Here is a 72,089-nt window from a genome sequence, read left to right as displayed (position 1 = left end):
CAGCTTTATTTAATCCAGAATAACATCAGGCAGGGGGTAGACGATTCACAGCACGCATTGATCAGCGGCGGCCGTTTCGCGCTAAGTGCGCTTCATCTGGCTGAACGTCAATGCGTGCTGGTGCACGGCTCCTTTTTAAATGCTGGCGTGAACTGTTGTCATAGAAACTGACAACCCAGGTCACGTCCGCATAAAGGAGGTGGCTGAGACAACATACATATTAAAACAATATAGAAACAATGCGGATGCAATATCCAAGGAATACACACATATTGAGCAAAAAAGAAACCCTGCATATTTAAGATATTACAAAAACGGACTTAGATCATTTCTATCATTAAGTCCTAACTCCCCTAGGGCTTGTGTACGTAATACCCATTTGGCTTCTCTCTGCAACAAAAGGCGGTGTCTATCTCCCCCTTGTGAGGGCATGGACACAGTTTCCAACCCAGAAAAAGAGATACAACTCGTATCACCATTATGAGCACTTCTGATATGTTCTATCAGTCTAGGGCAGCCTTTGCCAGTTTTGATAGAATTGAAGTTCTCTTATTCGTTCAAAGAGACATCTGATAGTTTTACCAATGTAAAAACGTCCACATGTGCACAACAATAAATAAACTACGTAAGTGCTACGGCAGTTAATAAAGGTACTGACTGTGTGCTGGATGCTGGCAAATTCAATAATCCTTTTCTGCGAATTATTGGTGCAAAGTAAACAATTTCCACATCTGTAATTGCCTTTTGGTAGATTACTTTTAAGCCAAATTTTCCTGCTATCTTTTTGGAGCCTACTTCTGACGAGTTTGTCTTTGACAGTGTGACTCCTTCTAAAGGAGACGAGGGGTCTCTGTCCTGTCAGCTCATTTAGAGTTGCGTCCCTCCTTAAAACATCCCAGTTTTTAAATATGACTGATCGGATACGGTCAGCCATAGGGCTGTATTTAAAGGAGAACGCAAATCTAGTACCTCTAGATGGATCTGCGAAACGGCCGCCGCTGATCAATCCGTGCTGTGAATCGTCTACCCCCTGCCTGATGTTATTGTGGATTAAATAAAGCTGCAAATCCTTTTTGACCACACTGGTGAGTGCCGCTACTTCCTTCTGTTCTACATTACCTTTCAAGAATATTTATACTGCTTCTGAAAAGCAGTCTTTTATTTATGTAAACAAGTCAGGATCTATAATCAAGGAGATTGCAACTTATTTTCCTAAGGGTACTTTCACACTTGCGGCAGGACGGATCCGACAGGCTGTTCACCATATCGGATCCGTCCTGCGGCTATTTCGCCGTGCCGTCGGACCGCCGCTCCGTCCCCATTGACTATAATGGGGACGGGGGCGGAGCTCCGGCGCAGCACGGCGGTGCATGGAGAAAGCCGCCGGACTAAAAAGCCTGACATGCAGTAATTTTAGTCCGGCGCCCTTTCTCCGTGCACCGCCGTGCTACGCCGGAGCTCCGCCGTGCTATGCCGGAGCTCCGCCCCCGTCCCCATTATAGTCAATGGGGACGGAGCGGCGGTCCGCAGGCACGGCGAAATAGCCGCAGGACGGATCCGACATGGTGAACAGCCTGTCGGATCCGTCCTGCCGCAAGTGTGAAAGTAGCCTTAACAAAACAAGAGTTAAGTAGCGCTCTTTTATCTGCAATGAGTTCAAGACAAAATGAAACAGGTATACAAAATATATATATTTATTAATAATAATTCAGTGCAAATAGAATAAAATATAAAATCAGTGACAATAAAATGGTAATAAACAATGATATGTAATAAAAAAAAAAAACAATAACCTAGAGAATATAAATATAATGAATACATTAATCAGATATCGGAATAATAACTGGAAACAAATATATATATAAAAAAAAATGTACACCTGATTTCTCCCCTGATTTTTCCCAGCCAACAGATGTTTCAGATTAAAACTGAGTTAGTTTTTCACCATATTTCATTTCCATATATATAAATATATATATATATATATATATATAATGACGGGAGTTCAGGGCAGCACACCTTGTAGCAAGTGGTGGGTGCCAGCGATGTCGACACTCGACCAAAGTGTCAAATAACAAGGAGAATAAGCACACCGCAGCGCATCCGATAGTGAAAAATTGGTGGGATCCTTTATTCACCCAAGCAGCGACGTTTCGGTCCGCTTGCTGGGACCATTTTCAAGCCAAGGCTTGAAAATGGTGAATAAAGGATCCCACCAATTTTTCACTACCGGATGTGCTGCGGTGTGCTTATTCTCATATATATATATATATATATATATATATATATATATATATATATTCAACCATATAAATGAAAAAAATTTCTCCAAGCCGACAGATGTTTCAGATTGAAACTGAGTTAGGTTTTCACCATATTTCATTTCCATATATATATTCAACCATATAAATGACTAGAACTGAAATCAGTTCTTTGGAGTTGATACAGTGATATGTAAATATATATCAACAGTATATATCTATCTGCCTAGACTAAAGAGGGTACCATTGATACTGCAGGTACAATCACCCCAATTCATTCTAGATCCTACATACAGGATATGACTGATATGATATACAGTGGATATAAAAAGTCTACACACCCCTGTTAAAATGTCAGGTTTCTGTGATGTAAAAAAATTTGACAAAGATAAATCATTTCAGAACTTTTTCCACATGTAATATAAACTGTACAACTCAATTGAAAAACAAACTGAAATCTTTTAGGTAGAGGGAAGAAAAGATATAAAAATAAAAATAATATGGTTGCATAAGTGTGCACACCCTTAAACTAATACTATGTTGAAGCACCTTTTGATTTTATTACAGCACTCAGTCTTTTTGGGTATGAGTCTATCAGCATGGCACATTTTGACTTGGCAAGATTTGCCCACTCTTCTTTGCAAAAAAACTCCAAATCTGTCAGATTGTGAGGGCATCTCCTGTGCACAGCCCTGTTCAGATCACCCCACAGATTTTCAATCGGATTCAGGTCTGGGCTCTGGCTGGGCCATTCTAAAACTTTAATCTTCTTCTGGTGAAGCCATTCCTTTGCTGATTTAGATGTATGAAGTTCCTCTTCATGTTCAGCTTTCTAGCAGAAGCCTGAAGGTTTTGTGCCAATGTTGACTGGTATTTGGAACAGTTTATAATTCCCTCTAGCTTAACTAAGGCCACCGTTGCAGCTGAAGAAAAACAGCCCCAAAGCATGATGCTGCCACCACCATGCTTCACTGTGGGTATGGTGTTCTTTTGGTGATGTGCAGTGTTGTTTTTGCGCCAAACATATCTTTTGGAACTATGGCCAAAAAGTTCAACCTTGGTTTCATCAGACCATAACATTTTTTCCCGCATGTTTTGGGAGACTTCAGATATGTTTTTGCAAAATGTAGCCTGGCTTAGATGTTTTTGTTAGTAAGAAAAGGCTTTTGTTTTGCCACTCTACCCTACCCCATAGCCCAGACATATGAAGAATACGGGAGATTGTTGTCACATGTACCACATAGCCTGTACTTGCCAGATATTCCTACAGATCCATTAATGTTGCTGTAGGACTCTTGCTAGCCTCCCAGGCCAGTTTTCTTCTCGTCTTCTAATCAATTTTGGAGGGACGTCCAGTTCTTGGTAATGTCACTGTTGTGCCATATTTCCTCCACTTAATGATGACTGTCTCCACTGTGTTCCATGGTATATCTAATGCCTTGGAAATTCTTTTGTACCCTTCTCTTGACTGATACCTTTTAACAATGAAATCCCTCTGATGCTTTGGAAGCTCTCTGTGGACCATGGCTTTTGCTGTGGGATGTGACTAAGAAAATTTCAGGAAAGACCAACTAGAGCAGCTAAACTTTATTTGGGGTTAATCAGAGGCACTTTAAATGATGGCAGGTGTATGCTGACTCCTTTGTAACATGATTTTGAATGTGATTGCTTAATTCTTAACACAGCTACATCCCCAGTTATAAGATGGTGTGCACACTTATGCAACCACATTATTATTATTTTTTGTTTTGTTTTCTTCCCTCCACCTAAAAGATTTCAGTTTGTTTTTCAATTGAGTGGTACAGTTTATAGGTCACATTAAAGGTTGAAAAAGTTCTGAAATGATTTATCTTTGTCTTATTTTTTTACATCACAGAAACCTGACATTTTTTTATAAATCCTTATTGTTTTTTCCTTACTGTTTTTTAACATACAAAATCCATTTTTACAAACATTTAATTTAATATCATTTAATAAGACATACATATCCCACCCTACCCCCTTATTAGTTGGCCGCTTTCCTCAGAAAAAACAAAACAAAAAACACACTCTAGTTAACCGCTCTCTCCCGCCTCCACCCCCCAGCTCCAACTCATGATATAGTTTGTAGGATTCTAATTAAAGGTTCCATAGCGGGTATTTCCCCTCATTTCAGAACAGGTCCCTATACCAACCATTTCTGCCATATTCTAGAAAATCTATATTTCTTCTTGTTGTTTACCAGATGAGCTTCCTCACAAACCAGTGAAGTTCTAACCAAATTCTCCCATTCCATGATCGTGGGCACAGCACTACCTCCCCAATGTCAGATAATACACTTCCTAGCCTGGAAAAGTAATTTGGAAGCTATTTCTCGATGTTGAGATATCCATTTCCCCCATCACTCCCAGTATACTTATCTTGTATTGGCTAGGGACTTGGTATTGCTCTATTCTATCTCTGACCTTTCTCCAGAACTCTTGGATCTTTAGGCATGTCCAAAGTATTTGAACATCATCCCCCCCCCCCATCTCCCCACACTTTAAACATCTAAAGACTTTGGATTTATAACTAGAGTTGAGCGAACACCTGGATGTTCGGGTTCGAGAAGTTCGGCCGAACATCCCGGAAATGTTCGGGTTCGGGATCCGAACCCGATCCGAACTTCGTCCCGAACCCGAACCCCATTGAAGTCAATGGGGACCCGAACTTTTCGGCACTAAAAAGGCTGTAAAACAGCCCAGGAAAGAGCTAGAGGGCTGCAAAAGGCAGCAACATGTAGGTAAATCCCCTGCAAACAAATGTGGATAGGGAAATGAATTAAAATAAAAATTAAATAAATAAAAATTAACCAAAATCAATTGGAGAGAGGTTCCATAGCAGAGAATCTGGCTTCCCGTCACCCACCACTGGAACAGTCCATTCTCAGATATTTAGGCCCCGGCACCCAGGCAGAGGAGAGAGGTCCCGTAACAGAGAATCTGTCTTCATGTCAGCAGAGAATTAGTCTGCATGTCATAGCAGAGAATGAGGCTTCACGTCAGCCACCACTGCAACAGTCCATTGGCATATATTTAGGCCCAGCACCCAGGCAGAGGAGGGAGGTCCCGTAACAGAGAATCTGTCTTCATGTCAGCAGAGAATTAGTCTGCATGTCATAGCAGAGAATGAGGCTTCACGTCAGCCACCACTGCAACAGTCCATTGGCATATATTTAGGCCCAGCACACACACAGGCAGAGGAGAGAGGTCCCGTAACAGAGAATCTGGCTTCATGTCAGCAGAGAATCAGTCTGCATGTCATAGCAGAGAATGAGGCTTCACGTCAGCCACCACTGCAACAGTCCATTGGCATATATTTAGGCCCAGCACACACACAGGCAGAGGAGAGAGGTCCCGTAACAGAGGATCTGGCTTCATGTCAGCAGAGAATCAGTCTGCATGTCATAGCAGAGAATCAGGCTTCACGTCAGCCACCACTGCAACAGTCCATTGTCATAAATTTAGGCCCAGCACCCAGGCAGAGGAGAGAGGTCCCGTAACAGACAATCTGGCTTCATGTCAGCAGAGAATTAGTCTGCATGTCATAGCAGAGAATGAGGCTTCACGTCAGCCACCACTGCAACAGTCCATTGGCATATATTTAGGCCTAGCACACAGGCAGAGGAGAGGTTCATTCAACTTTGGGTAGCCTCGCAATATAATGGTAAAATGAAAATAAAAATAGGATTGAATGAGGAAGTGCCCTGGAGTCCAATAATATATGGTTATGGGGAGGTAGTTAATGTCTAATCTGGACAAGGGACGGACAGGTCCTGTGGGATCCATGCCTGGTTCATTTTTATGAACGTCAGCTTGTCCACATTGGCTGTAGACAGGCGGCTGCGTTTGTCTGTAATGACGCCCCCTGCCGTGCTGAATACACGTTCAGACAAAACGCTGGCTGCCGGGCAGGCCAGCACCTCCAAGGCATAAAAGGCTAGCTCTGGCCACGTGGACAATTTAGAGACCCAGAAGTTGAATGGGGCCGAACCATCAGTCAGTACGTGGATTGGTGTGCACACGTACTGTTCCACCATGTTAGTGAAATGTTGCCTCCTGCTAACACGTTGCGTATCAGGTGGTGGTGCAGTTAGCTGTGGCGTGTTGACAAAAGTTTTCCACATCTCTGCCATGCTAACCCTGCCCTCAGAGGAGCTGGCCGTGACACAGCTGCCTTGGCGACCTCTTGCTCCTCCTCTGCCTTGGCCTTGGGCTTCCACTTGTTCCCCTGTGACATTTGGGAATGCTCTCAGTAGCGCGTCTACCAACGTGCGCTTGTACTCGCGCATCTTCCTATCACGCTCCAGTGCAGGAAGTAAGGTGGGCACATTGTCTTTGTAGCGTGGATCCAGCAGGGTGGCAACCCAGTAGTCCGCACAGGTTAAAATGTGGGCAACTCTGCTGTCGTTGCGCAGGCACTGCAGCATGTAGTCGCTCATGTGTGCCAGGCTGCCCAGGGGTAAGGACAAGCTGTCCTCTGTGGGAGGCGTATCGTCATCGTCCTGCCTTTCCCCCCAGCCACGCACCAGTGATGGACCCGAGCTGCGTTGGGTGCCACCCCGCTGTGACCATGCTTCATCCTCATCCTCCTCCACCTCCTCCTCATCCTCGTCCTCCTCGTCCTCCAGTAGTGGGCCCTGGCTGGCCACATTTGTACCTGGCCTCTGCTGTTGCCAAAAACCTCCCTCTGAGTCACTTCGAAGAGACTGGCCTGAAAGTGCTAAAAATGACCCCTCTTCCTCCTCCTCCTCCTCCTCCTGGGCCACCTCCTCTTCCATCATCGCCCTAAGTGTTTTCTCAAGGAGACATAGAAGTGGTATTGTAACGCTGATAACGGTGTCATCGCCACTGGCCATGTTGGTGGAGTTCTCGAAACAGCGCAACAGGGCACACAGGTCTCGCATGGAGGCCCAGTCATTGGTGGTGAAGTGGTGCTGTTCTGTAGTGCGACTGACCCGTGCGTGCTGCAGCTGAAACTCCACTATGGCCTGCTGCTGCTCGCACAGTCTGTCCAGCATGTGCAAGGTGGAGTTCCACCTGGTGGGCACGTCGCATATGAGGCGGTGAGCGGGAAGGCCGAAGTTACGCTGTAGCGCAGACAGGCGAGCAGCAGCAGGATGTGAACGCCGGAAGCGCGAACAGACGGCCCGCACTTTATGCAGCAGCTTTGACATGTCGGGGTAGTTGTGAATGAACTTCTGCACCACCAAATTCAGCACATGCGCCAAGCAAGGGATGTGCGTCAAATTGGCTAGTCCCAGAGCTGCAACGAGATTTCGCCCATTATCACACACCACCAGGCCGGGCTTGAGGCTCACCGGCAGCAACCACTCGTCGGTCTGTTGTTCAATACCCCGCCACAACTCCTGTGCGGTGTGGGGCCTGTCCCCCAAACATATGAGTTTCAGAATGGCCTGCTGACGTTTACCCCGGGCTGTGCTGAAGTTGGTGGTGAAGGTGTGTGGCTGACTGGATGAGCAGGTGGAAGAAGAGGAGGAGGAAGCCGAGAAGGAGGAGGTGGCAACAGGAGGCAAAGAATGTTGCCCTGCGATCCTTGGCGGCGGAAGGACGTGCGCCAAACAGCTCTCCGCCTGGGGCCCAGCTGCCACTACATTTACCCAGTGTGCAGTTAGGGAGATATAGCGTCCCTGGCCGTGCTTACTGGTCCACGTATCTGTGGTTAGGTGGACCTTGCTACAGATGGCGTTGCGCAGTGCACACTTGATTTTATCGGATACTTGGTTGTGCAGGGAAGGCACGGCTCTCTTGGAGAAGTAGTGCCGGCTGGGAACAACATACTGTGGGACAGCAAGCGACATGAGCTGTTTGAAGCTGTCTGTGTCCACCAGCCTAAATGACAGCATTTCATAGGCCAGTAGTTTAGAAATGCTGGCATTCAGGGCCAGGGATCGAGGGTGGCTAGGTGGGAATTTACGCTTTCTATCAAATGTTTGTGAGATGGAGAGCTGAACGCTGGCGTGTGACATGGTTGAGACGCTTGGTGACGGAGGTGGTGGTGGTGGTGTTGGTGGTACATCCCCTGTTTGCTGGGCGGCAGGTGCCAACGTTCCTCCAGAGGCGGAGGAAGAGGCCGAGGCGGCAGCAGCAGAATAGGCCGAGGCGGCAGCAGCAGAAGAGGTAGCAGGGGGAGCCTGAGTGACTTCCTTGGTTTTAAGGTGTTTACTCCACTGCAGTTCATGCTTTGCATGCAGGTGCCTGGTCATGCAGGTTGTGCTCAGGTTCAGAACGTTAATGCCTCGCTTCAGGCTCTGATGGCACAGCGTGCAAACCACTCGGGTCTTGTCGTCAGCACATTGTTTGAAGAAGTGCCATGCCAGGGAACTCCTTGAAGCTGCCTTTGGGGTGCTCGGTCCCAGATGGCGGCGGTCAGTAGCAGGCGGAGTCTCTTGGCGGCGGGTGTTCTGCTTTTGCCCACTGCTCCCTCTTTTGCTACGCTGTTGGCTCGGTCTCACCACTGCCTCTTCCTCCGAACTGTGAAAGTCAGTGGCACGACCTTCATTCCATGTGGGGTCTAGGACCTCATCGTCCCCTGCATCGTCTTCCACCCAGTCTTGATCCCTGACCTCCTGTTCAGTCTGCACACTGCAGAAAGACGCAGCAGTTGGCACCTGTGTTTCGTCATCATCAGAGACATGCTGAGGTGGTATTCCCATGTCCTCATCATCAGGAAACATAAGTGGTTGTGCGTCAGTGCATTCTATGTCTTTCACCGCTGGGGAAGGGCTAGGTGGATGCCCTTGGGAAACCCTGCCAGCGGAGTCTTCAAACAGCATAAGAGACTGCTGCATAACTTGAGGCTGAGACAGTTTCCCTGGTATGCATGGGGGTGATGTGACAGACTGATGGGGTTGGTTTTCAGGCGCCATCTGTGCGCTTTCTGCAGAAGACTGGGTGGGAGATAATGTGAACGTGCTGGATCCACTGTCGGCCACCCAATTGACTAATGCCTGTACCTGCTCAGGCCTTACCATCCTTAGAACGGCATTGGGCCCCACCATATATCGCTGTAAATTCTGGCGGCTACTGGGACCTGAGGTAGTTGGTACACTAGGACGTGTGGATGTGGCAGAACGGCCACGTCCTCTCCCAGCACCAGAGGGTCCACTAACACCACCACGACCATGTCCACGTCCGCGTCCCTTACTAGATGTTTTTCTCATTGTTATGGTTCACCACAACAACAAATATATTATTTGGCCCAATGTATTGTATTCAAATTCAGCGGGATATAAATTTGAGGCCTAGTATTTAGGCGCTGGGTGACCGGTATGGATTTAGTGACAGAATTAGACTTGGAAATGCACAGAAGCGTGTGTGTGTGAAGTTATTCTGAATGACCCAATGTGCACCTTGAATATTATATACCCTTTTAGGGATAGATTTCAAATAGCTCTGATATAGCAGAAACCACTAAATTATGAAATTGCTAAATTGGGAATTGTATTTCAACCCAGAACAAAAAATGTGCTTTGACGGACACTAAATAACTTTCCCAGCCACAACAGGACAGCGTTAACGAGAGATTTAGCAGGATATAAATTTGAGGCCTAGTATTTAGGCGCTGGGTGACCGGTATGGATTTAGTGACAGAATTAGACTTGGAAATGCACAGAAGCGTGTGTGTGTGAAGTTATTCTGAATGACCCAATGTGCACCTTGAATATTATATACCCTTTTAGGGATAGATTTCAAATAGCTCTGATATAGCAGAAACCACTAAATTATGAAATTGCTAAATTGGGAATTGTATTTCAACCCAGAACAAAAAATGTGCTTTGACGGACACTAAATAACTTTCCCAGTCACAACAGGACAGCGTTAACGAGAGATTTAGCAGGATATAAATTTGAGGCCTAGTATTTAGGCGCTGGGTGACCGGTATGGGTTTAGTGACAGAATTAGACTTAGAAATACACAGTAGCGGGTGTGTGTGAAGTTATTCTGAATGACCCAATGTGCACCTTGAATATTATATACCCTTTTAGGGATAGATTTCAAATAGCTCTGATATAGCAGAAACCACTAAATTATGAAATTGCTAAATTGGGAATTGTATTTCAACCCAGAACAAAAAATGTGCTTTGACGGACACTAAATAACTTTCCCAGCCACAACAGGACAGCGTTAACGAGAGATTTAGCAGGATATAAATTTGAGGCCTAGTATTTAGGCGCTGGGTGACCGGTATGGATTTAGTGACAGAATTAGACTTGGAAATGCACAGAAGCGTGTGTGTGTGAAGTTATTCTGAATGACCCAATGTGCACCTTGAATATTATATACCCTTTTAGGGATAGATTTCAAATAGCTCTGATATAGCAGAAACCACTAAATTATGAAATTGCTAAATTGGGAATTGTATTTCAACCCAGAACAAAAAATGTGCTTTGACGGACACTAAATAACTTTCCCAGCCACAACAGGACAGCGTTAACGAGAGATTTAGCAGGATATAAATTTGAGGCCTAGTATTTAGGCGCTGGGTGACCGGTATGGGTTTAGTGACAGAATTAGACTTAGAAATACACAGTAGCGGGTGTGTGTGAAGTTATTCTGAATGACCCAATGTGCACCTTGAATATTATATACCCTTTTAGGGATAGATTTCAAATAGCTCTGATATAGCAGAAACCACTAAATTATGAAATTGCTAAATTGGGAATTGTATTTCAACCCAGAACAAGAAATGTGCTTGAACGGACACTAAATAACTCGCCCAGCTACAGCACTAAGGACAGATTTAGCTGGATATAAATTTGAGGCCTAGTATTTAGGCGCTGGGTGACAGGTATGGGTTTAGTGACAGAATTAGACTTGGAAATGCACAGTAGCGGGTGTGTGAAGTTATTCTGAATGTCCCTATGTGCACCTTCAATATGATCTACCCTTTTAGGGATAGATTTCAAATAGCTCTGATATAGCAGAAACCACTAAATTATGAAATTGCTAAATTGGGAATTGTATTTCAACCCAGAACAAGAAATGTGCTTGAACGGACACTAAATAACTCGCCCAGCTACAGCACTAAGGACAGATTTAGCTGGATATAAATTTGAGGCCTAGTATTTAGGCGCTGGGTGACAGGTATGGGTTTAGTGACAGAATTAGACTTGGAAATACACAGTAGCGGGTGTGTGTGAAGTTATTCTGAATGACCCAATGTGCACCTTGAATATTATATACCCTTTTAGGGATAGATTTCAAATAGCTCTGATATAGCAGAAACCACTAAATTATGAAATTGCTAAATTGGGAATTGTATTTCAACCCAGAACAAGAAATGTGCTTGAACGGACACTAAATAACTCGCCCAGCTACAGCACTAACGACAGATTTAGCTGGATATGAATTTGAGGCCTAGTATTTAGGCGCTGGGTGACAGGTATGGGTTTAGTGACAGAATTAGACTTGGAAATGCACAGTAGCGGGTGTGTGAAGTTATTCTGAATGACCCTATGTGCACCTTGAATATTATATACCCTTTTAGGGATAGATTTCAAATAGCTCTGATACAGCAGAAACCACTAAATTTTTAAATTGCTAAATTGGGAATTGTATTTCAACCCAGAACAAAAAATGTGCTTTGACGGACACTAAATAACTTTCCCAGCCACAACAGGACAGCGGTAACGAGAGATTTAGCGGGATATAAATTTGAGGCCTAGTATTTAGGCGCTGGGTGACCGGTATGGATTTAGTGACAGAATTAGACTGGGATATGGCCAAAAAATAACCACACTATTGCTGGTTAAATGCACTTGGTGATGGGCGCAGCTTGCCCCTGATGTAGTATATGGCCAAAAAATGAACAGACTATTGCTGGTTAAATGCACTTGGTGTCACAGCTTGACCAACCACACTACTGAGGGTTAAATGCACTTGGTGACGGGCGCAGCTTGCCCCTGATGTAGTATATGGCCAAAAAATGAACAGACTATTGCTGGTTAAATGCACTTGGTGACGGGCGCAGCTTGCCCCTGATTTAGTATATGGCCAAAAAATGAACAGACTATTGCTGGTTAAATGCACTTGGTGTGATAGCTTGACCAACCACACTACTGAGGGTTAAATGCACTTGGTGACGGGCGCAGCTTGCCCCTGATGTAGTATATGGCCAAAAAATAAACAGACTATTGCTGGTTAAATGCACTTGGTGTGACAGCTTCACCCTGATGTAGGCTTTAGCCAAAAAACAAACGCACCATTGAGGGTTAAATGCACTTGGTGACAGGCGCAGCTTGCCCCTGATGTAGTATATGGCCAAAAAATAAACAGACTATTGCTGGTTAAATGCACTTGGTGTGACAGCTTCACCCTGATGTAGGCTTTAGCCAAAAAACAACCACACCATTGAGGGTTAAATGCACTTGGTCGCAGCTTGTGCTGGCGCACCACAAGACACAAAATGGCCGCCGATCACCCCAGAAAAATGTGACTGACAAACGGTCTGGGCAGCCTAAAAACAGTGAGCAATTGAGGATCAGCAGCTCAATGATCCACAGCTGCAGATCGATCAGTTAATCAAGTCCTTTGGAGGAGTTAATCTGCCTAATCTCGCCCTACTGTCGCAGCCGCAACCTCTCCCTACGCTAATCAGAGCAGAGTGACGGGCGGCGCTATGTGACTCCAGCTTAAATAGAGGCTGGGTCACATGGTGCTCTGGCCAATCACAGCCATGCCAATAGTAGGCATGGCTGTGATGGCCTCTTGGGGCAAGTAGTATGACGCTTGTTGATTGGCTGCTTTGCAGCCTTTCAAAAAGCGCCAAGAAAGCGTCACAAAAGCGCGAAGAAAGCGACGAACACCGAACCCGAACCCGGACTTTTACGAAAATGTCCGGGTTCGGGTCCGTGTCACGGACACCCCAAAATTCGGTACGAACCCGAACTATACAGTTCGAGTTCGCTCATCCCTATTTATAACACTTCATTAAAAACTTGGGGGAGTAATAGAGGCGATATAATATGTTGAATTGGGTGATTCTATGGGAAAAATTATTTGAAATCTTATTTTTCCCCTGTATAGCCAGATCCCAGAACTCTTCTCGCTGGGGGTTTATAGCATGTTGCCATTTATGCATTAAAGGGCTTATGTCAACCCACTTAAGTGATTTTTTTTTTTTTTGGGCTGGTGAAATTAGTTATATTGCGATATATCACAATATAATTGTGTCACTTACTTTGATCCAGCAGTTTCTTCAAAAAACGAAGTTTTATCATATGTAAATTCAGTCTCTAACAGCAAGTAGGGCGGCTACTTGCTGCTAGCTGCTGCAGAAATCCGCCCTCTCGTCGTGTTGATTGACAGGGCCAGCCGGGATCTCCTCCTCCGGCCAGCCCTGTCCGCATTTCAAAAATCGCGCGCCTCTGTGGATTCGGCGCAGGCGCTCTGAGATGAGGAGGCTCGTCTCCTCAGCACTCCCTCAGTGCGCCTGCGCCGATGACGTCTTCTATTTCGGTGATGTCATCGGCGCAGGCGCACTGAGGGAGTTCTGAGGAGACGAGCCTCCTCATCTCAGAGCGCCTGCGCCGAATCCACAGAGGCGCGCGATTTTTGAAATGCCGACAGGGCTGGCCGGAGGAGGAGATCCCGGCTGGCCCTGTCAATCAACACGACGAGAGGGCGGATTTCTGCAGCAGCTAGCAGCAAGTAGCCGCCCTACTTGCTGTTAGAGACCTAATTTACATATGATAAAACTTCGTTTTTTGAAGAAACTGCTGGATCAAAGTAAGTGACACAATTATATTGTGATATATCGCAATATAACTAATTTCACCAGCCCAAAAAAAAAAAATCACTTTAGTGGGGTGACAGAAGACCTTTAAGCTGTTTACTGCTATCTTCTTAGTCTTTTGTTGTAACAAACATTGGTATATTTTGGAAACTAATTTCCCCCCTGTTTTTAAACCAGAAATGTTAGCTAGCAGCTGCGGAAGGGTAGATATCAATGTACCCTGCCCCAGCAGCTTTCTCAATACTTGTTTTATTTGTAGGTGGAAAAACCATGGTTCTGTATTAGCCAGACCATACTCCTTTTTAAGATCTTCATATATTATATCGCCATATCTCCATATCTGGCCCAGTTTATAGACTCCATGCTTCCACCAAAACTCTTGTTCAATTTCTTTTAGCTCTATTAGGTGGGTATTATCCCACAGTATGGTGTCAGCATATAGTCCAGCCTGGGTCCAGAAGGCCGTTGCTTCTTTCCAAACCCTTTCCATCAGCTCAAACAGCGGTATCTTTCTACTTCCCTGTTGTGCCAACACATCTGCTTCTATGAGTTGAAAGATAGAACAGTTCTCCAACCTTGCGTTAATCCCTATTATCATGGACTTATATCTTTGCGTGTTACTCCACGTTATCATGTTTTTCATGTGGCCGGAAATAAAATATAATTCCAAGTCTGGGACTGATAGTCCCCCCTCCCTCTCCTAGATATACAATATTTGTTCTTTTATCCCTGTTTTTTTCCCTCGTCATATCAAATCCATTAAAAGACTTGCAATTATTGTAAATATTTTTTGGGGGATTATTGCCAGTGCATTCCACAGGATATAATTCAGGGAGGGCAATAAACACATTTTCACTAAGGAGATCCGACCTGCCATTGAGACATATAATCTTTTCCATACGTCTATTTTCTTCCTAATTTCTTGTATTTTAGGGATCACATTCAGCTGGACATATTCCTTAGGATTGGGGGTTATTTAAATACCCAGATATTTAATGGGTTCATTGCTCTTCTTGATTTCCAATGCACCTGGTATAAAATTGTCCAGAGGATCAAGGCCGATTTAGACCAATTTATCTTAAGACTGGCATGTTTGCCGTACTGCTCAAATACCTGGAAAATCTTCGTAAGTGATCTATGAAAACCTACAAACAGCATAATATCATCCGCATACAGAGCAATTTTTTCCTCGTGCGCACCAAACCTGAACCCCACGATTTCTTCGTCTTGCCTAATCATATCTGCCAACGGCTCCATAGCTATAGCAAAAAGCAGGGGGGAAAGGGGACACCCCTGTCTAACCCCCCTACCAATACCAATATTCTCAGAATATTCCCCATTTAGTATAACTTTTGCTGACATTTCAGTATACAACAGCCTTACCCATGATATAAAGTTATCTCCAAAACCCATTTTCTTTAATGTTGTAAACAGAAAGGGCCATTCTACAGTGTCAAATGCCTTTGAGGCGTCTATGGTAACAATTAGTCGTTCACCGCAATTGGTGGGTTCAAGCTCGGTGTTCACAAAATAGCGCATAACATTATCGGTTGTAGTTTTGCCTGACATAAATCTCGTCTGATCCTCATGGATTCCTCAGTCCCGAAACCACACTTCTAAGTCTAACTGCCAAGATCCTGGCCAGAATTTTATTGTCGGTATTAATTCGTGAAATGGGACGATATGAGTCCAGAAGGGTTGGGTCCTTCCCCGGTTAAAGAATCAATGTAATTAGGGCTTCTCTCAATGAGTCTGGCAGCTGCCCTGCCTTCCTCGAATCCTCCCACATCTCCAGTAATTTGGGGATTAGTATCTTTTTATATTGAGCGTACACTTCAAACGGGATGCCGTCTATTCCTGGGGCTTTATTTTTGGTGATGCTAGATAATATTTTATAGACTTCCAGGGCATTTAGGGGGGCCTCCAATTTTTCACTTAGCTCTTTTGTTAGCGTGGAGATAGTAGTACTCTCCAGACAGTATTGTATTTGCGTTGAGTTCTTATTTATCTTACTACTATACATGTCTTGAAAGTATTCTTTAGGCCTCATGTTTTTTTTTAAGGTCCGCAAAAGCGTGGTCCGTAGGTCCGTGATCCGTGACTGTTTTTTCGTCCGTGGGTCTTCCTTGATTTTTGGAGGATCCACGGACATGAAAAATGAAAAAAAAATCTAAGTCAAGTTTGCCATTGAAATGATAGGAAAAAACGGACACGGATCACGGACACGGATCACGGACGCGGATGACAATCTTGTGTGCATCCGTGTTTTTTCACGGACCCATTGACTTGAATGGGTCCGTGAACCGTTGGCCGTGAAAAAAATAGGACAGGTCATATTTTTTTCACGGCCAGGAAAAACGGATCACGGATGCGGCTGCCAAAACGGTGCATTTTCAGATTTTTCCACGGACCCATTGAAAGTCAATGGGTCCGTGAAAAAAAACGGAAAACGGCACAACGGCCACGGATGCACACAACGGTCGTGTGCATGAGGCCTTAAGCAGTTCTTTTTTAGCCGCTTGTTCAGTGGTTTTGTGGCCTGATTTATCTACTAAACAGTGAATATAATTATTATTTTTTATCTGGGTCCCCACCAAGGCTGCTAACTTTTTACCCGGTATATGTGCATAAACATATTTATCTCTCACATAGTTTTCTTTCTGTTGTTGTTCCAATAGAAGCCGCTCACCTTCCAGTTTGGATGCTACCTCTATCCACTCCTTATAATTTTTATATGTGGGGTTTCCAGTATACTTATTTTCATATCTTACCGCCTCTTGTTCCATGTCCAATATTTTTTTCCTTAACCCTTTTTTATACCCTACTGTGCATTTTGTGAAAATCCCTCTAATATATGCCTTTGCGGCCTCCCATACTATATTGGTTGCTGCTGAACCTTCATTCCAATAAAAAACTCAGTTATCTCTGTCAAAATCTTATCGTGTATGCCCATTATATTTATCCACCCAAAGTTTTTGTGCATCCCTCTTCCTTTTTTCCTGTTTGTTTTTATATTTATAATGATTGGGTTATGATCCGAAATCCCATGCTGTCCATATTTAACCTTTTCCATTTCGGACGAACCCATATCATTAGTGAAGACTAAATCAATTAGTGATAAACTTTTATGAGTCTTTGAAAAACATGAGTACTTTTTCAATTTAGGGTGCATTACCCTCCAAATATCTATCCAGCCCAATTCCTCTGTAATATTTTTTAATTTTAGAGGCTGTAGTGCGAGGGGAAGTAGACATAGATGGGGAGGGGCGCTATGTTTTGATCGACTGTCTCTTGGAAGGAAGACCATGGGTAATTTCAAATGTCTATATACCGCCACCTTTCAAGTTCAAGGTCCTATAAAAAGATTCACAATTTTTTACTTAAGGTAGGGGATAAACCACTTGTAGTCATAGGTGATTTCAATAATGTTATGGAGAGTAAAATGGATAGATGTAGAGTTGGGAACATTCAAATTTTTAGCACGGGATCAAAACAGAAACCTGACATTTTAACAGGGGTGTGTAGACTTTTTATATCCACTGTATACATAGATAAAATTAACTAATTTCCTAAAATAAAAATAGAACATTGTACTATACCAAAGAATCAGCCTGGAAGAAATCAGGGTCAAGGTTCAAGAATGTAATATAGTCAGGTCCTATTCCCTCCTCCCTTATTTTCCTTGCTGTGGGGAGTTGTTCCTTGGATGGATTGATCAAGTGATGATGATCATTATGAGGATCAAGTGGTGATGATCCCTTCTATCAGCTAATGCTGCCTTTTTATCCCATTTAGAAATGGGCTTAACTGGGTTTATCCATAACTAGTGACATCATTTGTGTCACTCCCCCATCTACTTCACAACTCATTTTTTACTTCAACCCCACCAATAGATGGCACTGGAGGTCTATGTAAAAAGTTTGTTGTTTTTCTTAACTTCTAGTTATTTAAAACATGCAATTTTAGCACGTTTCATATAAAAAACAAAAGCCATTCAGCTAATGATTAATATGAACATTACAAAGAATAGTAAAATTAGATCCTCTTTCTATTCACTGAGAATAAACTAAAACTCAGGTAGTGACCACATGTAAAAGTCTCAAAGGTAAAAATGCACATGCACAGGAACCTAAGACTGCTGAAAAATTGCACCAAACCCTCAGCTTAGGGAACAGGGAAAGAGGCAACCGGATCCTTCCAACCTGAAGGAGCCAGTGTCTCCCTGAGGCCTAGTCAGGACAGACACAACAAGAAAAGGGAAAGGACTTAGCTTGAGAAGCAACTGGAACAGGAGAATCACCACACAAGCAGAGCACTCCTCAGAAGAACTATTAGCCGCAGGGAAACCATTGAAAGGCGGAACATATAAAGGGGCCACCTGACTGATAATGAGCAACAGCTGCGAAGGGGTGGAAACCTGTCAGCAACAATGAAAACGATAGAGATCTGAAAGATCAACTCCTGAGTCTTCCGTCTATCTGAACTTCTAAGATCTCTCCCAGAGCCGGCGGTGACAGTACCCCCCTTCTACGGGTGACCTCCGGGCACCCAGGACCAACTTTATCAGGGTGGGCTCTGTGAAAGGCCCTCAGCAGCTGACTGGCATTCACATCAGTCGCCGGGACCCACATTTTCTCCTCTGGACCGTGACCCTTCCAATGAACGAGGTATCGAAGGGAACTCCAAAGGACAGGAGAGTCAACAACTTTGGAAATTTGAAACTCCAGATTCCCGTCAACCATGACAGGTGGAGGTAGCAAGAAAGAAACCGGATTAATAATGGCAGAGATCTTGTATGGACCAATAAATCTTGGACCTAACTTCCAGGATGGCACTTTCAACTTAATGTTCTAAGTGGACAACCACACCAAATCACCCACATTCAGGTCCGGACGAGACACACGTTTCTTGTCAGCCATACGTTTATACCTATCGCCCATCTTTTTTAAATTGATTTGACTTTTCCGATAGATGACGAGGAAGAAGCAAATCTCTCCTCATCAGGAATACCAGAGGAATTATTCCCAGAGAATGTACCAAACTGAGGTTGAAACCCATATGCACAAAAAAATTGTGACTTATCAGTGGACTCCTGACCAGGGTTATTCAAAGCAAATTCAGCCAACGACAAAAATGAGGACCACTCCTCCTGATTCTCAGTGACAAAACACCTCAAATATGTCTCCAGATTCTGGTTAGTGCGTTCAGTTTGTCCGTTCGACTGAGGGTGAAAAGCCAAAGAGAAGGCCAAATGAACCAGCATGCGAGTACAGAAAGCCTTCCAGAATCTGGAAACAAATTGAGTCCCTCTATCAGACACCACATCAGAGGGAATGCCTTGTAATTTCACAATGTTATCAACAAATGGCCGAGCCAGAGTTTTGGCATTGGGTAAACCAGAAAATGGAATAAAATGTGCCATCTTACTGAAGTGGTCGACCACCACCAAAATCACCATTATCCCAGAAGAACTGGGCAAATCGGTAATAAAGTCCATAGACAAGTGCGTCCAGGGACAGGATGGGATGGACAAAGGAAGAAGAGATCATGAGGGCCGAGTATGAGTCACCTTGGCACGTGCACAGGTGTCACAAGCTGCCACATAGCCCTCAACACTCTTACGTAAACCCGGCCACCAGTATCTCAGAGAAATAAGATCAACAGTGGATCTGCTCCCAGGGTGTCCAGCAAGGACAGTATCATGATGTTCCTTAAACACCTTGTGACGAAGCTCAGAAGGAATAAACAACTTCCCTAGGGGACAGGAATCAGGTGCCTCTCCCTGAACATCTAACACCTCCGCCTCCAGTTCAGGATAGAGGGCGGTTACAACCACCCCATCAGCCAAAATCAGACTAGGATCCTCGCTACGCGACAAGGCATCCGTCTTGACATTCTTGACCCCAGGGCAAAAAGTGACAATGAAATTAAATCTGGTAAAAAACTAAGACCATCTGGCCTGCCTTGGGTTCAAACATTTAGCTGACTCCAGGTAGGCCAGATCTTTATGATCGGTAAATACAGTAATGGGATGAATCACTCCTTCTAACCAATGACGCCATTCCTCAAAGGCCAGCTTAATGGCCAGCAGCTCTCTATTGTGAACATCATAATTTCTCTCGGCAGAAGAGAGTTTTTTCGGGAAAAAAGTACAAGGGCGCCATTTGCCAGGAGAAGGACCCTGCGACAGAACTGCACCAACTCCCACTTCTGATGCGTCCACCTCAACAATAAATGGCTGAAACACCTCAGGCTGCACTAAAATGGGAGCAGAAGAAAAACTTTTTTTTATAGTGGAAAAAGCATGTAACACCTCTTCTGACCAGACAGAGAAATCCACCCCTTTCTTAGTCATGTCAGTCATAGGTTTGACAACAGTGGAATAATTCAAGATACATTTTCTGTATTAATTGGTAAACAACAAAAACCTCACAAGCACTTTCTGATTCTTGAACAGATCCCATCCCAAGACCGCACAGACTTTTTCGGGATCCATGCGAAAGCCGGAAGCGGAAAGCAGGTAACCCAGAAAAGGAATCTCTTGAACAGCAAACACACATTTTTCTATCTTGGCATATAACTTATTCTCCCGGAGGATCAGCAAGACTTGTCTCAAATGATCCTGATGACCATCCATGTCGGGCGAATAAATCAATATGTCATCCAGGTATGTCAACAAACCTTCCCACCAAATTATGAAAAATGTAATTGATGAAATGTTGAAATACTGCCGGGGCATTGGTCAAACCAAAAGGCATGACCAAGTTCTCAAAATGACCCTCTGGGGTATTAAACGCAGTCTTCCATTCATCTCCTTCCTTGATCCTGACCAGAATTTATGCCCCTTTTAGGTCTAATTTAGAAAACACCTTAGCTCCAACAATCTGGTTGAACAAATCTGGAATCAGGGAAAGGGGATAAGGATCACGGATAGTGATGCGATCCAACTCTTGGAACTCTAGACACGTCCAATCTTTTTTCTTTACAAAAAAGAACTCTGCTGCCATAGGTGACTTAGATGGTCTGATGTGTCCCTTTGCCAAACTCTCAGTAATATACTTTCGCATAGCAACTCTTTTGAGTTCATACAGGTTATACAACCGAGCCCTGGGAATCAGATTGACAGGGCAATCGTATTCTTTATGAGTGGGTAACTCCTGATCCACACCCTCAGCAAACACATCAGAGAAATCAGAGAGAAACGGGGGCAATATCTTAGTGGATATCCCAGAAAGAGATGTGACGAGACAGTTGTCCATTCAGTAATCACTCCAGCCCTTGATCTGTCTTGCTTGCCAATCAATGACAGGATTATGTTTGGACAACCATGGCAACCCTAGAACCAGAGGGGCCGGCAGACCTTCATAATAAAACAAGAAATACCCTCAACATGAGAATCCCCCGACCATAACTGGATATCAAAGATTTTTGAGAAAGGGGGGCAGAATCAATAGCGAACACTGAGATCTCTTTGTCCAGTGCATTAGATTTAAAACCATGCATCAGGACAAACTGGTAATCCACAAGGTTAACTCCTGCCCCGCTGTCTTAAAATACCTCCACATCAATATTTTTAGAATCTAGCACCACCCTGGCAGGCAGGAGAAAACGGGTACTACCGGTAAAAGACAAGAGCATGTTCTCAGATTCCCCAACTACTTGTCACGGCGGACGTGCACTCAGACTCACAGATAAACCACCAACCAGGCTCTAGGTGAGAATCAGGGGAAGGGTCACCTCCTAGCTAATCCCTGACCTCTCTCCCTGCACTGCTCAGCCCACATTCAGACCTTGGTGGTAGGAATGATGTGTCCCCGTGCCTGGGCTGAAACACCCTAAATTCCCTAAGATGGTGAAGAGGGGAAATAGGAGCAGCCTGCTCGCACAGAACCTGGATGGGAGAGATGACACAAAAACAACCAAGACCACAAACAACAAAACTTGAAACCACACTTATCTCTCTGAGCTGCAACAGACAACCTTCCCTACTTGCTTCCAAGACCAAAGTGATTTCTATAATCCGCTCAGAGCACTGGGATGGAGTGCTATTTAAACTAATGACCCCACCCAGTGCACCTGATGGGAGGCGGATCCAGCACGGCTCCAAAGCAAAACACTAAACTCGTGCTGCTATTCTGGCCGACCTCCGCACATAGTCAGAGCAGGGCATGACATTACTCTGCCAAGGGTTAGAGAACAAAACTTATTGGTAACTCCTTTTTTTTATTCTCACCTACATATTTTACATAGGGACAAACATTAACAAAATTACCCCCTTTACCACAAAAAAAGCCCTGAAGTTCTTATCACCAAGGTCTGGAGAGATCCCTCCCAATTGCATAGGTTCATCTCCAGACATGGGCTCAGGTGCCTCAGTACCCCGAGTGTCAGAGGGGACTGACGTCCCTTCAGGTAATACGTCTCGAGAGAACGGAGTCTTGCACCTTTCCCTCAGACGTCTATCAATTCGCAAGAGACATGGCAGCCTCTAATGAAACAGGATTTTCATGGAGTGCTAGGGCATCTTTTAGTCTCTCAGAAAGCCCCTGACAGAACTGACTCCGGAGGGCAGGATCATTCTACTCAGAATCAGTTACCCACCTCCTGAATTCAGAGCAGTTGGACTCAGCAGACCTATTTCCCTGATGCAAGCCACGCAACATAGATTCAGCCAGAGAAACTCGATCTGGGTCTTTATAAATAAGTCCCAGGGCTCTGATAAAACTATCCACTGACCGGAGGGATTGGGATCCGGTCGGCAAAGAAAAGGCGCAGAATTGAGCATCAACTTTCAATAAAGAAATAATGATCCCCACCTCGTCACCAGAGGAGTGAGGGCGTACGCGAAAATAACGTTTACATGACTCCCTGAACCGAACAAAGTTGTCACTTCCTCCGGAAAATCGGTCCGGGAGGGCAATTTTAGGTTCAGAGCAGGTCTGGACTCCACTGGCGGAGACATACGCCTGAAACCTTGCAACAGTTTCATGGAGGTCTGCTACCTCCAGCGACAACCCCTGCATGCGATCCACCAGTGCAGAGACAGGATCCAAGACAACACAGAGCAGGGGAAACCTTAACAGTATTTGGCGGCTAATAATGTCACGGGTAGTACGGGAAAGGAAAGACAACCAAAGGGAACAACAACAAAACAACTACAGACTAAGCCCCAAGCCTAGGGAATAAAGAGGTCACCTCCTAGGAAACCCTGACTCTCTCCCTAAGCTGCTAACCACATGTGAAAGTCTCAAAGGTAGAAATGAACATGCATGGGAACCTAAGACTGCTGACACACTGCATCAAACCCTCAACTTAGGGAACAGGGAAAGAGGCAACCGGCTCCTTCCAACCTGAAGGAGCCAGTGTCTCCCTGAGGTCTAGTCAGGACAGACACAAGAAAAGGGAAAGGACTTAGCTTGAGTAGCAACTGGAACAGGAGAATCACCACACAAGCAGAACACTCCTCAGAAGAACTATTAGCCGCAGGGAAACCAGTGAAAGGCGGAACATATAAAGGGGCCACCTGACTGATAATGAGCAACACCTGCAAAGGGGTGGAAACCTGTCAGCAACAATGAAAACAATAGAGATCTGTCAGATCAACTCCTGAGTCTTTCATCTATCTGAACTTCTAAGATGTCTCCCAGAGACGGTGGTGACAGTTACCTATCTACAGACAGCATTTTATGATACGTCTCTGTAAAGTCATGAAGACTTTTATGATACTTGTTAAACCCTTTTCTCTCAAGAGAATACTTATGCAAGCATTTCTGCACAGATCCTTAATCTCTGAGTTAGTGATTTTTTTTTAAGTCTCAAAAAGTTTGAACTCGTCTTGCCATTCTAAAGACCAGACAAGATGGCTCCCATAGAGCACATATATAAGTCCATATTGTAATCTGTATAAACCTTCATAATACGGATTCTTTTAGACCCAATAGCTGTGACAAAACAGTATTTTTGTGTATTTTTACCCCTATTTTTACCCTTATTTTTACCCCTATTTTTACCCCTATTTTTACCCCTAGCAGTGCTATGCAATCTGAGAAATGCACTGAGCACATCTAGTGGCAGCAGGCTGTATTGGGAGCAGAACAGGTCTTTACTGAGGTGGAAGTACTGAGGTGGAATCACACCCAGGTTTTTTAGGACATTTGTGTTCTTTATAGAGGGGGATTTCTAAGAGAACAAGAAGTATAGACCACACAGTGCCCAGAGAGAACATCTAAGAGAGGGAACTCCATGTCTGCTGTGTAGGAACATCCAGCAATACAGAATGGCCATTAGATAGCCGCTGGGACAGACAAATTGGTGCACTGCCCTGAGATGTTGGAGCAGTGACACCCAAAGACCTTGCAAGGTGCTAGATACAAGGTTAAAGGACAGCATAATTAAACAAGACCAAGTGCTGATTTTGGCAGTGCTAGGTAGCATTTAGAAATTGCCAGTACCTACGATGTATTCTGTTAGGTAGAGGGAGGCTCCTCTGTGACCCACAGACACACAACACCCTCAAAAGAAAGTTGCCCAGGCATGGGTGATCTTGGGTTTGTACTTTGTGGGGCCGAAATCCCTGGTCCTCAACATAGTCATTTTATTTGTTATAGCGTAACTGCAAATAAGGGCAGATATATTACCAACTGGAACCCTACACACAGCCTGACAGAAGTAAATTGTATTTTAGTGTATGAATGACAACAAATCAGTCAGAGGGGGTGATTGGGATAGGCGGATCCTCCAGCGAGAATGCTGGTGGATCTTTAAACTGAATACGCCCCACCCTCACGGCCTAAATGAACAACTACATTTTGGCTGCTATATTTGAACTCTCCTCCCATCGGTAGCATCCCCTGTGTAGTCTATTCAACCACTGGTATAATATCCTCACCGTCACCTATTAAGTCCTCTCCCAATCCCATTTGCCTTACATCACTCCTCCCATTATCCTATTTACAGGTTGTTTGCCTTTTTCCATCTCCCCCTTCTAGGCTGGTCAGTTTCTTGACCCGCCAAAATGTCCTACTCAGTCCATCCAATAAGGGGTTAATCTTTCCCCATCCTAGGAATACAAGTGTTGTAGCTACGAGGGCTGGGACATATACTCCCCTAGTGTAGCTCCACCCCCCTTCATCGGCAGATTACACTGCTGGGACGCACCTCATTGGGGCGGTCTGGTAACTTTTCCACTCCCCCCTCCACTGAGTGGCGCCCATCGGACGGACCTGCAGGCACCTACGTCAAAGCCTCTTCCTCTGCACCTAGTCCTCTCCGATAGTGCGCTGCCCGATAGCGCATGCGCCGTGTAGTGACATCTCACACCCCCGTCTGACCCCGTCACGTGATCGGGCTACGTCACGGGGGTTTGACGTCATGCGGCGCATGCGCACGGACCAGCGCCCTCCCCCCTCCGCACTCAAATACAGCGCGCCAAGGCGCACTAGCCAGGCATACACCTCGTGTGACGGCACACTGAACCTGTGTGCCGCAGATCCTGGACACTTGTGAGACCGCTCCAGCAGCAATGTAAGTACATGCTGTAAGCTAATAAGAGGTGGGCAGCAGGGACACTTGGATTGAGTACTGTATTTACTCTACCTCTCTCTGTGTCCCTATAGGTTTTCCATATGCCTCACTTGGTCCTCAGTCTTTACCTTGGAGGGTATCTCTTAATCTATTACCCCCCATACTCTTGCTACACTGGGATATCTATTACAGTGGCAATTATCTGACTGACAGGAGCCATATTACTAAGCCCCGTGTCCCCTGATGATTTTTGGGGTCTTAGTTCACTACAACAGTGGATACATTTAGATATTTTATACTATAAATTTAGATATGTTATATTAAGGAAACGCGTCGGGACACGTTGACATATCATTGGACACGTGCAGTTATATGTGCGTCCTAGTCTCCACTATCCTTATATATTTATGATATTTACAACCCATTCATACTTATATTTTTACCTGCCTTGAGTTAAACAACCTTTCCCCTAGTCACCCTCCGTTAGGGTCACTTAGGGCTTGTTTACCAGGGTAAGGTTCCGGACGGGGCCACCCCTTGCGGGGCACGGACCCCGTGTTAGGTCACTAGGGCTAGGTTAGGCCAAGCAGGGAGGTACTAGGGTGAGTCTCTTTCCTGATACCACTCTGATACCGGACTAATTGGATATCCCTGACACCCTTCTCCGTCTACCTTGAATACCGGATGAAGTACCTACCTGCCACACGTGACCTCCTCCTGCCTTAACCCACGTATATGTGGTCGCTAAGCGAGACCCAAAATAAATTGGTAAGAATTTTCCATTTATTGCGTCTGTTTCCATGTTTTGGAGGCAGACAATAGGGATCACTCGGTCCCTCCACCACAGGTCTGTGTGATAATCTCCACAGGCTTTTTGGGAGGGGACGAGACCTATTTTTGGTGTGCAGCACCACCTATGTTGCACGATACCGTCGTATAAACCCCCTCTATAGGGGTCTTGTCTGTCTTCTTGTTATTTGTGTCTGTAAGGGGTCTCTTATTCCCCACTTTGGGGGAATGTATCTAGTAAAAGTTAAGTTTTAAAATTGTCACTGCTCCCCTTCGTTTTCATATTCTATTACCTTTCTGAGCAGTACCCAGGAGATCTGCCCCCGCAGTTAAATATCCTGGTAGGACACTCTATTCTTTAATTTTCGTCTATAGGGACATGGCGGGTTTCCTTACAGCCGGCCTGGATAGGGAGACATGGTTAGCTGAGGCCAAGACAATATTCTCAGACCAGTCCTTCACTCAGAAGAAGTACACCCCCACACTCAACGGGGCTTTCTCAGAGCTTACCCGCGTTTATAAGGAGCATATCAGTTCTTGGTGGGAGCTGCAGGGGCTTGAACAGTATATAAAACAGGGGATAGTGCCCCGGGGCCTCCGTATCTCCCTCGCACCAGCGAACCGAATTAGAAATCCCACACTCCTGGCTAAGTGGGAAAAGGAGGCAACTAGCAGTTCCCTGAAGTTCATGCAACTTCTTGTAGAGGAGGAAAGGGTCATACTTGCACGGCTGGACAAAACTCTAGCTGAACAAATTGAAATAGTCAAGAAATTTCACTCAGACACAGATTTCAGCATTAAGGAGAACCAATTGCAAAACACTATTGAGCGCTACCAGTACCACCTAAAGGAGCGAAAACATAAGCAGTTTACTAGGGATCTCCAGGACTTTAGGGATAACAAGGTTTACCTGTTTCTCACGAACCCTGACACATCCCAAAAAACCGATCTATCTTCTACGGACACAGAGGTTTCGGATTCTGACAGGGAGAGGTACCCTAGAAACAGAGGCCGCGGCAGAGGGGGTTATAGAGGTAGGAAACGGGGAGGTGGTAGATATAACACGGGACAATTCGCCAATCAGCCACAATGTCCCCCCTCTACTCAACCACCCTCCTCCACGCAGCCCTCTTCCTCCTCTTCTTCTTCTTTTTTAGAACAAGGTACTCGTTACCCGCTGCGCAACCAGAACCCCACACTACAATATTCGTAGAACCAGTGGATGATAAATTGGTTATCAACCTGTCCTCCTGCCCCTTGACTAGTAGAGAGATTAACCTCTTAAGAAAGGGGCTCTCTTTTGTTCCCACACACAGGTATGACGTCTTTCGGTGGGTCAAGGATTTCCACCTGTTTGCCCGGAAACTCAAGTGGCATAAGCACTTTAGACTCAAGGACCACAAGGAGAGTCGAGATCTGGGCATCCCGGTGGAGATCCTTGAAGATGTCCATTTGTTATACAATTTGGACGCCATGCCCGCCAATGTGGAGGGGAGAGGTCCCTTCACAAACCTCAAGAGGAAGAGCACAAGAATGCCCCCATTAGGCGAAGTCTCCTGTATCGATGTTTTCATTAAGCAAACCGTAGCCGAACTCTGCTCTCTGGAATCAACTGCCACTCGGTTTAACTGTAGTAAAGAAGAAATTGACATCATCAAGTCACTCGAGGGCGACAAGAACATAGTTATAAAGCCATCTGATAAGGGAGGCAATATTGTCCTTATGGACACCACAGTATATAAATCTATGTGTCTGGCCATTCTGAGTGACATAGAGGGCTACGAAACCCTGCAGAATAATCCCACGTTGAACTACCAGGGAGAACTATGTGCAATACTCGCCAGTGCGAAAAGCACTGGACTTATCAGTGGAGATGAGTTTGAATTCTTGTACTCCCCTCATCCGGTGACAGCTACATTTTATTGTCTTCCCAAAGTCCATAAGGAGACGCCCCATCGTGTCAGGGGTGGGCAGCCTGTCACAGAATGCGGGCATCTACATCGACCGTCTCCTTAGCCCATTTGTGCAAGCTCTGCCCTCTTACATAAGAGACACTGGGGACTTGTTAACTAAACTCGAACACATCTGCATCGAACCTGAGTGGTTCTTGGCGTCAATTGACGTCGAGGCACTATATTCCTCAATCCCCCATGTCAAGGGATTGGGGGCAGTCGCGCATTTTTTAAGAGCAAGAGGTTGCCAACATACGGCACACAGTGACTTCGTCCTGGAACTTCTGCAATTCATCCTTACTAGGAACTTCTTTCTATTTGATGGCCGGATGTACCACCAGCTCAGGGGCACGGCGATGGGCAGTTCTTGTGCGCCATCGTACGCTAATCTGCTCCTGGGCTGGTGGGAGGAGACACTGGTCTTTGGGGACACACCGAGTGAATTCATAGAACATGTTGCCCTTTGGTCCCGCTACATAGATGACATATTCATCTTGTGGAGTGGGACCAAAGGGCAGTTCAACGACTTTGTCCAAGAGCTGAATACCAACCCTATCGGGCTCAAATTTACTTCATCTATCATGAGGGACGACCTTCCCTTCCTAGACATTACAATCTCAAGGAACGATGTGGGCGGTTTGAGGACTACCATTTACCGCAAACCCACAGCCACCAACTCACTTTTGAGATGGGATAGTTGTCACCCTGTCCCACTTAAACGGGGAATTCCCTTCGGACAGTATATCCGCCTCAGACGCAACTGTTCTGAACTAAGCGTGTTCAAACAACAGGCGTCCATCATGAGAACCAGGTTCCGTGAACGTGGTTACCCAGATAGAATCTTGAGACAGGCATATCAGAAGGCATTGGGACGCAGTAGGACCACCCTGTTATGTCCCACCACACAGTCTAACTGTGACAATAAGAAAACCATTAGGATAATAGGTACTTTCGACTCTGCCGCAACCCAAGTAAAAGGGATCCTTGGCCGCAACTGGGAGACCCTTTTGATGGATCCCGACCTAGCTGAAGTTCTGAGCCCATATCCCTCGGTCACCTTCAGAAGAGGCACCAATCTAAGGGATAGATTAGTACACAGCCATTTCAGTCCCACGGTAAACCAAAGGACGTGGCTGGACAGTGATACTGTAGGCTGTTACAGGTGTGGCCATTGTAGATTTTGCAATTGGTTGATAAAGGGCAAATCCTTTGCGGGGAACCCACCGGATAAAACCCACACGATCAAGCAATTCATCAACTGCCGCAGCGTAGGGGTGATATACCTTCTTAGCTGCGAATGCGGCTTACGCTATGTGGGCAAAACCCGGAGGGAACTCCGCAAACGGATGAGCGAGCATCTGGGGGACATCCGCAATGGAAGGGACACACCGGTAGCCAGGCATGTACTCTCGTCACATGGTGGCCGCACATCAGCCATCAAATTTATGGGAATTGAAAGGGTCAATAAATCAGTCAGAGGGGGTGATTGGGATAGGCGGATCCTCCAGCGAGAATGCTGGTGGATTTTTAAACTCAATACGCCCCACCCCCACGGCCTAAACGAACAACTACATTTTGGATGCTATATCTGAACCCTCCTCCCATCGGTATTATCCCCCATATAGTCTATACAACTACTGGTACAGTACCTTTACCGTCACCAATGAAGTCCCTCTCTAAATCCTCTAGCCCTATACCACCCCTCTCAATACCTCATTCACAGGTTGTTTGCCCTTTCTCTATCTAGGCTGGTTAGTTTCTTGACCCGCTAAAATGTCCCACTTAGTCCATTTAACAAGGGGTTAATCTTTCCCCACCTTAGGAATTAAGGTGTTGCAGCTACGAGGGTTGGGACATGTACTCCCCTAGTGTAGCTCCACCCCCCTTCATCGGCAGACCATACTGCTAGGACGCACCTCAATGGGGCGGTCTGGTCACTTGCCACTCCCCCCCTCCACTGAGTTGCGCCCATCGGACGGACCTGCAGGCACTGGGACGCACCCACGTCACAGCTTCTGCCTCTGCACTGAGTCCTCTCCGATAGCGCGCCGCCCGTCTGCGCATGCGCCGCGTACTGGCACCACACCCCCGTCCGACCCGGTCACGTGATCGGGCTACTGTCGCGGGGGTTTGACGTCACTGCGGGACATGCGCACGGACCGGCTGTCCTCCCCCCCCCTTCTCGTACTCAAATACAGCGCGCCAAAGCGCAATAGCCAGGCATACACCTCATGGGACAGGCGGCACACGGAACCTGTGGGCCGCAGCTCCTGGATACCTGTGAGACCGCTCCAGCAGCAATGTGAGTACACGCTCTAGTCAATAGGAGTTGGACAACAGGGACTACTTTGTCTGAGTACTGAATTTACTCTGCCTCTCTCTATGTGTCCCTATAGGTTTTCCACATGCCTCACTTGGTCCTCAGTCTCTTCTTTGGAGGGTACTCCTTAACCTTTTACCCCCCACATCCTTGCTACACTGGGATTTCCATTATAGTGGCAATTATCTGACTGACAGGAGCCATAACACTAAGCCCCGTGTCCCCTGATGATTTTTGGGGTCTTAGTTCATGATAACAGTGGATTCATTATTTAGTTATTTGGATATGTTATACTAAGGAAACGCGTCGGGACACGCTGACATATCATTGGACACGTACAGTCATATGTACGTTTTAGTCTCCACTATCCCTAATGAGATATATACAACTCTAGTACATTTTAATCTCTACTTGCCCTGAATCAAAGAACAATACCCCTAGTCACCCTCTGTTAGGGTCACCTAGGGCGTTTGCATCAGGGCAAGGTTCCGGACGGGGCCACCCCTTGCGGGGCACGGACCCCGTGTTAGGTCACTAGGGCCAGGTCAGGCCAAGCAGGGAGGTACTAGGGTGAGTTTCTTCCCTGACACCACTCTAATACCGGACCAGTTGGACATCCCTGACGCCTTTCTCCGTCCTCTTGAATATCGGATGAAATACCTACCTGCCACATGTGACCTCCTCCTGCCTTGAACCACGAACACGTGGTTGCTAAGCGAGGCCCATATATAAACTGGTAAGACCTTTCCATTTTATTACGTCTGTTCCCCTGACTACTTCAAGGGAGGTAGACAATAGGATCACTCGGTCCCTCCACCTACAGGTCTGTGTGATAATCTCCACAGGCCTTTTTGGAGGGGACGAGACCTAGTTTGGTGTGCAGCACCACCTATGTTGCACGATAACGTCCAATAAACCCCCTCTGTAGGGGTCTTGTCTGTCTTTTTGTGATTTGTGTCTGTAAGGGGTCTCTTACTCCCCACCTTGGGGAAACTGTATCTAGTAAAAGTTAAGTTTTAAATTGTTACTGCTCCCCTTCTTTTTCATACTCTAATTACCTTTCTGAGCGGTACCCAGGAGATCTGCCCCCGCAGTTAAATATCCTGGTAGGACACTTCTATTCTTCCATTTTCGTCTATAGGGACATGGCGGGTTTCCTTACAGCCGGCCTGGATAGGGAGACATGGCTAGCTGAGGCCAAGACAATATTCTCAGACCAGTCCTTCACTCAGAAGAAGTATACTCCCACACTCAACGGGGCTTTCTCAGAGCTTACCCGCATTTATAAGGAGCATATCAGTTCTTGGTGGGAGCTTCAGGGGCTGGAACAGTATATAAAACAGGGAATAGTGCCCCGGGGCCTCCGTATCTCCCTCGCACCAGCAAACCGAATCAGAAGTCCTGCACTCCTGGTAAGTGGGAAAAGGAGGCAACCAACAGTTCCCTGAAGTTCATGCAACTTCTTGTAGATGAGGAAAGGGTCATACTAGCACGACTGGACAAAACTCTAGCCGAACAAATCGAAATAGTTAAGAAATTTCACTCAGACACAGACTTCAGCATTAAGGAGAGCCAATTACAAAACACCATTGAGCGCTACCAGTACCATCTAAAGGAGCGAAAACACAAGCAGTTTACTAGGGACCTCCAGGACTTTAGGGATAACAAGGTCTACCTGTTTCTCACGAACCCTGACACATCCCAAAAAACCGATCTATCATCCACGGACACAGAAGTTTCAGATTCCGACAGGGATAGGTACCCTAGAAACAGAGGCCGCGGCAGAGGGGGTTATAGAGGTAGGAAACGGGGAGGTGGTAGATATAATACAGGTCAATTCGCCAATCAGCCACAATGTCCCCCTTCTACTCAACAACCCTCTTCCACACAACCCTCCTCCTCTTCCTCTTTTTTAGAACAGGGTACTCGTTACCCGCTGCGCAACCAGAACCCCACACTACAATATTCGTAGAACCAGTGGATGACAAATTGGTTATCAACCTGTCCTCCCGCCCCTTGACTAGTAGAGAGATTAGCCTCTTGAGAAGAGGGGCTCTCCTTTGTTCCCACACACAGGTATGACGTCTTTCGGTGGGTCAAGGATCTCCACCTGTTTGCCCGGAAACTAAAGTGGCATAAGCACTTCAGACTCAGGGACCACAAGGAGAGTCGAGATCTGGGCATCCCGGTGGAGATCCTTGAAGATGTCCATTTGTTATACAATTTGGACACCGTGCCCGCCAATGTGGAGGGGAGAGGTCCATTCACAAACCTCAAGAGGAAGAGCACAAGAATGCCCCCGGTAGGGGAAGTCTCCTGTATTGATGTTTTCATTAAGCAAACCGTAGCCGAACTCTGCTCCCTGGAATCAACTGCTATTCGGTTTAACTGTAGTAAAGAAGAAATTGACATCATCAAATCACTGGAGGGTGATAAGAACATAGTTATAAAGCCATCTGACAAGGGAGGCAATATAGTCCTCTTGGACACGACATTATATAAATCTATGTGTCTGGCCATCCTGAGTGATAGGGAAGGCTACGAAACCCTACAGAATAATCCTACGTTGACTTACCAGGGAGAACTATGTGCAATACTCGCCAGCGCCAAGAGTACCCGACTTATTAGTGGAGATGAGTTCGAGTTTTTGTACCCCCCTCATCCAGTGACAGCAACATTTTACTGTCTCCCAAAAGTCCACAAGGACACAATACCTATGAGGGGACGCCCCATCGTGTCAGGGGTGGGCAGCTTGTCACAAAATGCGGGCATTTACATCGACCGTCTCCTTAGCCCATTTGTGCAAGCACTGCCCTCTTACATAAGAGACACTGGGGACTTGTTAACTAAACTCGAACACATCTGCATCGAACCTGAGTGGCTCTTGGCGTCAATTGACTGTCGAGGCACTATATTCCTCAATCCCCCATGTCAAGGGATTGGGGGCAGTCGCGCACTTTTTAAGAGCAAGAGGTTGCCAACATACTGGCACACAGTGACTTCGTCCTGGAACTTCTGCAATTCATCCTTACTAGGAACTTCTTTCTATTTGATGGCCGGATGTACCACCAGCTCAGGGGCACGGCGATGGGCAGTTCTTGTGCGCCATCGTACGCTAATCTGCTCCTGGGCTGGTGGGAGGAGACACTGGTCTTTGGGGACACACCGAGTGAATTCATAGAACATGTTGCCCTTTGGTCCCGCTACATAGATGACATATTCATCTTGTGGAGTGGGACCAGAGGGCAGTTCAACGACTTTGTCCAAGAGCTGAATACCAACCCTATCGGGCTCAAATTTACTTCATCTATCATGAGGGACGACCTTCCCTTCCTAGACATTACAATCTCAAGGAACGATGTGGGCGGTTTGAGGACTACCATTTACCGCAAACCCACAGCCACCAACTCACTTTTGAGATGGGATAGTTGTCACCCTGTCCCACTTAAACGGGGAATTCCCTTCGGACAGTATATCCGCCTCAGACGCAACTGTTCTGAACTAAGCGTGTTCAAACAACAGGCGTCCATCATGAGAACCAGGTTCCGTGAACGTGGTTACCCAGATAGAATCTTGAGACAGGCATATCAGAAGGCATTGGGACGCAGTAGGACCACCCTGTTATGTCCCACCACACAGTCTAACTGTGACAATAAGAAAACCATTAGGATAATAGGTACTTTCGACTCTGCCGCAACCCAAGTAAAAGGGATCCTTGGCCGCAACTGGGAGACCCTTTTGATGGATCCCGACCTAGCTGAAGTTCTGAGCCCATATCCCTCGGTCACCTTCAGAAGAGGCACCAATCTGAGGGACAGATTAGTACACAGCCATTTCAGTCCCACGGTAAACCAAAGGACGTGGCTGGACAGTGACACTGTAGGCTGTTACAAGTGTGGCCATTGTAGCTTTTGCAATTGGTTGATAAAAGGCAAGTCCTTTGCGGGGAACCCACCGGATAAAACCCACACGATTAAGCAATTCATCAACTGCCGCAGCGTAGGGGTGGTATACCTTCTTAGCTGCGAATGCGGTTTACGCTATGTGGGCAAAACCCGGAGGGAACTCCGCAAACGGATGAGCGAACATCTGGGGGACATCCGCAATGGAAGGGAAACACCGATAGCCAGGCATGTACTCTCGTCACATGGCGGCCGCACATCAGCTATCAAATTCATGGGAATTGAAAGAATCAACAAATCAGTCAGAGGGGGTGATTGGGATAGGCGGATCCTCCAGCGAGAATGCTGGTGGATCTTTAAACTGAATACGCCCCACCCTCACGGCCTAAATGAACAACTACATTTTGGCTGCTATATTTGAACTCTCCTCCCATCGGTAGCATCCCCTGTGTAGTCTATTCAACCACTGGTATAATATCCTCACCGTCACCTATTAAGTCCTCTCCCAATCCCATTTGCCTTACATCACTCCTCCCATTATCCTATTTACAGGTTGTTTGCCTTTTTCCATCTCCCCCTTCTAGGCTGGTCAGTTTCTTGACCCGCCAAAATGTCCTACTCAGTCCATCCAATAAGGGGTTAATCTTTCCCCATCCTAGGAATACAAGTGTTGTAGCTACGAGGGCTGGGACATATACTCCCCTAGTGTAGCTCCACCCCCCTTCATCGGCAGATTACACTGCTGGGACGCACCTCATTGGGGCGGTCTGGTAACTTTTCCACTCCCCCCTCCACTGAGTGGCGCCCATCGGACGGACCTGCAGGCACCTACGTCAAAGCCTCTTCCTCTGCACCTAGTCCTCTCCGATAGTGCGCTGCCCGATAGCGCATGCGCCGTGTAGTGACATCTCACACCCCCGTCTGACCCCGTCACGTGATCGGGCTACGTCACGGGGGTTTGACGTCATGCGGCGCATGCGCACGGACCAGCGCCCTCCCCCCTCCGCACTCAAATACAGCGCGCCAAGGCGCACTAGCCAGGCATACACCTCGTGTGACGGCACACTGAACCTGTGTGCCGCAGATCCTGGACACTTGTGAGACCGCTCCAGCAGCAATGTAAGTACATGCTGTAAGCTAATAAGAGGTGGGCAGCAGGGACACTTGGATTGAGTACTGTATTTACTCTACCTCTCTCTATGTGTCCCTATAGGTTTTCCATATGCCTCACTTGGTCCTCAGTCTTTACCTTGGAGGGTATCTCTTAATCTATTACCCCCCATACTCTTGCTACACTGGGATATCTATTACAGTGGCAATTATCTGACTGACAGGAGCCATATTACTAAGCCCCGTGTCCCCTGATGATTTTTGGGGTCTTAGTTCACTACAACAGTGGATACATTTAGATATTTTATACTATAAATTTAGATATGTTATATTAAGGAAACGCGTCGGGACACGTTGACATATCATTGGACACGTGCAGTTATATGTGCGTCCTAGTCTCCACTATCCTTATATATTTATGATATTTACAACCCATTCATACTTATATTTTTACCTGCCTTGAGTTAAACAACCTTTCCCCTAGTCACCCTCCGTTATGGTCACTTAGGGCTTGTTTACCAGGGTAAGGTTCCGGACGGGGCCACCCCTTGCGGGGCACGGACCCTGTGTTAGGTCACTAGGGCTAGGTTAGGCCAAGCAGGGAGGTACTAGGGTGAGTCTCTTTCCTGATACCACTCTGATACCGGACTAATTGGATATCCCTGACACCCTTCTCCGTCTACCTTGAATACCGGATGAAGTACCTACCTGCCACACGTGACCTCCTCCTGCCTTAACCCACGTATATGTGGTCGCTAAGCGAGACCCAAAATAAATTGGTAAGAATTTTCCATTTATTGCGTCTGTTTCCATGTTTTGGAGGCAGACAATAGGGATCACTCGGTCCCTCCACCACAGGTCTGTGTGATAATCTCCACAGGCTTTTTGGGAGGGGACGAGACCTATTTTTGGTGTGCAGCACCACCTATGTTGCACGATACCGTCGTATAAACCCCCTCTATAGGGGTCTTGTCTGTCTTCTTGTTATTTGTGTCTGTAAGGGGTCTCTTATTCCCCACTTTGGGGGAATGTATCTAGTAAAAGTTAAGTTTTAAAATTGTCACTGCTCCCCTTCGTTTTCATATTTTATTACCTTTCTGAGCAGTACCCAGGAGATCTGCCCCCGCAGTTAAATATCCTGGTAGGACACTCTATTCTTTAGTGTATGAATGACCCCTTTAAGCTGTATACTCATCTAAGTGGTAAGGAGGATGAGTGAGGCACAGACTATTGTGGGGAATATAGTTTTCCAATAACTTATGCAATTTATATATGTACGATAGCTAGAAAACTATATGATTTACAAAAGTTTCTTTACTGCTTTTCCGAGGAAACCCTTTTAAGGTATTCTCTGATGTGAGACATATTGTCAAGATCCCTCCCGTGACAGAGGTTAGATAATCTGAGAGACTTGCATCACGTGAGGTTATCTGACAGCCTCTCGGTTTCACTTTGCAGTGTTTCTGTTGGTATTACCACACCTCTTCTTTCAGCTGTAGCCTGTAGTCATTACAATTCCTCTGTTTAGTCTAAACTCAAACTTCCTACCATGCGGCTGATATTATTTGCCTGGAGTTGGAAGAGCTATTGTGTTGTCCTATTCTGAGTTCCTGCTCATCATTTTCTATTGAAGATAAGTGTTCTCCCCTTTGTATTTTGTTTTCCCCTTTTGCTCATTGTTTCCTAGGCCACAGGGAGACGCTAGTTCGTTCATCTGGGAAAGAACCAGTGGTCTCAGACCCTGTCACTACGCCTAGGGATTTTCAGGGTATCTAGGGCCTAGGTATACGGTGTATGAATATTCCCACCTTCAGGGTCTAATCTAACTGACAGGAGTCAGGGCTAGGTTTAGGGTTTTCCTAGGTGGTGACTTTTTCCTTTCCTAGTTTGGGGTCATTTTCCTTCTGTTTTCATTCTGGTGTCCCACCCCTCCCCCTACATTGTGACACATATAATATATGCATAAATCCCCGATGGGTAAATTCATTTGTCGATTCACCTCCCTATCAAAGAGGTATTTCCATCTCAGAAATCCTATTTAATGTGACATATAACGTAACTATATATATATATATATATATATATATATATATGTTGGTAAGGCTGATTAGTCAGCCTGCATTTGTGGGAGGGGCGGAGGCTCTTCATATATGAGCCACACCCTCACTCACAGGTGTGTTTTCAGGTGCCATTAGCAGACTAGCTTCTCTGGTGGTAGGATTCTTTCTTTGCAGCATGGAGCTTGTTATTTTGCTCTCTGCTACCGTAGCATGCACGCGCCATACTACGTAAGTAGGTTGGGCCGGGGCCGTCTCTCCAGGCCGGTCGGATCCGACTTTGCTAGCGAACGGGAGGCTTCGCCTCAGAATCTGCTACCTCAGGTTTGCTCGTTTGGGCCTAAATACTTCCATTTGCTTTTCATTTTTGTTTGTTGGTAATAAGAGTTGGTTCCTATAAATCTTACAAGTTTCACTTTGCTTCGTTCGTCTCGTATGAAAAGTTTCTTTACAGCAATCCGGCTGAAGTAAGAGTCACCCGGGCTGCACGTGATGTCATGTTTGGAGATCGGACGCAGTGTTTATTGTTTAGGCCTTTTGCTGTAGCTGTTCCTTGCCATGTGTTTCCCCCCCCCCCCTTTTTCCCCCCGCTACCACCATCTTTAAACTTCATGTATTTCACTTTCGTAAGCCGTGTACAGGGGTGGGCGCCCCAGGATACAGCAAAGTCACAGACATGGAAGCAACACTGACACCAGCTTTATATGCAAGAATATAAACTTTACTTTGGAAACAGTATTAACACAAGTACAAACAGTATAAGTAATACCCCAGGCCCACAGTCACCGTCCCTGTCCGAGGGACAGGCCTAGCCTGCTGGCGTACACAGCAGAGCCTACAAGTCGCACTGTGCCGCTATAGAAGACACACCTAACCAGTGGCAGACGCAGCAGAGCCTGCAAGTCAATTACTGCGCTGCAGTCCAGTACAGTAAGGCCTAACAAAGCTATAACCCTATCTAACTAGCTCATACAAGGCCTAGGCTAGTCTCTGTTACTTTAGGCGCCAAACAGTGAAGTACAATTGGTAATCAGGTGTACTGACCTGCGTCCGTTCTGGGCCCTAGGATGCCGCTTACCCAGGATGGCCACCAAGCTCTCAGCAACCGTGCGGCCTTGCTTGATGCTAAGGTTTTCTGTCCATACACTGGAACTGGTCTTCCTGGGACAACCTCTCTTTCAAAGTGCTGGATCCAGACAGGGGACAGCAGATGCTCTCCTTCCTTTGAGTATCCATTCACTGCCGGACATCTGCAAGCCAGGATGGAATCTGATTCAGCCCCTCACAGCACAATCCTTCCACCATGTCAGATCAACACTTACTGGTTCACCCAGAAGCATGCTGACTGTGCTGCAAAACAGCGGCCTCTAGTGCCCGGAATGCCAAATGACAGCTCCAGTACAATTTAAACATAAATATACAGGCAGAGCTTCTCCACAATCTCATACTTTCATGCTCCGCTGTTATCCTGAGCAGCATTTACACTTTTGGCTTTTATTTAATGTCTTATGCTGCATCGGCACGTCTTCACTGTACTGCACTTTTCTACTCTTGGTTCGTATTCACTCAGATTGGTCTCACACTCAAGCTGCGCTCACCTGTTGGCTGTTACATCTCATTCCGTCCCCAGCCAACAGCCGGATCCGTATTACATGCCTGTTATTACATGTTGTATACTCGGCTTACAGCCATAGCTGCTACTGTTACTCCGTTTTCATGCTCTGGACGCACCACCCTGGTGTTCCCACCTTGCTCCACTCACAACCAGAGCTGCGTTTATACCAATTTTCATGCTCTGCTTATACCCAAAGTTGTGTTCACAGTTCTACTGCTACACCAGGTTGTATACCCCACTCACCAAAGCCGCTTTCCATGTCTGCAGTCACATCAAGTTAATATTCCGTTCACATCCAAAGCTGCGTCCGCATGTCTGCTTTTCACATCTTGTCCTATACTCCTTTCACTACTAGAGCTGCATCCACATGTCTGCTTTCGCATCACGTCAATACTCTGCTCACTTTCAGGTTGCATTTATACGTCTTTATACCATGCTTTTCATGCGCCTATACCATGTTTTTAGGTACCACTCACATCCAAAGCTGCATTCACCCATTTGTTGTTACATCATGTGTTGTACTCTGCTCCCACTCAAAGCTGCATTCTCCTGTTTATTGCTACATCATGGTTTTGCTCAATCTCACCGGGGCAGTCTGCACCCACCGCTCTGGTACCTCTCTCCTGACAAACATAACTGCGTTCTTTTAAGGCTTACGTTCCCTTCCTCGGTGGTCTGTCACATTCCATAGGCCTAGTTTCTGTTTAATCCTGTTTCGTATTTACTCAGACTGGTCTCCTGCCCCAGTTCACCAAACAGCTCCTCAGCGGAGGTCAGTGGGCCGATAGGAGTCCGTTTCCTGGTATGTTTTCACAAGCTGTTCATTTGTTTGTCACGATAAGAGACTTCTCTTAGCGAACTCGCAATGCCCCAGGCATTTCATGTTTACGTTTATGGTTCACGGTGGTTAGTGTTTTATGTATGCACGTGCTTCGGATTACTAATGTCTATATTTTTAACGCCTGTTGGCAGTCATGTTCCTTAGGCCACCTTCTAACCAATCCAATCATTCAAGTCGCTTCATATGCCATCAGGTCCGGCTTACGTTTTAATTACTTATCGTCACCGCAACGTCATCCCTCTGGTTTCGGGGGCCCTATGACCGATCCGGCCTCATGGCTCCGGGGGCCCCTTGACCGCTTTTCATGTTTTGTTTGTTAAGGGTATGACATGGTTGTAGGCTGGTTAGTGTCCCAGGTTTCTGTTGGAGGTTATACGAGTCCATGTCTTTGTCTTTCTAGGTTCTCGAGTCCCGGTTGCTTACTAAACCCGTTGGGTTAAGGCCCAATCTTTTCCCCAGCCGTCCTTAATTCTAAGGTTCGCATCCCGGCGGCTGCCCGGCCCCATGGGCCCCTGGTGGTTGCTTCAGCCCCATGGCTTCAGGGGTCTGACCAATGGTTGTCTGTCCACCTGTGCAGCTATGCTTTTGAATGACTCATATCTTTACCTGCTTATGTTATTAATTTGAGTTAATGTCCGTTATTATCTCCATTTTCTGTAACGTTTCCCTTCGTCTTTTCAGGTCATGCAGTTGAACTATTGGGGTCACCTTCCACGTCGGTCAGGTCTCGTTCCTAACGATATTTCGCCTTGCATGTTATTCAGGCCACGTAGTTTATCTTGGGTATCACCTGCCACATCGGTCAGGCTCATGGTTTAATTCACGTGCACCTTATTCATGTCACTTTTCATAGTTATAATTCTTAAAAAAAAAAAATGGCTTTGGGGGCCCGACGACTGCTTCGGCCCCATGGCTTCGGGGGCCCGACGACTGCTTCGGCCCCATGGCTTCAGGGGCCCGACGACTGCTTCGGCCCCATGGTTTCGGGGGCCCGACGACTGCTTCGGCCCCATGGCTTCGGGGGCCCGACGACTGCTTCGGCCCCATGGCTTCGGGGGCCCGACGACTGCTTCGGCCCCATGGCTTCGGGGGCCCGACGACTGCTTCGGCCCCATGGCTTCGGGGGCCCGACGACTGTTTTCAAACCAGCTGGGCTGATTGCCTGGTTGGTTGCCCATCTGTGCATCTAGGATGATTTGGCCCCTATGTATCGCACACATACCTGCTTCCCTAATTTCCTAATAATCCATGTTGATCGCTCCATGTTGATCCATGGCTTCGGGGGCCCGACAACTGCTTCGGCCCCATGGCTTCGAGGGCCCGACGACTGCTTCGGCCCCATGGCTTCGGGGGCCCCACGACCTGCTTCGGCCCCATGGCTTCGGGGGCCCCACGACCTGCTTCGGCCCCATGGCTCCGGGGGCCCGATGACCTGCTTCGGCCCCATGGCTTCAGGGGCCCGACGACCTGCTTCGGCCCCATGGCTTCGGGGGCCCGACTACCTGCTTCGGCCCCATGGCTTCGGGGGCCCGACGACCTGCTTCGGCCCCATGGCTTCGGGGGCCCGACGACCTGCTTCGGCCCCATGGCTTCGGGGGCCCGACGACTGTTTTCAGTCCTGCTGGGCTGATTGCCTGGTTGGTTGTCCATCTGTGCATCTAGGCTGGCCCCTATGTATCGCACACATACCTGCTTCCCTAATTTCCTAATAATCCATGTTGATCGCTCCATGTTGAACCATGGCTTCGGGGGCCTGACGACTGCTTCGGCCCTATGGCTTCGGGGGCCCGACGACTGCTTCGGCCCTATGGCTTCGGGGGCCGACGACTGCTTCGGCCCCATGGCTTCGGGGGCCCGACGACTGCTTCGGCCCCATGGCCCCTATGTATCGCATACATACCTGCTTCCCTAATAATCCATGTTGATCGCTCATTTTATGTTTTGACCGCAAACTGGTCCGGTTCGCCCTACAGCATTATTGTCATGTCTTACGCAGATATTTCGTCTTTCTTTAATTGTTCATGCTTTTGTTCAGGTCCTGCCAGAGGAAGAACAAGTAGGGCAATTCGCTCTAGCATTTCAGTCTCTGATTGTAGTCGATCATATCTTGTCAACCAGGTCCCCACGCAAAGTCTTTGCCTTTTTACCACGACCAGGAATTCATTTTCGCCAGTAGCTTCATTGCATTGCATTCCCTCACTCATGGGAGGGCATAGACAGAATCTTGTATATTATGGCTTCATAGCTTCTTGCCGCACTAACCTCCGACTCCCTACAACCACGCTGAATCGGATTTTGGACAAGGTCCAGCATTTTCTCACGGTAGAAGATTCAGATAGTAGGTCGGTCTTCACGTCTCAAGCGTAAAAACAATTCTCAGGGGCGCACAGTAGAACAAAGCGCGGATAGCTGTTGTCTGGGTAACTATTCAAGGATTCTCTTCCTATCTACATGGTTCTTTTTGGCCCTCATTCCTGCATAGTCTAGGCAGTTAGGTTTTGGTCCCATGATCTCCTGACGCTAGGGCATTGCCAGTACTCACACTAGAACCAAACTTTACAAGTTTCAGTTGGTTTTTATGATCCATTTCACAACGTTTTCTCGGTCCTCCATTCCGCTTTTGTGCAATATCCGCAATATTGAGCATCATGTCTCTGGCCTTGTCATCCACAAGATGGGTTGTAGGTTTCCTACTGGTCTTGCCTCACATACCCCGAATTTTCGCTCTAGATCCCGGATGCCTTGCAGTTGGCTTGGGGATTAGTTTGTACATGCCATTCAAATTCCTCTTCTACCCTACTTGGCTTGGTTTTTGCCCACTTATAGGCCTACCCACGATCATGGCTTAGGGCACACAACAAGCCATTTAGTGAGGTCAGCTAAGACACGCCTAGCTGGGTTAGGTTGTTCCCGTTGTTTTCTCCCTAGGGTTTTCCGGATACCTCTTGGCCGTAGCCATGACCACAAGTTGGTAAGGCTGATTAGTCAGCCTGCATTTGTGGGAGGGGCGGAGGCTCTTCATATACGAGCCACACCCTCACTCACAGGTGTGTGTTTTCAGGTGCCCCACCCAACCTCCCTTATCTTCTCATTTCCACAGGGTATGCCCACTTATAGGCCTACCCACGATCATGGCTTAGGGCACACAACAAGCCATTTAGTGAGGTCAGCTAAGACACGCCTAGCTGGGTTAGGTTGTTCCCGTTGTTTTCTCCCTAGGGTTTTCCGGATACCTCTTGGCCGTAGCCATGACCACAAATATATATATATATACACACACACATTATATACATACATTAATGTATTTAAAATATACCAATCTACAGAACAGAAACCTCTCTACCCAGGGTTTCCTTCAATGTTTGGCAGCAATTGTCTTTCTATCCTTGTCTGTCTAAAGATACAGCCATGATCCAGCAGTGGTGGCTCTGATTGTGTTTTTTTTTTTTTTTACTTCAAATTATAATGTGGATGGCCTGGATCCTGAGGGCATGCATGCTAGAGCATGCACTATAGCTCCCTACTTGACCACCTCTTGGAATCTCTATTAAAGTCTATGCAAGAACCAGTAGCCCTGGAGCCATAGTGTAGTGCTACACACAGTACACGTCCAGCGAGTCCCTGAGGAGCCAAAGCAGAGTCAATCACAAAGGCTTTCCTCACACCATTGCTGCCTAGGGCTAGTGCAGTGAAAATAGGGTGCACCCTTTCTTCCCTCCCTGGTTCTGGGGCTCCTGCCTGATAGCAGTTGGGGTGCCCATGATGTTAAGAGTTTATATGGCAAGGCAGAGCAGGTAGAGTACAATGGCTGGCTTATTGTGCAGGAGTCAGTAACCAATAAAGATGTAGCAGAATATACATCTCTCTTTACTGAAGTGCAAAATAGGAGTTGTAATACCTCCAACGATAACAAAACACACAGTGCAATTCTTCCTAGATAACGGTGTATGAATTTAGGCAAGGATGGGAGTCATGACTTTGTTGTCCTAACTGCAGTGGTGATGTGCCCATATACCATACACCACTGCTGCAGCCAGTAACTGACCTCAGTAGTCTTATGCTGTGTACTGCTAAGGTCCGAGAAAAGCCTCAGCAGTCATTTTCTCTAGACAAGCATGTCATTGCTGCACCCAAAATATTACATCATGGCTACAGCGACAGCATCCCTGTCTTCAAAAAAGAAGGCATCGAACAGTCCAGTTTAATATAGCACCATGCCCATTTAATTTTGAGTAGACTTATGAAAGCTAATACTGTATATGCTTAGCTCTCCTAGTATAAGGGTGTGCTACCACCAATGTGCTATTATTAAATAAACACATACTTTATTCAATATACTTAACCTTTATTTGCTGTGAAACCTGAATTTATGCTGATCTGAATTGTGCTTTCCGGGCTGTAGCCTGTAGAAAGCTTTTGCTGCCAAGGTGGAAACACCTGTTAACAACTACATGGATCTAAAACAAGCAGAGAGAAAACAGGAGTCTGCTGCAATGAAATCTCCTCCATTAATAAAAGGGTCAAGAAGAAAGAATATGACCAGTCGCAAGAAAACCTTTAATCCCTGCAGACACCACGTGGTGATATGCATCCCCCCCTCAACTTAAGCCTTATTTTCCTGCTTTGAAATGTCAAAAATGCCACAGGGGTAAATTGTTACCACACCTATTAAAAGTACAAAGCTTTCCTTTAAAGTCAAAGAAAAAAAAAAGTAATTTCTATCAAGCAGAATCCCTCTTTTCTGAGTTACAGCATTCAGTGCACACTTGACCCCTGAGCATAAGTACCTGGTTTCTCTTTCAGCCGTTTCATGGCTCTACTTGTCGAGTTAAATGGGACTGTTATAAAGTAACATAGCTTCAGGATATTATCGCTTCTGAAATATGCTTGTACTCATCCTGACAATTTTTTTCATTTTATTTTGACCCTTGTAGTCTTTAAAACCTTCAAACCTCTGGCAATACAGCACACAGGTATGGATGAAATTCTACACCAAACGCTGTACAACACGGGTAACACAAAGCTGTTCTCTCCCATCTGTAGACCACATTTCCTATTAATGGAAAGTGCCATATACATTTTACTTGGTACAGTACATACATTTTGTCTCCAACCAAAGTCATAATAAACATTCAAAATAAGCACTGAACAATACACTTTTAATGTAAATTTCTTTTATGTTATGTTTAATTTTATATCAAACACATTGGAACAGGTCAGGAATACAGAACCAGGAGGTCTGTGGACAAGTGAGGTTTTTTTTTTTTTACTTGGCACTGCTTTTGTACATTGGAAGAGTTGCCAACCATCCAGAAATTTCTGGACAGTCCGTAAAAATAGGTGACTTTTCTCCTGTGTCCGTGAAAAAAAAAAAATAGATGTGTCTGTAATTTTTGGGGAGGCTGGTGGTACTTAGCTAGATTATTTTGGTGGTGATTATTATCATTTTACAGCTCAGAGCAAATGGAGGTAATGAGGTCTTATTAGTATATTAAGCTGTATTACTTATAATAGTCATCGTTCATTATGGCTTTTCAATTTGTCCATAACAAATATTGGCTGTCGGTAATTTTGGGATAAGTTGTTCAGAAAAAAAAATTCTGGTTGGCAAGACAACCCCTGTAAGAACCAAGTACAAAATCCCGGTCTTCATAAATTCTCCAAAATAAATTTGTCTTTTGCCTCTACACATTGTGGAGCAGATGAAGCTGAGCTCAGTGATATAACATTTTGGAGGTGAACTTGCATTGGGGCAATAGTTTTCCGTGCAATCAATTTATTGTTAATATATGATGGAGTAATTTTAGAAATGTGCTGTTATTTATGACACGGGAAACTCAAAATACATAAAATAAGGTACTTTGCACCATATGTATCATTTTATAGCGTTTTTTTTTTTTTTTACTTTAGTCACCAATAATATAATTTAAATTAATTGAGCTGGAAAAGTGATCTCCTTGTTAAACTGTAAGTGGTTGCTCTAGTTTTGCTATCTAAATTGAATCTGCAGCATGTTCCCCCAGGCAGAACCATTGTAAACATATGCTGTCCTACAAGTATTCAGCCGTCCACGTAGTTGGATTAAAAGAAACAACTTTTTTTCTGTAGGAGTAAAAAGCTAATTTGCTCTAAATATTCCTCCAAATGAACACTAAACGAGTGCTATTAAAGACGTAAAGACAAGCTCCTATCTCACTGCTACCATGGGAATGAAGGTTTATTGATAAAATAAGTACCCTTTCTACAAGGGTACAGCCACACAGTCAGGTTTCTGCATGCAGTTTTGGGATCCAATGTCACGATGCAGTTCACCGTGACGTGGTTTGCTGTGCAGGCTGGCTGCATTCCTTTTGCATACTAGCTGCGGGTGATTCCGTGTAGGCTGGTTGCTTTTGCCTGTTTGCTGGCTGTGGTATTTAGGGTGAACCTGCCCGTGTGAGTACCCCCTTTGGCTGTATCGTCTCCCTGTGGGTATGTCATGTTGGTTGCGCTCTTGCGTCTTGGCTTTTGTGTTCCGTGCATCCTGGTTGCTGGGGGCAACATCCTGTATTGCAGCTTGGCATGCTGTAGTTTCTGGTTATCCCTTACCTGATTTGGTACCTCCCTGTTTGTTTCTGATGGGGTTAACCTCCTCTAGTCGGAGTGTTGAGGTCAGTCTGTCTTTGTCTTGTCTTGTGGGTGCTTCACCCTTCTGCGCAGTGAGGGCAGTCTTGGTCAGTCTGTTCTGTCTTGTCTTGTGGGTGTTTCACCCTTCCACTCTGTGTAGTCTGTCTACGTTTGTCTTGCGAGGTTTTGCCCTTTGCTGCTGACCCAAGGGGTCCTACCATCTACACCTCGGTGTGTTCCGCCTGGTTCTGTATTGTTGTCTTCTGGCCCTGTTCCTTGCCTTGTATCTGTCCTGTTTCTGTATAGCCTAGCAGAGCTCATCTGCATCTGATCTATGTTCCTGTATCTGTATAGCCTAGCAGAGCTTTTTTTGTGTCTGATCTATATTCCTGTTTTGTCCATCTGGCAGTCCTTACTGCTTCTGGTGTTCCATTCATGTCTGTCCATGTCCACCTTTAGAAGAGGGTTCCTGTGTTTCCCGGAGGGGGAGGGCCCATTCGCTGTCTCTGTGCAGCTCTGCCTGGGGCTGCTTAGCTTTTATTTCTTGCGGCACAAGTAACTGCTTCTGTGAATTCCCATTCTCTGTCTCTGTGCAGCTCTGCCTGGTGCCACTTAGCTTCTGTTGCTTGCTGCACAGGTAACTGCTTCTGTCGCTGCTCTGCCTGTTCTGTGCAGCTCTGCCTGGGGTTGCCTTGTTTCTATTGTGCTTGGGGCGCAGGTACCTGCTTCTGCCTCTGTTCCGTTCTTTCTGCTTGTCTTTGGACTCAATGTACTGTTGGTACCTTGTCTGGTATCTCCATGCCGCCTGCCCTACTGCCACTGACTCGGTTTACACTCTGGAGTAGCCCCTGGCAACTACCTTTGGCCCAAGCCTATTCTCACCATCTGAGGCTCTAGTGAAGACCAGGTAGCTGCTTAGAAACACCCCTCCAGAGTATTGCTAGTCAATGGCGCAGTGGGTCTACACCCACTGATCTGTTTCAGTACATTGAGGTCTTTTGTTATAATCATTGTCACGTGTCTTGGTTCCTTTGTAATAATTATGTGTTCTGTGGTCCGTGGCCTGTTTGCCTTGTCCTGCTCATTTGACATCCCAGAGGTCCCCCTTGGGACATCCGGCACGTGACAGACAAAACCAGGAGTGAATTTAAAAAAGAGGAGAAGTCGTATCTGTTGTTAATTCTGCAGCGGACCAAACTACAGGGGCAACACGCGAGGTGACAGTGGGCCGAAGGGGGTAGTAGTTCATTTACTCACGGTTAGCAGAGTCTCTCTGGGCTGGCGTGCAGTGATGGGGAAGACAGCACTAAATCCTCTGTGGCACTCTCTATTGCAGGGAACACCAGCCAGATGGAAGTTGAGGTGCCCTTGATGGTATAGGTGTTTAAGGTGCTTTGATGGCTGGGCCCCAGTGTTGTTCGTGATGCCAGCACTGTAAGGTGCAAATGTTGAGAGTAGTAGAAAGGATGAGGAGTCAGTTGTAGTAGACACAGTTGAACATTTACTTAAATCAAATGTCTCAGGACCGTTGGTACAGTGCAGCGGAGGGCTGGGAAGGGGGGCAGGGAGCCAATTGCCCCCCAGGCCGCCTTAAAGCATGTTAAAAATGGCCGCTGGGCTGTCTATAACAAATAATTTTTTTTTATTTTTTTATTCCTCAGGGCCGCACCGCTGATCACCACAGGCGGCGCGGCCCTGGTTCTAGTTGCCGGTGGCTGTGGGGGGGCAGTAGGAGATGTGCGCTTCCATTGTGGAAGCGCTCATCTCCATATTCATCTGTATCTCCGTCCTCAGGACAGTGATACAGATGGCTGTGCTGCGGCAGGGGAGGGAGAGATGTCTTCCTTCCCTGTTCTTCTGATAGGCCACAGGCACTAATACCTGCAGCCTATCAGAGGCCGACTCAGGCGGCGTGATTACGTCATTATTATCGCGCTGCCTGAGCCAGGCAGCACACAGAGGCGGACACAGGCTGGAAGAGGCCTGCATCGCATCACTGCTGATGGAGGTAAGTATTAGTGTTTTTTGTTTTTGTTTTGTTCTTTGCGGGGGGAGCTGGCACTATGGAGGCATCTGGCATTTCTTACAGCCCCTTTATTTGGGGGTGGCACTCTGGGGGCATTTATGTCTTGCCCATTTTTTGGGGGGGCACTATGGGGGCAATTCTTACTGGCACATTATGGGGGGCACCATGGGGAGAGGAGCACTATGGGGCATCTGGGGGCTCTAAAGGGTCTTTTTTTATTAGCAAATTATGGGGGGCACTATAAGGGAGAGCGGCACTATGGGGCATCTGTTGGCATTATAGGGGCATTATTTGGGTGCACATTATGGGGAAACTGTAATGACCGGCAACACGCACAGGGAGGAAAACAGGGAAAGCCCTGCCCAAGGGAGAGGGAAAGGTGGTGACCCCTAACTCACCTTGCAGCTGGCACCTGCCTGCCCTGATGTCCCTAGACGGGTTCCTCACCCGTGCGGCGATCACGTGCCTAAACCCTGGCTTTCCCTGAAATGAGCCCTAGATAATGAACGGGCCGGTGGGATCGCTAGTCCTCACCACTGCACTAAGAGGGAAACACCAGGGAGAGGACAGACAAACACAAACACCCAGGTGGACTGCAACAATGTCCACAAAGGTCCAACAGGGATCCGGAGGGTAGCGTTCTAAGGCAACACTCAGAGAACGCAGCAACACAGCTCCAGTGGGTCAGAATAGATGTCCAGGCAGGAAGCTCTATATCTGGCAACCAGAGAAGTGTGAGAGGGGAATATAAGGAGGATTGGGAGTGCTGGACAAGGAACAGCTGAGAGAAGGAGCTACGGATCCCTGAGTGAGCCAAAAGGGTTTGTAAAGCAAACCCAGAAAGCTACAATAAGGAAACTTCCCTATCTGACATAGAGCGTGCAGCCAACCGCTGCGACCTCCTGACCCCGGGTACAACTGAGTCAGGCGTGGCTCTTGACACCCTCGTGACAGTACCCCCCTCTCTACGAGGGGCCTCCGGACACTCAGGACCAGGTCTCTCAGGATGAGAGGCATGAAAAATCCGGACTAGCCTGTCGGCGTTTACCTCAGACGCAGGAACCCACATTCTTTCCTCGGGACCGTAACCTCTCCAGTGCACCAGATATTGGAGAGAGCGGCGGACCCGACGAGAATTAACAGTTTTGGATATCTGAAATTCCAAACTACCATCCACGACAACAGGAGGGGGTGGCAGCGGTGACGGTTCTAGAGGTGGAACATATTTTTTGAGTAACGACTTATGAAAGACATTATGGATTTTAAAAGTCTGAGGTAACTCCAGGCGAAAAGCCACGGGGTTGATGATGGCTACAATCTTGTAAGGACCAATAAACCTAGGACCCAGTTTCCAAGAGGGAACCTTCAACTTGATATTCCTAGTAGACAACCACACATAGTCATTCACTCCTAGGTCCGGACCTGGCGACCGTCTCTTATCAGCCATGCATTTGTATTTACCTCCCATATTTTTCAAGTTAGCTGGCACCTTCTGCCATACTGATGAAAGAGATGACGAAAACCGTTCCTCTTCGGGAACCCCAGAAACCCCCCCTCTTTGAAAGTACAGAATTGGGGATGAAAACCATATGCACCAAGAAAAGGTGACTTGCCAGTGGATTCCTGACGGCGATTATTTATGGCAAACTCAGCTAACGGTAAATATGACGACCACAACTCTTGGTTTTCAGACACAAAACATCTTAGATATGTCTCCAGGTTTTGGTTGGTACGCTCAGTCTGTCCATTCGACTGAGGATGGAAAGCTGAGGAAAAGGACAAGTGAACCCCCAAACGGGAACAAAAAGCTTTCCAAAATTTAGAAATAAACTGGGTTCCCCGATCCGAAACAACATCGGAGGGGACCCCGTGAAGCTTCATGATCTCACTGACGAATACCTGAGCAAGAGTTTTAGCATTAGGTAGTGCGGGTAACGCAATAAAGTGTGCCATTTTGCTAAACCTGTCCACTACTACCAAAATCACTGTTTTACCCGCAGACAAAGGTAAGTCAGTGATAAAATCCATAGACAGATGTGTCCATGGTCTATTGGGAATGACGAGTGGTAATAGAGACCCTGCAGGACGTGTATGTGAAACTTTTGCGCGCGCACAGATAGAACAAGAAGACACAAAATCCAATACATCCTGACGCAACCTTGGCCACCAAAAACGACGAGACAATAACTCTAAGGTTGCTTTACTACCCAGGTGCCCAGCAAGTGCCGAATTATGATGTTCCTTTAATAATTCGAGACGTAGGTTCAACGGTACAAACAATTTCTCTGAGGGGCAAGAGACCGGGGCGTCCCCCTGGGCCTCTAACACCTTCCCCTCCAAAGCAGAGTGTACCGCAGAGACAACCACTCCTCTTTGTAGAATGGGTACCGGATCACTCACATTTCCCCCTCCAGGGAAACAACGAGATAGTGCATCAGCCTTGGTATTCTTTACCCCAGGACGATAGGTAATCACAAAATTAAACCTGGTAAAAAATAGCGACCACCTAGCCTGTCTAGGGGTGAGACGCTTAGCTGATTCGAGGTACAGCAGATTTTTGTGGTCCGTAAACACAGTGACGGGGTGGACTGCCCCCTCTAAAAAGTGACGCCACTCCTCAAACGCAAGTTTAATAGCTAACAGTTCCCTATTGCCAATATCGTAGTTCTGTTCTGCTGCAGATAGTTTTTTAGAAAAGAAAGCACAAGGACGCCATTTGCCAGGAGACGGACCCTGAGACAGCACAGCCCCCACTCCCACCTCTGATGCATCGACTTCAACAATAAAAGGCTGAGAGACATCAGGTTGGACTAGTACAGGTGCTGAGGTAAACCTCTCTTTTAGAGAGGAAAAAGCAACTTTAGCGGCGTCAGACCATTTAGAAAAATCAGTCCCCTTCCTAGTCATGTCAGTAAGGGGTTTTACGATCACCGAATAATTTTTAATGAATTTCCTATAGAAATTCGCGAAGCCCAAGAACCGTTGTAGTGCTTTGAGGTTCTCAGGAAGATCCCAATCCAAAATTGCCTGGACCTTCCTAGGATCCATACGGAAACCTGACGCAGATAAATAATAACCTAGGAATTGTATCTCCTGAACGGCGAAGACACATTTTTCAATTTTAGCATATAATTCATTCGTCCGTAGGACCTGTAGTACTTGTCTGACATGCTCCTCATGTGTTTTCAGATCAGATGAATAAATTAAGATATCATCTAGGTATATTACCACAAACCTGCCGATTAGATGACTAAAAATGTCATTAACGAAATGTTGAAAGACGGCAGGAGCATTGGTCAGGCCGAAAGGCATAACTAGATTTTCATAATGCCCCTCAGGGGTGTTAAAAGCTGTTTTCCACTCATCCCCCTCTTTAATACGAATCAGATTGTAGGCCCCCCTAAGATCGAGTTTGGAGAACCACCTAGCACCCGCAATCTGGTTAAACAGGTCAGGAATGAGAGGAAGAGGGTATGGGTCTCGGATGGTTATCCGATTTAATTCACGAAAATCTAGGCAAGGACGCAGGCCCCCATCTTTCTTTTTAACAAAGAAAAACCCTGCAGCCACGGGTGAAGAAGAGGGTCTGATGTGTCCCTTAGCTAAACTCTCGGAGATATAATCCTTCATGGCTTGTCTCTCTGGACCTGAAAGATTATATAACCTGGTCTTGGGTAATTTTGCGCCGGGAATAAGGTTAACCGGGCAATCATAAGGACGATGAGGTGGTAACTTCTGACAACCCTTTTCAGAAAAAACGTCCTCAAAGTCCGAAACAAATGTAGGTAGGGTAGTTATGGAGGCGACTAAGCAATTGCTATTTAAGCAATTTTCTCTGCACGGCTCACTCCACTCCAATATCTCCCTGGCCTGCCAATCCACCACTGGATTGTGCGCTACCAACCAAGGAAGGCCCAGCACCACCGGAGTGGGAAGCCCCTCCAGAACATAACATGAGAGCATCTCATTATGGTGGTCCCCTACCCGAAGGTGTAAATTATGAACGATGTGGGTGAGGTTTCTCTGAGACAGAGGAGCAGAATCTATAGCAAATATGGGAATAGGTCTCTGTAACGTACAGAGAGACAAACCCATAGTGCGGGCAAAATGGGCATCTATCAAATTTACCCCTGCTCCACTGTCTAGAAAGAAAGAAACAGTCTCTGTCTTATCACCAAAAACAATAACCGCTGGCAACACAAATTGCGATGTACGTATGGAGGAAACGTATACCCCCCGGCTGACATCCTCCACACAGCCTGGGGTTAGTAGTTTTCCAACGTTTTTTTTGTTTCTGAGGAAAGAAGGACAGACGTTAATGAAATGACCCCTCTCCCCACAAAAAAAACAACCCCCACGCCTACGGCGAACCTCAGGAGGACGGACCTGACGAGTAGTTCCTCCTAGCTGCATAGGCTCGTCTAAGTCCGTACAGACTAACTGCTGCTTGGGAGGGGTTACCAATGGCTCCGGTTTTTTCAACCTGTCCCTAAGGCGTCTATCTATACGGATAGAAAGGGACATAACTGCATCAAGGGAAAAGGGGGTCTCATACAATGCAAGCGCATCCTTAACCCTTTCGGATAATCCAGAGCAGAACTGACTCCTGAGAGCCGGGTCGTTCCATTGGGTATCCGTAGCCCACCTACGGAAGTCAGAGCAATACTCCTCTACCGGCCGCTCTCCTTGTAGGAGTCTCCGTAATTTTGATTCAGCCAGTGCGACTCGGTCAGGGTCGTCATATATGAGACCCAAGGCCCCGAAAAACTCATCCACTGACCGAAGAGCCTGGGAATCAGTAGGTAAAGAGAACGCCCAGGACTGCGGGTCCCCCTGCAGCAGGGAAATAACCACACCCACCCGCTGATCTTCATTACCAGAGGAGTGAGGGCGCAGTTTAAAGTATAGTTTACAGGCCTCACGGAACGTCAAAAACTTGTCCCTTCCCCCAGAAAATCTGTCAGGGAGAGGGACCTTGGGTTCCGCAACAACCTGGTTACCAGTAGCAACTGCTGGGCTTGCGGTCTGTTGTAATTGCTGCTGTTGCTGGAGGACCGACGCCTTCAATCCTGCCACCTCCAAAGACAGGCCATGAAATTGTTCGGACAGAGCAGCAATTGGATCCATACTGGATTCTAAGTAGGTAAAAATTTTTTTTTTTTTTTTTTTTTTTTTAACCTACACAAAAATAAGGGCCAGATATAATGTAATGACTGGCAACACGCACAGGGAGGAAACCAGGGAAAGCCCTGCCCAAGGGAGAGGGAAAGGTGGTGACCCCTAACTCACCTTGCAGCTGGCACCTGCCTGCCCTGATGTCCCTAGACGGGTTCCTCACCCGTGCGGCGATCACGTGCCTAAACCCTGGCTTTCCCTGAAATGAGCCCTAGATAATGAACGGGCCGGTGGGATCGCTAGTCCTCACCACTGCACTAAGAGGGAAACACCAGGGAGAGGACAGACAAACACAAACACCCAGGTGGACTGCAACAATGTCCACAAAGGTCCAACAGGGATCCGGAGGGTAGCGTTCTAAGGCAACACTCAGAGAACGCAGCAACACAGCTCCAGTGGGTCAGAATAGATGTCCAGGCAGGAAGCTCTATATCTGGCAACCAGAGAAGTGTGAGAGGGGAATATAAGGAGGATTGGGAGTGCTGGACAAGGAACAGCTGAGAGAAGGAGCTACGGATCCCTGAGTGAGCCAAAAGGGTTTGTAAAGCAAACCCAGAAAGCTACAATAAGGAAACTTCCCTATCTGACATAGAGCGTGCAGCCAACCGCTGCGACCTCCTGACCCCGGGTACAACGGAGTCAGGCGTGGCTCTTGACACCCTCGTGACAGAAACTATGGCATCTGGTGGCACTAAGGGGGCATTTTTTACTGTCACATTATGGGAGGCACTATAGGGGAGAGCGGCACTATGTGGCATTATTTGGGGGCACTATGGGGGAGTGGAACACTATTGGGGCATCTAGTGGCACTAAGAAGGGACATTTTTTACTGGCACATTATGGGGGAGAGGAGCACTATAGGAGCATCTGCTGGGGGCACTAAGAAGGGGCATTTTTTACTGGCATATTATGGGGGACACTATGGGGAAGGGGGAGAGGAGCACTATGAGGGCATTTACTGGGGCACTATATAGGGGTATTGTATACTGGCATACATTATGGGGACATTAGTTCAACTGCGGGCACTAGGCGGAGGTATTTCATGTACTGTCATATTATAGGGAGAATTATTACTACTGGGGGGCTATGAGGAACATGATTACTAGGGCACTATAGGGGCATTATTACTACTACGTGTGCTCTGGCAGAGAATTATTTCTATTGGTGGGATTTTGGGGAGCACTGTTACTTTGGGGGGCACCCTGGCATAGTATCTGCTTAGCACAATTATTTTTGGGGGACATTATCTTTATACTCTTAGTGTCTGGGTGCAATTATTTTTTAGAGCACTGTGTGCCAATAATTGTTGAAGGGGGCACTATCTGTGTGGTACTAGTATTTCCAGGGGGACTGTTTCTGCAGTATAGTATTGGGGGTGGCAGGAAAGGGTGTTCAGAAGATGTGAAGATGATGAAAATGTGGGAAACTAATATCTGTTTGTCAATCTCTGCAGAGACGGGAGATGGCTGAAAAATCATCATGGCGGTCTGGTCTGAATGGAGAAGATAAAGAAAGAGAACGTCTACAACAAAGGTGACATCACTGGATGTAAGCGGTATGGGGCGCTATGTAGGAGAGGAGACGCTCCGGTTCCTCCCCCTGCCATTTGCAGAAGGAGGATTCAGAGCTGGGTGAGGACGGTCAAGGGGGGCAGCAGGCCACTTGAATGGATTTGCCCCCCAGAACTAAGGCTGCCAGCCCTCCGCTGGTACAGTGTACTTTATATGGCATAAAGGATGATTCAGAAATTGGTCTACCTGTAATCCTTACATCAGGTCTGGCAATGGTCAGTTGAGGAGTTTTCCTGATGCTGTTACTTTACAGGAAATACAAAAGTTCTCTTCTTAGATAGTTCTACTTTAAGTCCAATCTCTAGCACTCAGGTACTGAATATAATGGTTTCCTTACTTTATACTGAGCAATCCAAAAAGGGCATTCTCCCTAGTGGCAGACAAACTCTCTGCTACATTATTTTATGCAGGATGCTCTCCTGAAATATTCAGGTTCACTATGTCCCAGAAGGAGTTTAGTGAAAAAGGATAATTTTGCGCTCTAATCATCCAGTTGTGTCCAGGTACCTTTAAGTTACTCCTGGTCACTGGTGCTTGTAAAGTCCCTTGGCTAGACTCAGCTCTAATCTTCACTAGACTTGCTTTATATTCGCACATAGACTCACTTGTCTGTGCTGGGCTGCTGTGACTACTTGGTCTGTCCTCTCCAGGCTTGATCAGGGCCCAGAGGAAAGACAGTCAGCTACATCTTGGACTGAGCCTGCTCTGCTCCTCCAAACACTTTCTTCTCCTCTGTTTCCTACATTACACACTTCCTCCACACTCTCCTACTACTTCATTATTAGCACACCCTAAGTTATATATAATATGTGGCGCCAACACCACCTAGGGGCGAATAAATGCAATGACAATGCCAGCCTGATATTAGGAAATACAATACATTAAATACATATACAGAAATTTAAGGGGACCACTTATACACACATAAGTGAGACGCTGCAATACTTCCATGATCCACTACTGGCTTCCAAAACTGCACCAAGAAGCCTGACCGTGTGGCCGTACCATTGGAATATGTTACTATGATTATTAACGCCTTCCTAGATCCATGTATAGTTTCAGACCTCAACTCTAGTATCTCAGTAGGAGGATCAAATCTATTACATAACAATAGGATCTCATGTTCTTTAATAACAAAATAAAAAAATAAAAAAGTCACCCAGTTCACTCTGTATATTCTCACGCTCAGCGCTGTTTAGTGAAAACAGTCATTTGACCAGTTTGTCAGGATACCTGGTTTTGGAAACTAGTAAATCTTGTGTCTGCATTCCACTAAAGCAGATATGTTGTTTTGATGATAGTTGGATTTAGGTCTAACATCACTGTATGTACAGCATATATTGACCACGTAGTGATGAGCGGCAAAGGCAATATTCGAATTCGCGATATTACGAGAATTTTTGGCCGGATATTCGCCATAAATTAGCAAATTTGAGAATTCGTGATCTCCAGTCATTGTTTACTTGTTTGCAAAAATTGGCAATGTAATATAATAAATTCTCAATAAATTTGCAATAAATTCACGATTAGAATATTCAACACTATTCGTGAATATGAATATATAGCAGCACTATAGTCTAAATATTCGCGTTCAACACTCTTGATCAGGTTTTGGTTATTGATAAAGGTTTGATCTGTTCTTTGAAGGTTATTCTAAATGGAGACCTGGCTGCCAACCACTTTTGGTGGGAAAGGAGTAAATATGGCCTTGCAGTTCGCCCGGCGGTCGATTCGCAGCCAAATTTGCGCATTCGCGATTCGCTGAACATGAGAACATATGCCGATGTCCGCCAGCGCCATATTCTTTTGCATTGTGCCGAACTTCGACCCATGACACATCCATCAGGTGGGACAGGACAGCCAATTGAGACATTTCAGCACATGGACACACCCCCATCCTATAAAAGAACCCGATCTGGCAGCCATTTTACATTCTGTGTTTTGCCAGTGTACACAGAGGTTGCTTTGTGGAGCAGTGATAGGCTGTTAGGGACACCAAACGCTAGCTAATAGGGACACAAAAGTCCTTTTAAAGACTGGTATAGGTGTGCTATCGAGAGGTGTGATATACTGAGGGGTGTGATATACTTATAATATACTTTCTAACAGAAAGTATATTATAGTGCATTTGTAATGTGCAGCAGTTGTGTGCGGTTCTGCTGCTATACCACAGCTATATAGAGGGACAAGCGCTATTGGAAAAACTATTTGCAACATGTGTGATATACCTGTTGTCCCCCCAAAAATACTGATTGAGGGGTGTGATATACCTGCTTCCACAAAATATTGATTGATGGCTGCGATATACCTGTTGCCCCAAATAAAGAGGGTGGTGTTTTATAAAACTGTTGTGGCAAAAAAACTGAGGGGTGTGCTATACCTGCTTCCACAAAATACTGATTAACGGGTTTGATATACTTGCTTTCACAAAATATTGATTGAGGGCTGTGATATAACTGCTTCCACAAAATACTGATTAAAAGGTTTGATATACCTGTTTACACCAAATATTGATTGCGGTCTGCGATATACCTGCTTCCACAAAATACTGATTAAGGGGTTTGATATACTTCCTTCCACAAAATACTGTTTAAGTGGTTTGATATTTATGCTTCCACAAAATATTGATTGAGGCCTGCGATATACCTGCTTCCACAAAATACTGATTAGGGGATTGATATACCTGCTTCCACCAAATATTGATTGAGGCCTACGATATACCTGCTTTCACAAAATATTGATTAAAGAGGACCTTTCACTCGTATACAAACTAAAAACTAACTCTATCTGTGGGCAGAGCGGCGCCCAGGGGTCCCCCTGCACTTACTAATATGCCTGGGCGCCGCTCCGTTCGCCTGGTATGGGCTCCGGTGTCTCAGCTCCGTCTGTTGTATTGGACTGATTTTTTGTAGGAGGCGTGTCCCTTGCTGCAGTGCTGGCCAATCGCAGCGCACAGCTCATAGCCTGGCTATTGGCCAGTGCTGCAGCAAGGGACACGCCTCCTACAAAAAATCAGTCCAATACAACAGACGGAGCTGAGACACCGGAGCCCATACCGGGCGAACGGAGCGGCGCCCAGGCATACTAGTAAGTGCAGGGGGACCCCTGGGCGCCGCTCTGCCCACAGATAGTTAGTTTTTAGTTTGTATACGAGTGAAAGGTCCTCTTTAAGTGGTTTGATATACCTGTTTCCACCAAATATTGATTGAGGCCTATGATATACCTGCTTCCACAAAATGCTGATTAAGGAGATTGATATACCTGCTTCATCCAAATATTGATTGAGACCTGCGAGATACCTGCTTCCACAAAATCCTAATTAACCCCTTAAGGACTCAGCCCTATTTCACCTTAAGGACTTGGCCATATTTGCAAATCTGACCAGTGTCACTTTAAGTGCTGATAACTTTAAAACGCTTTGACTTATCCAGGCCATTCTGAGATTGTTTTTTCGTCACATATTGTACTTCATGACACTGGTAAAATGAAGTAAAAAAAAAAAAACATTTTTATTTATAATAAAATACCAAATTTACCAAAAATTTGTAAAAAATTGCAAATTTCCAAGTTTCAAATTCTCTACTTTTATAATACATAGTAATACCTCCAAAATAGTTATTACTTTACATTCCCCATATGTCTACTTCATGTTTGAATCATTTTGGGAATTATATTTTATTTTTGGGGGATGTTACAAGGCTTAGAAGTTTAGAAGCAAATCTTAAAATTTTTCATAAATTTTCAAAAACCTAATTTTTAGGGACTAGTTCAGGTCTGAAGTCACTTTGCGAGGCTTACATAATAAAAACCACCCATTCTAGAAACTACACCCCTCAAGGTATTCAAAACTACTTTTACAAACGTCGTTAACCCTTTAGGTGTTCCACAAGAATTAATGGAAAATAGAGAAACAATTTCAAAATTTCACTTTTTTGGCAGATTTTCCATTTTAATAATTTTTTTCCAGTTACAAAGCAAGGGTTAACAGCCAAACAAAACTCATTATTTATGGCCCTGATTCTGTAGTTTACAGAAACACCCCATATGTGGTCATAAACCACTGTACGGGCACACGGCAGGGCGCAGAAGGAAAGGAATGCCATACTGTTTTTGGAAGGCAGGTTTTGCTGGACTGTTTTTTTTTTGACACCATGTCCCATTTGAAGCCCCCCTGATGCACCCCTAGAGTAGAAACTCCATAAAAGTGACACCATCTAAGAATTTACATCCCTCAGGGTATTCAAAACTGCTTTTACAAACGTCGTTAACCCTTTAGGTCAGGGGTAGGCAACCTCCGGCACTCCAGCTGTTGAGAAAACTACAAATTCCAGCATGCATACTTACTCTGCTCTTCTAAGAACTCACATAGAAATGAATGGAGCATGCTGGGAATTGTAGTTTCACAACAGCTGGAGTGCTGAAGGTTGCTGATCCCTGCTTTAGGTGTTCCATTAGAGTTATTGGTAAATAGAGATGAAATTTCAGAATTTAAATTTTTGGGCACATTTTCCATTTTAATCCATTTTTCCCAGTAACAAAGCATGGGTTAACAGCCAAACAAAACTTAATATTTATGGACCTGATTCTGTAGTTTACAGAAACACCCCATATGTGGTCATAAACCGCTGTACGGCCACACGGCAGGGCGGAGAAGGAAAGGAATGCCATATGGTTTTTGGAAGGCAGATTTAGCTGGACTGTTTTTTTTTTGACACCATGTCCCATTTGCAGCCCACCAGATGGACCCCTAGAGTAGAAACTCCCAAAAAGTGATCAGTTTTGTTGGTACTAGTTTAGGGTACATATGATTTTTGGTTGCTCTTTATTACACTTTTTGTGAGGCAAGGTAACAATAAATAGCTGTTTTGGCACCGTTTTTATTTTTTGTTATTTACAAAATACATCTGACAGGTTAAATTATGTGATATTTTTATAGACCAGGTTGTCACGGACGCGACAATACCTAATATGTATAGTTTTTTTATTTATGTAAGTTTTCCACAATGATTTATTTTTTTAAACAAAAAAAAATCGAGTTTTAGTGTTTCCATAGTCTGAGAGCCATAATCTTTTCAGTTTTTGGGAGATTACCTTGGGTAGGGTATGATTTTTGCGGGATGAGATGACGGTTTTATTGGTACTATTTTGGGGTGCGTGTGACTTTTTGATCGCTTGCTATTACACTTTTTGTGATGTAAGGTGACAAAAAATAGTTTTTTTTACACCGTTTTTATTTTTATTTTTTTACGGTATTCACCTGAATGGTTAGGTCATGTGATATTTTTATAGAGAAAGTTATTACGGACGCTGTGATACCTAATATGTATACTTTTTTTTTTATTTGAGTAAGTTTTACACAATGATTTAATTTTTGAAGCCCCAAAAAATCATGTTTTAGTATTTCCATAGTCTGAGAGCCATAATTTTTTGGGTAGGGTATTATTTTTGAGGGATGAGATGACGGTTTTATTGGCACTATTTTGGGGTGCATATGACTTTTTGATCGCTTGCTATTACACTTTTTGTGATGTAAGGTGACAAAAATTGGTTTATTTAGCAGTTTTTTTTATTTTTTATGGTGTTCATCTGAGGGGTTAGGTCATGTGATATTTTTATAGAGCCAGTCGATACGGACACGGCGATACCTAATATGTATACTTTTTATTTATGTAAGTTTTACACAATAATATTTTTTAACCCCTTAAGGACCAGGCTCATTTTCACCTTAAGGACCAGGCCATTTTTTACAAATCTGACCAGTGTCACTTTAAGTGCTGATAACTTTAAAACACTTTGACTTATCCAGGCCATTCTGAGATTGTTTTTCGTCACATATTGTACTTCATGACACTGGTAAAATAAAGTAAAAAAAAAAACATTTTTTTGCATAATAAAATACCTAATTTACAAAAAAATTGGAAAATTAAAAATTTGGAAATTTCGAAGTTTCAGTTTCTCTACTTCTGTAATACATAGTAATACTCCCAAAAATTGTGATGACTTAACATTCCCCATATGTCTACTTCATGTTTGAATTATTTTGGGATTGATATTTTATTTTTTGGGGATGTTACAAGGCTTAGAAGTTTAGAAGTAAATCTTGAAATTTTTCAGAAATTTACAAAAACCCAATTTTTAGGGACCACTACAGCTCTGAAGTCACTTTGCGAGGCTTACATAATAGAAACCGCCCAAAAATGACCCCATTCTATAAACTACACCCCTCAAGGTATTCAAAATTGATTTTTACAAACTTCGTTAACCCTTTAGGTGTTGCACAAGAGTTATTGGCAAATGGGGATGAAATTTGAGAATTTCATTTTTTTGCAAAATTTTCCATTTTAACCCATTTTTTCCACTAACAAAGCAAGGGTTAACAGCCAAACAAGACTGTATCTTTATTGCCCTGACTCTTCTGTTTACAGAAACACCCCATATGTGGCCATAAACTACTGTACGGCCACACAGCGGGGCGTAGAGTGAAAGGTGCGCCGTATGGTTTTTGGAAGCCAGATTTTGCTGGACAGTTTTTTTGACACCATGTCCCATTTGAAGACCCCTGATGCACCCCTAGAGTAGAAACTCCATAAAAGTGACCCCATCTAAGAAACTACACCCCTCAAGGTATTCAAAACTGATTTTACAAACTTTGTTAACCCTTTAGGTGTTGCACAAGATTTAATGGAAAATAGAGATACAATTTCAAAATTTCACTTTTTTGGCAGATTTTCCATTTAAATAATTTTTTTCCAGTTACAAAGCAAGGGTTAACAGCCAAAAAAAACTCATTATTTATGTCCTTGATTCTGTAGTTTACAGAAACACCCCATATGTGGTCATAAACTGCTGTACGGGCACACGGCAGGGCGCAGAAGGAAAAGAATGCCATACGGTTTTTGGAAGGCAGATTTTGCTGGACTGTTTTTTTGACACCATGTCCCATTTGAAGCCCCCCTGATGCACCCCTAGAGTAGAAACTCCCAAAAAGTGACCCCATTTTAGAAAGTACGGAATAGGGTGGCAGTATTGTTGGTACTAGTTTAGGGTACATATGATTTTTGGTCGCATCAACGATGTCAGCCGTTTATACCAGGGTGCCAGCAATGTGCTGGCACCCTGGTATACCCACTAGACGCCAACGATTATGCAACGCCCCCACCGCCTGCGACACCCCCCCCTGCACCACCCGCCGCCATCAAATCATGCAGGGGGGGTGCACAATATTGATTTTAGGCACTCTGAAGTTTCTGATGCCCGCGGTCAGGGACCGCGGGGATCAGAAACTGCAAAAAGCGCAGCAAACCGCAGGTCTGAATTGACCTGCGGTTTGCTGCGACCGCCGACACGGGGGGGGTCACATGACCCCCCCTGGCGTTTTGACAGGATGCCGGCTGAATGATTTCAGCCGGCATCCTGTTCAAATTAACCCCTGGGGCGCCTGAATGCCTGATTTTAAAGTTAGGACGTACCGGTACGTCCTTGGTCCTTAAGGACTCGGGAAATATGGCGTACCGGTACGTCCTTGGTTCTTAAGGACTCGGGAAATAGGGCGTACCGGTACGTCCTCGGTCCTTAAGGGGTTAAGGGGTTAAACAAAAAAAAAAATCATGTTTTAGTGTCTCTATATTCTGAGAGCCATAGTTTTTTCAGGTTTTCGGAGATTATCTTAGGTAGGGTCTCATTTTTTGCGGGATGAGATGACTGTTTGATTGGCACTATCCTTTGCATACGGTGGTTCTATTCTGCTATTAATAAAACACCCATTTAGGGCAAGATCCTAAATGTGAGAAATATGAGGAGACCGTCAAATAAGGGACTTGGCCCAGGCCGTAGTGCTGCTGGTGGAGCTCCTGTTGCAGGGAGAGGACGTGGTCGATCTGTGCCAGCTACACACACAAGTAAAACATCTTCCTCAGGTGCGAGTAGGGGACAGAACCTTCAGCAGTATTTGGTCGGGCCTACTGCGGCTCTACGAATGGTGAGGCCAGAACAAGTACAGGCGATAGTAAATTGGGTTGCTGACAGTGCCTCCAGTTCCTTCACATTGTCTCTCACCCAGTCTCCTGCTAAAAGATCAGAGTTGGCACCTGCAGCCGATGTCCATCAGTCTTTCACCTCACCCCCTTGCAAATCAGCCTGAGCCCCAAGTCATGCAGCAATCTTTTCTGCTTTTTGATGACTCTGCTAGCAGGGTTTCCCAGAGCCATCCACCTAGCCCTGCCCCATAAGTGGAAGAGATTGAGTGCACCGATGCCCAACCACTTATGTTTCAAGATGAGTACATGGGAGGACCACCGCAGCACGTCTCGGATGATGATGAAACACAGGTGCCAACTGCAGGGGGCTTTCGAAAGTGTGCAGACTGAAGAGGAAGGCAGGGGTGAAGACTGGGTGGAAGATGATGTGGAGGACGATGAGGTCCTCGACCCCACATGGAATCAAGGTCATGCGAGTGACCTGTGTAGTTCGGAGGAAGAGGCAGTGGTCGCACAGAGCATAAATGTTCTCAACCTGAGCATAACCTGCATGACCAGGCATCTAAGTGCAAAGCACGAGCTGCAGTGGAGTAGACACCTCAAAAACCAAGAAAGGTCTCTGGCTCCTCCTGCTTCCTCTTCTGCTGCAGTCTCAGCCTCTTCCTCCACCTCTGGAGTGACAGTGCCACCTGCCACCCCGCAAACTGAGGATCTGCCAGCAACACCACCATCTGGGTCACCAAGCATCTCCACAATGTCCCATGGAAGCGTTCAGCTCGCCATCTTCCAAACACTGGAGCGGAAGAGGAAGTACCCCCCTACCCACCCGTGATCCCTGGCCCTGAATGCCAGCATTTCAAAATTACTGGCCTTTGAAATGCTGTCATTCTGTCTGGTGGAGACGGAGAGTTTTAAAGGCCTTATGGCGGTGGCTGTCCCACAGTACATCATGCCCAGCCGTCGCTACTTTTCCAGTTGAGCCATTTCTTCCATGCACAACCAAGTTGGGGACAAAATCAAGTGTGCACTGCGCAACGCCATCTGTGTTAAGGTGCACCTCACTATGGGTACGTGGACCAGTACGCATGGTCAGGGACATTATATCTCCATAACAGCACACTTGGTAAATGCTGGCCTTGCAGCAAGTGTATTATCTGAATGTGTGTTTAGCACAGCAGGGGGCGTTATCACAGACAAGCGCAGCCGCCTGTCTACAGCCAATGTGGACAAGCTCACGTTCATTAAAATGAACCAGGCATGGATCCCACAGGACTTGTCCGTACCTTGTGCAGAATAGGTATACCGGCCTTAACCAGCCATTGTTATAATACAGTGCAATTGCTCATTGTTGTATTTTGGATATTTCACACTCTTTTGGAGTGTTTCCTAATTTAAAAAAATAAAAATAAACTGTGTTGTCTGTACCTAGTAGACAGGCTGTACCTAGTAGACAGGTAAAAACATTTCACTAATTTGTCTGTTACATTTTCTAGTGAAATTCACAAATTTTTGGGTGTGATATACCACTGCTATACCTAGTAGACAGGTAAAAAATGTCACCAGCTGATATGGAATGTCTTAGCAAGAGGCAGCATTTCAGCAACAAGGTGGAGCAGTATGTGTGCACATGCCTACACGTACTGAATGACGGGTCTGCCCCCTTCAACTTCTAGATCTCCAAATTGGGTACATGGCCTGATATTGCCCTTCATCACAGACAAGCGCAGCCGCCTGTCCACAGCCAATGTGGACAAGCTCATGTTCATTAAAATGAACAAGGCAGAATAGACATGTATACCGGCCTTAATCAGCCATTGTTATACTACAGCGCAATTGCTCATTCTTGAATTTTTGATATTTCACACTCTTTTGGAGTGTATCCTAATTAAAAAAATTATATATTAAAACCAAAAACCAGAGTTGGCTACCTCATCCTCCTCCACCGCTGCTTCGACCTACACCGCTGCCTCCTTAAAGGGCTTCTGTCACCCCACAAAAGTCTTTTTTTTTTTTTTGGGCTAGTTACACTTCAACCCCGCTAGCTAAAACCCCCTTCATGACCAGGCCACTTTTTACACTTCTGCACTACACTACTTTCACCGTTTATCGCTCGGTCATGCAACTTACCACCCAAATGAATTTTACCTCCTTTTCTTCTCACTAATAGAGCTTTCATTTGGTGGTATTTCATTGCTGCTGACATTTTTACTTTTTTTGTTATTAATCGAAATTTTTTGGGGCAAACAAAATGGTTTGGGTAAAAGTTATAGCGTTTACAAACTATGGTACAAAAATGTGAATTTTCCGCTATTTGAAGCAGCTCTGACTTTCTAAGCACCTGTCATGTTTCCTGAGGTTCTACAATGCCCAAACAGTAGAAAACCCCCACAAATGACCCCATTTCGGAAAGTAGACACCCTAAGGTATTCGCTGATGGGCATAGTGAGTTCATAGAACTTTTTATTTTTTGTCACAAGTTAGGCTATGTTCACATCTGCGTTCAAGCTCTCCGTTCCTGTAGTCCGTCCGGAAGTAGAAAAAAAAATCTAAAAACGTATCCGTTCAACCTCCCATAGAAACTAATTGACGTATGTATGCATACGTTTGACTCTGTTAGTTGGTAATACGTTCGGAATACGTTTTTTCAGACGGAAAACAAAATCCTGCTTTCAGGATTTTTTTCTACGTTCAGAAAAGCGGATTCTTGACGGAGCGTCCATTCACGTTCATTGTAGTAAATGAGAAACGGATTGTTCAATTTTTATTTCGTTCCTAAAGTACGTTTTTTTTGTTGCTGAACATGCGCAGAACAAACAGGAACTTACAAACGAAGACAGGAAAACAAGGGAGTGTCATGTGACAGTCACGTGAGCGCTACTCCTCACCATTTCTGAAGGCTGATGTGCAAGTTGGAGAAAGTCTCAAGAAAAGGGTATGAATTGATGCAATTGAAAAGTATTTACTTCGATCATCTACTGGTGCATGCTATTTGGCTACTGGGGGCTAATATCTTGAAACTGTGGATGCTATTAGGCACATGGGGGATGTTATTAGTCTTTTGTGAGATGCTATTACGCTACTGGGACATGTTATTTGGCTACTGGGGGCAAATATTTTGAAACTGTGGATGCTATAAGGCTATGGGAGGATGCTATAAGGCTACTGGGGAATGCTATTATGCTACTGTTGAAGCCTGTTGGAGGATGCTATTGCGCAAGTGGGGGATGCTATTCGGCTACTGCGGGGGTGCTACTAGGCTACTGGGGGATGCTATAAGGCAATCTCGGAATGCTATAAGGCTACTGGGGGATGCTATAATGCTACTGGGGAATGCTATAAGGTTGATATAATTTTAATGACCAGAGGAGCAATTTTGTGTTTTGACTAATCCCTGTTTTTACCCTTGTTGCATCTTGTGCCAATGTGTATGTTGAAATATGTCTATAAGCTCTTGTCTATAATGTTTCCTGTAACGTTTTCAGATGTCTTCGCCTTCTCCTTCGGTTTGCAGTCGAAGTACCCCCTCCTTTCACATGCAGGTAAAAATCTTTAAATAAAATCTATTATTAATGATCCAAATAATAAATATGTTTGAACCACAATACATATTTATATATTTCAGGGACACTCCGACACTGAATCCTCTGCTGGCGAGGAATTGCGTTTTTCTCCTGAACCAATGGAGTCAGTAAGTGTGGAATGTTATATTTAGATTTTTTGGTTTCTACACATCCATAATTGGTACAATGGATATAAACTCGAAAGGTACATGATTTGCCAACACCGCAAAAGGATAGATAGGCCAATGTATTGGCAACAAGATTTGAAATAGTGTATATGGCATTTTGGTTGCTGCAGGGCAGGCAGATGGCAATTTTCACTGAATAGAAAACTGTGTTTGTTTTTCAGACACAGGAGGGTACACATTCAATAGAAAATCCGCGAAGTAGACGTCATAACGACGATGATGTGAGTATCTATACTTAGGTTCTCTAACTAAATCAATTTTCTTTTGTGATAACTATATTATTTATTAGGACCCAAACAGTCAAATTGAAAATCCATCACCTGTTCAAAAAAGAACTTCCAGGCGTGGTGGTCGCGGACAACGTGGTCGTGGCAGTCGTGGTGGACGTGTAGGCCGTGTGAGTAGGCACATGTGCTGTGATGTGAGCTGTCCACACTGCCCTCAGTATACAGTATCTTATATCACCTATAAGATAACGTGGCCATCATACCTCAAATTTTTTTTATTATTAGAACAAATGACCATGAGGATTGGAGACATTTGTTTTACCCAAACCAAAGTTTAAGTGTTGCTTATGCCATAATGGACATACCATGAACAGGGGCTACTCTCTTATAAAATAAAAAGCAATGACCCGCTCGCCAAGTCTATATCTTTATAGCCGTTCACACCCAAAGATCCAAATACAAGGAAACCCAAAAAAATTTATATTTTTTTATTAAAACAAAAGATGCAGTGGGCAGTGGTTGGCACATGCAACATATTCGCTATACAAGTTTTATCCAAAAGACTTAAGTGCTATTGGAATTGCAGGTAGCTTTTATAGGTAATGATAACATTTGTTTTAAACCAAATAGGGTAGACAGCAAGAATTGGACGAGGAAGATAGGCAATTTCTCCCAATCATAAACTGTGAACTGCTAATACAGCTAGTAGAAGCAAGGCCAGCTCTATGGGACCAAACAGACCCCAAGCACTCGGACCACAACACGACTCGTCGACAATGGCAAGAGGTCTATGCCAATTTGGTTCCCACATGGAACGATTTGAGTCGTCAGGCTAAAAAAAATTGTGGTACATTAATTTCATTCCTTTTGTTAAATCATTTGGTTTTAGAAGATTTGATAGTGATGTTTCTAGTTGGAAGAATAGTGAAGTGAGCATAAGTTTTCTGTTTGGAAAACTTTGTTTCAACAACTGATACAGCCAATTCAGGTACCGGGCAAAATAACAGTTAAATACAATGCAGAATTTTGGACTGCCTGGGGCAACAGTTTTTTATGCAATCCGATGTCAACAGAAAAGAATATATATAGCATTATATACGGTTATTAAAATTGTTCTTTATTTTCTAGCTGAAATCATATCAACACGCTGGAGGTCAATACGCGATAGGTTTATGCGTGACCTCAATCATGAACGAACGGCGCCAAGTGGTTCGGGTACTTCTCGGAGGAAACCTTACCAATATGCACCACATCTTCAATTTCTTCAACGTTGTTTTCAGCAGCGCATGTGAGTTAAATTTCCTAAAGAGAAGCCAAAAAAAAATTATGAATATAGAAATTATACCTTTTATTTCCCTATCTATTTTAGGACTCATTCAAGCACACTCCCTCCTGAAGCAGAACCTGTTGAACATGAGGACTCAACCGAACAATTGTCTGGACGATCTACCGATCAAACTTCATTACCATCTCAGTCACAGGATTCTGCTCTGGAGTCGCGCGGCCGGCAAACTGAGACATGTGCTCAGATTGAAGATACTCGACAGTTCATTTCTTCTGCCTTTGACAGAGTTTTAAGTAGGCCGAGGCCACTTCGAAGACCACATAGAGTCTTTGAGGATCTTGCACTGATCTTCCGAGATTGTTTATTAAAAATAGAGGAGGAGCAAACTCGGTATAAGCAAGAGTTAACTTCCATGATCAATCATGTCGAGGTAGTTTGTCGTCCAGAACCCCTTAACCATAATCAGCAGTTTCTCTTAACGTTAAGTCATTGGATGGACAACATGACTCCAGAGCAGAATTGTGATTGTCGAGTGACATTGATCAAAACTGTTTGGAATATTAAACACGCACCATCCTCTAATTTTGTTCCTCTGGCTCAGTCGTATCCACCAGCCACCTCCTACCCAACATCCATGACTTCTCCACCTGCTCACTCATACTCTGAGCCACATATCGCTCCCCAGTCACAAAACTTTCAACAGTCACAAAACTTTCAACAGTCACAAAACTTTCAACAGTCACAAAACTTAGCCCTATCCCAAAACTTTAGCCACTCCCAAAACTTTCCCCCATCCAAAACTTTACCTACGTACCACAACTTCCCACAGGCCCAAAACGTAGGCACTGCACAAAACTTTCCAGCTTTACAGAACTTTCCATCAACATCCCACATCTTTATTCCATCCCAAAGCCATCCACCGTCCCAAAGACAACCTACGTCCCACCAATACCCAACGGCTCACACATTTCCACCTTCTCAAAGCCATAGCACATCCGTCAGATATCAACCTGCATCAACCTTTCAAGAGACTTTAAGCCAATCTCAATCACAGCTACCTTCCTATGTCTCTGCACAAACACCTTTCCAATCCAACAACACTGGAAGTTCCCAAACACGTCTACAGACACCAAGTCCAGATGTGATTTCTATGTCAACTCCAAATAAAATCTCCATAAACGAAGGTGTTTCCACCTCCGTTTTTCCCACTCCAACCACTTTTACTACCCCTTTCTCAAACAAATCTGTTCCATACCAATCTGATACTGATTCATATTCCCTTCATACCCCACAACATCAACAACAGGGTGAATATGTCAGACCACAACATTCGTTCATGCAATCACTTCTAGACCAAAGTGCAGAAGATGCTGGGTCCCCAACTGCAGCCCCAGGAAAGGCTCCATTCACTCAACCACCACCCTAGTTAACAAAATATATATTATGTTTTAAAGTTTATAAATGAGTACCTCACAAGGTTTATATTGACCACTGTGTCAATTTGTTGAAGTTTATAAATAAGTACCTCACAAGGTTTATATTGACCACTGTGTCAATTTTTGGAAGTTTATAAATAAGTACCTCACAAGGTTTATATTGACCGCTGTGTCAATTTTTGCACTTTAATGATGTTGAACTTGAAAGATTTTATATGTTTTATACTTTTATATTATTAGATTAATAAGGATGTTTCAGATACGTGTGTAATTATTGTGCACTTATCAGCTTTCAGAAGCCGATACAAGCTGCTAAATATAGGCAGGTGGTTTGATTTCCTCGTTCGGACGTTTAGATTTTCAAGAACTAACATGATAATCATAGCAGATTGGACCCTAAAAAGAGTAATTGGCCTTATTATTCATGATTTCTTTATCTCCTGCCCAAGGTGCTGATGACTTACAGTTTTCCAACTAGTCTTTTTTCCTTATATTAAGGAGAAAAATGCCATTCATCAGCACATGGGTCAGAGACACAGAGATTAGCTACCATGACTAGACTCAGATTGGTTCAACTCTTTTACAGGTAATGGACTGCAATGATTATGATGATAGTTCTTGTTTACCACTTGTGAGTGAGTGACACAGTACACAAATCTATATACTGTCACTTATTCACCACCTTGCGTGGTCTGCACAAAGCTGATGACTTTTTCAGTCTCCCACCTGTTGTTCCATTGCTATTGTCTCGCTATCGTGATCCTCCATTGTACACTTGCTTGAAAACAATGCAAATACAATAATAGAAATGGCATATGTCATTACTATTTTCTTTGATATAATGTCTCATGCACAAGACTGAACACACTCAGAGACATGGTGTTTGTCAAAAAAAAATTGTACCTGCTGATGTAATTTAAAGGGGTACTGGAGGACACACCATCAGTGATTACACTGATTCTTTGCATGTTGTGCCACCCACATGGCTGTAGTCTAGCACTTTTTACATCATATTGATGATGCACAGTAGCCCTGTGTTTGGTGCATAGCAGCATTGAAATAACTGATAATGTGCACTTCCATTTGCATGATTCATGTCACCATATAACTTCTTGCCCGCTCAAGGAAGACATGTCTCGCGGTGCATACTGTAGTGTGATTATTCTGAACTTGGTATGATGATGCTATCACATAGCATGTGCAATCATGAGAATGGTGTACACTTCAGTCACAGATAGAACAACTTTTTCACAATGGACATTTTGTTATTCCTACATGTACGGTAGAGCTTATCCTTTTCTTATGTGAATTCTAGTTCCATTGTGTTGAGCTACGTGCTTGTATGGAAGTTTATTTGTAAACTTATGCAAATGATTATTAAAATATAAAAATATGTTTAAAAAAAAGTATTTATCTAAATAAATACTCTTATAATTTCAAATATTCTTTGTCAGTGGTTTTCATACTTTCAAGACTCAAAACGACAAACAAGGGATATGGAGATGCTTGGAGAGGCTTACCTTTTGCTGAATCCAAGGCAATAAATGTAGGTAGACCGATACATCATGGTTGACTCAACAATAAACAACAATATATTAAGAAGAAACAATAAAATAAACTATTATGTACATAACTAATTACAATTTTAAACTGTACATATTTAATAAACAAACAGTAACAAACAATAGAGAATATTTGTTCAAATATGTTCATCCTGCCAATGCACAGATCCAGCTGAAGAAATGAAATATTCTGCAAATTGATCGCGCATGCGACTCACAGCAACTGTTGATCTTAGGCCAGTTTCTATGTTATCTCCTGGTGGATTTAATGACAGTGGCTCCGTAGGCAAAGGCTCTTTGGTCAGTACATAATTGTGCAACACAACGCATGC

At 45.2% G+C, this 72,089-nt stretch overlaps 1 protein-coding gene across 3 annotated transcripts; it reads left to right on the top strand.

Annotated features, from left to right (window-relative positions):
• Positions 1–46,533: 46,533 nt before the first annotated feature.
• On the top strand, positions 46,534–70,380 carry LOC122934550. Of its 3 annotated transcripts, XM_044290129.1 has the most exons (7): positions 46,534–46,580; positions 66,982–67,038; positions 67,122–67,187; positions 67,409–67,468; positions 67,537–67,644; positions 68,603–68,762; positions 68,844–70,380. In XM_044290129.1, coding segments are annotated over exons 2-7 (453 nt in total). In that variant the 5' UTR covers positions 46,534–46,580; the 3' UTR covers positions 68,846–70,380. The 3 variants fall into 3 exon arrangements, with proteins under 3 accessions (XP_044146064.1, XP_044146056.1, XP_044146046.1); XM_044290121.1 differs by lacking the exons at positions 46,534–46,580; positions 66,982–67,038 and adding an exon at positions 66,305–66,431; XM_044290111.1 differs by lacking the exons at positions 46,534–46,580; positions 66,982–67,038; positions 67,122–67,187; positions 67,409–67,468; positions 67,537–67,644 and having other exon boundaries at positions 67,996–68,762.
• The last annotated feature ends 1,709 nt before the right edge of the window (positions 70,381–72,089 follow it).

Source organism: Bufo gargarizans, chromosome 1 (genome assembly GCF_014858855.1).
Source record: "Bufo gargarizans isolate SCDJY-AF-19 chromosome 1, ASM1485885v1, whole genome shotgun sequence".
Lineage (NCBI taxonomy): Eukaryota > Metazoa > Chordata > Amphibia > Anura > Bufonidae > Bufo > Bufo gargarizans.
The sequence above is the reverse complement of the archived record's forward strand: the minus strand, read 5'-3'. Positions and strand labels throughout refer to the sequence as shown.

What these genes read in the sequence shown, in the direction of transcription:
- LOC122934550 (XM_044290111.1), top strand. Translation starts at nt 68,491, where the DNA reads ATGCAGAATTTTGGACTGCCTGGGGCAACAGTTTTTTATGCAATCCGA. An exon ending in CGTTGTTTTCAGCAGCGCAT is followed by an intron (nt 68,763 to 68,843) that starts GTGAGTTAAATT and finishes TATCTATTTTAG; the next exon opens with GACTCATTCAAGCACACTCC.